This window comes from Scyliorhinus torazame, chromosome 5 (assembly GCF_047496885.1).
Source record: "Scyliorhinus torazame isolate Kashiwa2021f chromosome 5, sScyTor2.1, whole genome shotgun sequence".
Classification (NCBI taxonomy): domain Eukaryota; kingdom Metazoa; phylum Chordata; class Chondrichthyes; order Carcharhiniformes; family Scyliorhinidae; genus Scyliorhinus; species Scyliorhinus torazame.
The window spans coordinates 51410711-51482799 of NC_092711.1; positions in this window are offsets into that span (position 1 = coordinate 51410711).

Below are 72089 nucleotides of genomic sequence, written 5' to 3' on the forward strand. Positions count from 1 at the left end.
CTGAATGGTCACAGTTACAGAAGCAGCTACATCCCAGAGTGCAGTGGGCCCACCCAGAGAAACACACTGACAATTGGAACTGAATCATTGAATGGTCACAGTTACAGAGGCAGCTACATCCCAGAGTGCAGTGGAACCACCCAGAGAAACACACTGACAATTGGAACTGAATCACTGAATGGTCACAGTTACAGAGGCAGCTACACCCCAGAGTGCAATGGAACCACCCAGAGAAACACACTGACAATTGGAACCGAATCACTGAATTGTCACAGTTACAGATACAGCTACATCCCAGAGTGCAGTGGAACCACCCAGAGAAACACACTGACAATTGGAACTGAATCACTGAATGGTCACAGTTACAGAGACAGCTACATCCCAGAGTGCAGTGGGTCCACCCAGAGAAACACATTGACAATTGGAACTGAATCACTGAATGGTCACAGTTACAGAGACAGCTACATCCCAGAGTGCAGTGAGTCCACCCAGAGAAACACATTGACAATTGGAACTGAATCACTGAATGGTCACAGTTACAGAGACAGCTACACCCCAGAGTGCAGTGGAACCACCCAGAGAAACACACTGACAATTGGAACTGAATCACTGAATGGTCACAGTTACAGAGACAGCTACACCCCAGAATGCAGTGGAACCACCCAAAGAAACACACTGACAATTGGAACTGAATCACTGAATGGTCACAGTTACAGAGACAGCTACACCCCAGAGTGCAGTGGGCCCACCCAGAGAAACACACTGACAATTGGAACTGAATCACTGAATGGTCACAGTTACAGAGGCAGCTACACCCCAGACTGCAGTGGAATCACCCAGAGAAACACACTGACAATTGGAACTGAATCACTGAATTGTCACAGTTACAGAGGCAGCTACATCCCAGAGTGCAGTGGAACCACCCAGAGAAACACACTGACAATTGGAACTGAATCATTGAATGGTCACAGTTACATAGGCAGCTACACCCCAGAGTGCAGTGGAACCACCCAGAGAAACACACTGACAATTGGAACTGAATCACTGAATGGTCACAGTTACAGAGGCAGCTACATCCCAGAGTGCAGTGGAAACACCCAGAGAAACACGCTGACAATTGGAACTGAATCATTGAATGGGCATAGTTACAGAGGCAGTTACATCCCAGAGTGCAGTGGAACCACCCAGAGAAACACACTGACAATTGGAACTGAGTCGCTGAATGGTCACAGTTACAGAGACAGCTACCCCCCCAGAGTGCAGTGGAACCACCCAGAGAAACACACTGACAATTGGAACTGAATCACTGAATGGTCACAGTTACAGAGGCAGCTCCATCCCAGAGTGCAGTGGACCCACCCAGCGAAACACACTGACAATTGGAACTGAATCATTGAATGGTCACAGTTACCGAGGCAGCTACATCCCAGAGTGCAGTGGAACCACCCAGAGAAACACACTGACAATTGGAACTGAATCACTGAATGGTTACAGTTACAGAGGCAGCTACACCCCAGAGTGCAGTGGAACCACCGAGAGAAACACACTGACAATTGGAACTGAATCATTGAATGGTCACAGTTACCGAGGCAGCTACATCCCAGAGTGCAGTGGAACCACCCAGAGAAGCACACTGACAATTGGAACTGATTCACTGAATGGTCACAGTTACAGAGGCAGCTACCCCCCAGAGTGCAGTGGACCCACCCAGCGAAAGACACTGACAATTGGAACTGAATCATTGAATGGTCACAGTTACCGAGGCAGCTACATCCAGGAGTGCAGTGGAACAACCCAGAGAAACACACTGACAATTGGAACTGAATCACTGAATGGTCACAGTTACAGAGGCAGCTCCATCCCAGAGTGCAGTGGACCCACCCCGCGAAACACAATGACAATTGGAACTGAATCATTGAATGGTCACAGTTACCGAGGCAGCTACATCCCAGAGTACAGTGGAACCACCCAGAGAAACACACTGACAATTGGAACTGAATCACTGAATGGTCACAGTTACAGAGACAGCTACCCCCCAGAGTGCAATGGAACCACCCAGAGAAACACACTGACAATTGGAACTTAATCACTGTATGGTCACAGTTACAGAGGCAGCTCCATCCCAGAGTGCAGTGGAACCACCCAGAGAAACACACTGACAATTGGAACTGAATCACTGAATGGTCACAGTTACAGAGGCAGCTCCATCCCAGAGTGCAGTGGAACCACCCAGAGAAACACACTGACAATTGGAACTGAATCACTGAATAGTCACAGTTACAGAGGCAGCTCCATCCAGGAGTGCAGTGGAACAACCCAGAGAAACACACTGACAATTGGAACTGAATCACTGAATGGTCACAGTTACAGAGGCAGCTCCATCCCAGAATGCAGTGGACCCACCCAGCGAAACACAATGACAATTGGAACTGAATCACTGAATGGTCACAGTTACAGAGGCAGCTACACCCCAGAGTGCAGTGGACCCACCCAGAGAAACACACTGACAATTGGAACTGAATCACTGAATGGTCACAGCTACAGAGGCAGCTCCATCCCAGAGTGCAGTGGACCCACCCAGAGAAACACACTGACAATTGGAACTGAATCACTGAATGGTCACAGCTACAGAGGCAGCTCCATCCCAGAGTGCAGTGGAACAACCTAGAGAAACACACTGACAATTGGAACTGAATCACTGAATGGTCACAGTTACAGAGGCAGCTACACCCCAGAGTGCAGTGGACCCACCCAGAGAAACACACTGACAATTGGAACTGAATCACTGAATGGTCACAGCTACAGAGGCAGCTCCATCCCAGAGTGCAGTGGAACAACCTAGAGAAACACACTGACAATTGGAACTGAATCACTGAATGGTCACAGTTACAGAGACAGCTACCCCCCAGAGTGCAGTGGAACCACCCAGAGAAACACACTGACAATTGGAACTGAATCTCTGAATGGTCACAGTTACAGAGACAGCTACACCCCAGAGTGCAGTGGACCCACCCAGAGAAACACACTGACAATTGGAACTGAATCATTGAATGGTCACAGTTACAGAGACAGCTACCCCCCAGAGTGCAGTGGAACCACCCAGAGAAACACACTGACAATTGGAACTGAATCACTGTATGGTCACAGTTACAGAGGCAGCTCCATCCCAGAGTGCAGTGGAACCACCCAGAGAAACACACTGACAATTGGAACTGAATCACTGAATGGTCACAGTTACAGAGGCAGCTCAGTCCCAGAGTGCAGTGGAACCACCCAGAGAAACACACTGACAATAGGAACTGAGTCGCTGAATGGTCACAGTTACATAGGCAGCTACACCCCAGAGTGCAGTGGAACCACACAGAGTAACACACTGACAATGGGAACTGAATCACTGAATGATCACAGTTACAGAGGCAGCTACACCCCAGAGTGCAGTGGACCCACCCAGTGAAACACACTGACAATTGGAACTGAATCATTGAATGGTCACAGTTACCGAGGCAGCTACATCCCAGAGTGCAGTGGAACCACCCAGAGAAACACACTGGCAATTGGAACTGAATCACTAAATGGTCACAGTTACAGAGGCAGCTACATCCCAGAGTGCAGTGGAATCACCCAGAGAAACACACTGACATTTGGAACTGAGTCGCTGAATGGTCACTGTTACAGAGACACCTACCCCCCAGAGTGCAGTGGAATCACCCAGAGAAACACACTGACAATTGGAACTGAGTCGCTGAATGGTCACAGTTACAGAGACAGCTACCCCCCAGAGTGCAGTGGAACCACCCAGAGAAACACACTGACAATTGGAACTGAATCACTGAATGGTCACAGTTACAGAGGCAGCTCCATCCCAGAGTGCAGTGGACCCACCCAGCGAAACACACTGACAATTGGAACTGAATCATTGAATGGTCACAGTTACCGAGGCAGCTACATCCCAGAGTGCAGTGGAACAACCCAGAGAAACACACTGACAATTGGAACTGAATCACTGAATGGTCACAGTTACAGAGGCAGCTCCATCCCAGAGTGCAGTGGACCCACCCAGCGAAACACAATGACAATTGGAACTGAATCATTGAATGGCCACAGTTACCGAGGCAGCTATGTCCCAGAGTGCAGTGGAACCACCCAGAGAAACACACTGACAATTGGAACTGAATCACTGAATGGTCACAGTTACAGAGGCAGCTGCAACCCAGAGTGCAGTGGAACCACCGAGAGAAACACACTGACAATTGGAACTGAATCACTGAATGGTCACAGTTACAGAGACAGCTACCCCCCAGAGTGCAGTGGAACCACCCAGAGAAACACACTGACAATTGGAACTGAATCTCTGAATGGTCACAGCTACAGAGGCAGCTCCATCCCAGAGTGCAGTGGAACCACCCAGAGAAACACACTGACAATTGGAACTGAATCACTGAATGGTCACAGTTACAGAGGAAGCTACATCCCAGAGTGCAGTGGAACCACCCAGAGAAACACACTGGCAATTGGAACTGAATCACTGAATGCTCACAGTTACAGAGGCAGCTACACCCCAGAGTGCAGTGCAACCACCGAGAGAAACACACTGACAATTGGAACTGAATCACTGAATGGTCACAGTTACAGAGACAGCTACCCCCCAGAGTGCAGTGGAACCACCCAGAGAAACACACTGACAATTGGAACTGAATCTCTGAATGGTCACAGCTACAGAGGCAGCTCCATCCCAGAGTGCAGTGGAACCACCCAGAGAAACACACTGACAATTGGAACTGAATCACTGAATGGTCACAGTTACAGAGGCAGCTACATCCCAGAGTGCAGTGGAACCACCCAGAGAAACACACTGGCAATTGGAACTGAATCACTGAATGCTCACAGTTACAGAGGCAGCTACACCCCAGATTGCAGTGCAACCACCGAGAGAAACACACTGACAATTGGAACTGAATCACTGAATGGTCACAGTTACAGAGACAGCTACCCCCCAGAGTGCAGTGGAACCACCCAGAGAAACACACTGACAATTGGAACTGAATCTCTGAATGGTCACAGCTACAGAGGCAGCTCCATCCCAGAGTGCAGTGGAACCACCCAGAGAAACACACTGACAATTGGAACTGAATCACTGAATGGTCACAGTTACAGAGGCAGCTACATCCCAGAGTGCAGTGGAACCACCCAGAGAAACACACTGACAATTGGAACTGAATCATTGAATGGTCACAGTGGAGTGAGTGATATCACTGAAACGATGTGAGATGTAGAGATGGGACTGATGGTGTCTGAGTGGACAGCATCCTTTCTGTTAATGTTAGTTGAACAATGTGATCAGCACGGTACAGTGTTTGGAAAGAGGTCACTCACTCAGAAAAATAATATTTGCTTTCACTGAACACAATATCGTAATCTGTTTTTTCACATCTTTGAAAAATAAGTTAAACGATGTCACAACCTCAATTTCCCTGAGGTGGTTCCACAGGTATTAATTAAAAGCTTGGAGAATATATAACCTCAGAGTTTTAGACAGTGAGATTGCCAATCGCTGGAAGGGACACATCACTTCACACTGAAAATGCATCGTCCAATTGATATGGTTGACAAAGTATTCTACCCAATCCTGGCTATTGTTGGTGTTCCTGGTAAGTGACTGTCACCATTGAATTGGTGTAAATCTGTGTGTGAGCGGCTCTCTGATTTTAAACTGGGACTGAAAATACCTGATCCTGATCTCGTGCTCACTGTGAAATAGACACCTGGTCAACGATATAATTGTCAAATGTCTTTAAGCATGTCAATGGTTTGAATCCCTTTCATCAACTCACAATAAACCACTGTTTATAACTCACTGGATCTCTGACCGGGGAAGTTATTATATTGAGTGGAATCTTATATAATGTTAGATTGGATGACAGCAAAGGCAATCTCTATGAACGGAGGGTTGAGAGGAGAAAGAATTAAATCACACTGAGTGTGGGTATCTGTCAGTGTAGAATTGTACTGACTGTGGGTCTCTCACCAGAGTTGAATATCTGATCCAATTATCTATCTATTACTGGGACTATCTGTCCGTGTGGAATTGTATTGTGTGTGGGTCAGTAACTGGACTGAAATTAGTTGGTTCTGTTTTGAAATGCTGTATTTTATTGGTGAGGGGTCGCTCCATTCTTTGGAGTCCTCTCTCTGTGTTTTAACTTTGGAATAGGTTGAAAACAGGAAGAGTTTGGCTGTGTTTTGAAGATGTTTATATTTATTGTATGAAGTGAAATGTCTCTATTTCTGTTTTCTATTGATCTACTCCAACAGGAACAGATATCACCCACGCTCTAATATTTAATAAAACCCACAACAGTGCAGAATTCCACTAGGTTTTGTGATATTTTCTCATTCCTATTCATCCTGAAATTAACTCACATGTCTGATCAATTTTTATGGGTGTTTTTAAACGGAGTTTCTGCTTCACACGATTTGTGAATCTATTCACCTGAAGCCAGAAACCCCTCCAGTCCATTCACACACTTGTTTTCCAAGGAGTGATTGGGGGACTTATTGTTCTGAACAAAATGCAGCAGCGGACACTGATCTCTCGGGACATTAATGTCCCATCGAAATACCCACTTTGCAAATTCATAATGAAGGATGATGTGTGCCTGTAATTAGTTGTATTTTGCCTCTGTATTCACTATCACTCCCAATTTGATTTTATCTGTAAATTGTGTAATTATCATTCTGCTTCCCGATCCTATACTGTTGATGGGAATGGTGAAGGAGAGTGATCCCAGTGCTGATCCTTGTGGAACACCACTTCCCACCTTCCACCAACCAGCCTAAATCCCTTTAACTCCTCTCCCTGTTTTCTGTGTGTGTCGCCAGCATGTGTCCATCCTGCTGCTGTGTCCCCTAACTCCACTGGCTCTGAGATTACCCATCAGTCTGTTATGTCGGATCTTACTGACGGCCTTCAGAAAATCAAATTGTTTAACATCCATCATACTACTCAGATCTATTATTTCTGGTAGTTATTGCAATAATTGGATGAAATATGTCTGGAATAATGTTGACTTTGGAATATGTGCCGGCTATTTCGTCTACTCTGTGTTGCTGGATTTCTTTTAACTCATGCTTCTAATTCAATTTTTCCAACTGTTGAACATAGAAAATACAGCACAGAACAGGCCCTTCGGCCCACGATGTTGTGCCGAACCTTTGTCCTAGATTAATCATAGATTATCATTGAATTTACAGTGCAGAAGGAGGCCATTCGGCCCTTTGAGTCTGCACCGGCTCTTGGAAAGAGCACCCCACCCAAACTCAACACCTCCACCCAACACCAAGGCAATTTGGACATTAAGGGCAATTTATCATTGGCCAATTCACCTAACCCGCACATCTTTGGACTGTGGGGGGAAACCGGAGCACCCGGAGGAAACCCACGCAGACACGGGGAGGACGTGCAGACTCCGCACAGCCAATGACCCAAGCCGGAATCGAACCTGCTACCATGGAGCTGTGAAGCAATTGTGCTAGCCACAATCCCACCGTGCTGCCCTTAAGAACAAATAAATCTACACTATATAATTTTACCGTAATCCATGTACCTATCCAATAGCTGCTTGAAGGTCCCTAATGTTTCCGACTCAACTACTTCCACAGGCAGTGTATTCCATGCCCCCACTACTCTCTGGGTAAAGAACCTACCTCTGATATCCCTCCTATATCTTCCACCTTTCACCTTAAATTTATGTCCCATTGTAATTGTGTGTTCCACCCGGGGAAAAAGTCTCTGACTGTCTACTCTATCTATTCCCCTGATCATCTTATAAACCTCTATCAAGTCGCCCCTCATCCTTCTCCGCTCTAATGAGAAAAGGCCTAGCACCCTCAACATTTCCTCGTAAGACCTACTCTCCATTCCAGGCAACATCCTGGTAAATCTTCTTTGCACCTTTTCCAGAGCTTCCACATCCTTCCTAAAATGAGGCGACCAGAACTGTACACAGTACTCCAAATGTGGCCTTACCAAAGTTTTGTACAGCTGCATAGACCCCAAGATCTCTCTGCTCCTCCACATTGCCAAGAACTCTACCGTTAACCCTGTATTCCGCATTCATATTTGTCCTTCCAAAATGGACAACCTCACACTTTTCAGGGTTCAACTCCATCTGCCACTTCTCAGCCCAGCTCTGCATCCTATCTATGTATCTTTGCAGCCAACAACAGCCCTCCTTACTATCCACAACTCCACCAATCTTTGTATCGTCTGCAAATTTACTGAGCCACCCTTCAACTCCCTCATCCAAGTCATTCATGAAAATCACAAATAGCAGAGGACCCAGAACTGATCCCTACGGTACGCCACTGGTAACTGGGATCCAGGCTGAATATTTGCCATCCACCACCACTCTCTGACTTCTATCGGTTAGCCAGTTTGTTATCCAACTGGCCAAATTTCCCACTATCCCATGCCTCCTTACTTTCTGCATAAGCCTACCATGGGGAACTTTATCAAATGCCTTACTAAAATCCATGTACACGACATCCACTGCTTTAACTTCATCCACATGCTTGGTCACCTCCTCAAATAATTCAATAAGATTTGTAAGGCAAGACCTACCCCTCACAAATCCGTGCTGACTATCCCTAATCAAGCAGTGTCTTTCCAGATGCTCAGAAATCCTATCCTTCGGTACCCTTTCCATTACTTTGCCTACCACCGAAGTAAGACTAACTGGCCTGTAATTCCCAGGGTTATCCCTAGTTCCTTTTTTGAACAGGGGCACGACATTCGCCACTCTCCAATCCCCTGGTACCACCCCTGTTGACAGTGAGGATGAAAAGATAATTGCCAACGGCTCTGCAATTTCATCTCTTGCTTCCCATAGAATCCTTGGATATATCCCGTCAGGCCCGGGGGACTTGTCTATCCTCAAGTTTTTCAAAATGCCCAAAACATCTTCCTTCCTAACAAGTGTTTCCTCGAGCTTACCAATCTTTTTCACATTGCCCTCTCCAAAATATCGCCCCTCTCATTTGTAAATACAGAAGAAAAGTATTCATTCAAGACCTCTCCTACCTCTTCAGACTCAATACACAATCTCCCGCTACTGTCCTTGATTGGACCTACCCTCGCTCTAGTCATTCTCATATTTCTCACATATGTGTAAAAGGCCTTGGGGTTTTCCTTGATCCTACCCGCCAAAGATTGTTCATGCCCTCTCTTAGCTCTCCTAATCCCTTTCTTCAGTTCCCTCCTGGCTATCTTGTATCCCTCCAATGCCCTGTCTGAACCTTGTTTCCTCAGCCTTACATAAGTCACCTTTTTCCTCTTAACAAGACATTCAACCTCTCTTGTCAACCATGGTTCCCTCACTCGACCATCTCTTCCCTGCCTGACAGCGACATACATATCAAGGACACGTAGCACCTGTTCCTTGAACAAGTTCCACATTTCACTTGTGTCCTTCCCTGCCAGCCTATGTTCCCAACTTATGCACTTCAATTCTTGTCTGACAACATCGTATTTACCCTTCCCCCAATTGTAAACCTCGCCCTGTTGCACGTACCTATCCCTCTCCATTACTAAAGTGAAAGTCACAGAATTGTGGTCACTATCTCCAAAATGCTCCCCCACTAACAAATCTATCACTTGCCCTGGTTCATTACCCAGTACTAAATCCAATATTGCCCCTCCTCTGGTCGGACAATCTACATACTGTGTTAGAAAAGCTTCCTGGACACACTGCACAAACACCACCCCATCCAAACTATTTGATCTAAAGAGTTTCCACTCAATATTTGGGAAGTTAAAGTCGCCCATGACTACTACCCTATGACTTCTGCACCTTTCCAAAATTTGTTTCCCAATCTGTTCCTCCACATCTCTGTTACTATTGGGGGGCCTATAGAAAACTCCTAACAAGGTGACTGCTCCTTTCCTATTTCTGACTTCAACCCATACTACCTCAATAGGGTGATACTCCTCGAACTGCCTTTCTGCAGCTGTTATACTATCTCTAATTAATAATGCCACCCCCACCTCTTTTACCACCCTCCCCAATCTTATTGAAACAGCTATAACCAGGGACCAACAACCATTTCTGCCCCTCTTCTATCCAAGTTTCCGTGATGGCCACCACATCGGAGTCCCAAGTACCGATCCATGCCTTAAGTTCACCCACCTTATTCCTGATGTTTCTTGCATTGAAGTATACACACTTCAACCCATCTCCGTGCCTGCAAATACTCTCCTTTGTCAGTGTTCCCTTCCCCACTGCCTCATTACATGCTTTGGCGTCCTGAATATCGGCTACCTTAGTTACTGGACTACAAATCCGGTTCCCATTCCCCTGCCAAATTAGTTTAAACCCTCCCGAAGAGTACTAGCAAACCTCCCTCCCAGGATATTGGTGCCCCTTTGGTTCAGATGCAACCCGTCCTGCTTGTACAGGTCCCACCTTCCCCAGAATGCGCTCCAATTATCCAAATACCTGAAGCCCTCCCTCCAACACCATTCCTGCAGCCACGTGTTCAACTGCACTCTCTCCCTATTCCTAGCCTCGCTATCACGTGGCACCGGCAACAAACCAGAGATGACAACTCTGTCTGTCCTGGCTTTCAACTTCCAGCCTAACTCCCTAAACATGTTTATTGCCTCCACACCCCTTTTCCTACCTATGTCGTTGGTACCAATGTGCACCACGACTTCTGGCTGCTCACCCTCCCCCTTAAGGATCCTGAAGACACGATCCGAGACATCCCTGGCCCTGGCACCCGGGAGGCAACATACCTTCCGGGAGTCTCGCTCGCGACCACAGAATCTCCTATCTATTCCCCTAACCATTGAATCTCCTACAACTATTGCTTTTCTATTCTCCCCCCTTCCCTTCTGAGCCCCAGAGCCAGACTCCGTGCCAGAGACCTGACCGCTAGGGCGTTCCCCCGGTAGGTCATCCCCCCCCCAACAGCATCCAAAACGGTATACTTGTTTTGAAGGGGAACGGCCACGAGGGATCCCTGCACTGTCTGCCTGTTTGTTTTTTTTCCCCCTGACTGTAACCCAGCTATTCTTGTCCTGTACCTTGGGTGTGGTTACCTCCCTGTAACTCTTCTCAATCACCCCCTCTGCCTCCCGGATGATCCGAAGTTCATCCAGCTTCAGCTCCAGTTCCCTAACACGGTCTTTGAGGAGCTGAAGTTGGGTGCACTTCCCGCAGGTATAGTCAGTGGGGGCACCGGTGGTATCCCTCACCACCCACATCCTACAGGAGGAGCATGTAACTGGCCTAGCCTCCATCCCCTCTTACCTTACAGAATATAGCTGCTGTGTGGACTAACTAGATCTCCGACTCTGCTCCCAGTCAGCTACACTTTCTGTAAATTCCTGGCTCTCTTCGCACTCTTTGCGGAAATGTCGGAAAAAAATGAAAGGAGCACCTTACTCCCTCCTCACCTAACTCCCTCGGTCACCAAACTCTCACTATCGCACTCAAAAAGCATCAAATTCAGCACTCAGTGCAAAAAAAAAAATTTTTTTAAATGACATTCTTACTGGACGATTTGATTATATTCTGTTCTAAGTTCAAGAATAACAGAGACCGACTTCTGCTTCTCAATTCTTTGGTAATTATTCTGATGGTGATCAGTGAATAGATAATATTGTCTCTGCTGTTTCTTTCTATTTTATGAATATTTGTTGTTGAAATCCATCCGCCTCCAGTAATCTCCCTCTACCTGGACCCCACTCTCTGGCCTCCTATCAGCTCTTGATCTTTTCATTGAGATCTGTCAGTGCGACATCGACCGTCTCAATTTCCCTGTGCCTCTCACCAACTCTATCCTGACTCACTCTAAACTTGCCCCAATCCTCTCTCGAATATCCAACCCTGGCCTGGTGATCTAAGCTGCTCACAAGGGTGGTGTCATTATTGTCTGGTGTCCTGACCTCTTCCTCACAGAGGCTGACCGTCCGCTCTCAGGCCCATCCTGGTACCTCCCCCTGGACCAGCAGCACACCACCAAACATCATGATATTGTTTCCAGGGCTTTCACTGACCTCGTTGACTCTGGATATCTTCTGTCCTCAGCCTGGGACAGCATTGTCCCACAATCCCACACATCCTGCATCAACCTCCCGCTTCTACCTCCTTCCCAAAATCCACAAACAGGGAAGTCCCAGTGCACCCATTATTTCGGCCTGTTCCAGCCCCACCAAGATCATTTCTTCCCATCTTGATTCCATCCGCTTTACCCTGTTCTGCCCCTTCCCAAAGACAGCGGTGTCACAGTGACACAGTGGTTTGCACGGCTGCCTCACAGCACCAGGATCCCGAAATCAATTCCTACCTTGGGTGACTGTCTGTGTGGAGACTGCACTTTTTCTCCGTGTCTGCGTGGGTTTCCTCCGGGTCTCCGGTTACCTCCCATAGTCCAGGTTAGGTGGATTGAAACTGAACATTGAAATTGAAAATCGCTTATTGTCACAAGTAGGCTTCAAATGAAGTTACTGTGAAAAGCCCCTAGTCGCCACATTCCGGTGCCTGTTCGGGGAGGCTGTTACGGTAATCGAACCGCGCTGCTGGCCTGCCTTTGTCTGCTTTCAAAGCCAGCGATTTAGCCCTGTGCTAAACAGCCCCTGGATTGGCCACGCTAAATTACTCCGTAGTGTCCAAAAAGATGCGTAGGTTAAATTAAGGGGTTAATGAGATAGGCGGGGGAGTGAGCTTGGTTGAGGTTCTCTTTCAGAGGTTCGGTACAGACTTAATGGGCCGAATGGCCTCCTTCTGCACTGTGGGGATTCTATGATTCCTGATTCCTCTGGTGTCGCATGTCAAATAAACAAGGTCCATTTACCTGGCCCTAACCGCCTAATCTTCACAATGGATTTCCAATCCCTCTGCACCTCCGTTCCCCAACACGAGGGTTGTGTACAGATCCTCATACCCTGCTTCCTGTAAAGACTGCATCTCACTCTCCCACTTTCTCCGCCTCCATCGCCTCTGTTCTGATGCTGGCGTGTTCGAAAATAGCCCCCCTGGCATGTCTGTATTTTCCTTAACCTGGCCCCACCACCTTCCTTTGTTAACAGGGCTCTCAATCGTGTTCAATTCACTTCTCACACCTCTGTCCTCACACATCCCCCTCCCTCCCGGAAACAAGATAGGGTTCCCCTCCTCACTTTCCACACCATCAGCCTTCCCATTGAAAGGAAAATCCTCCTCGATTTCTGCCAACTCCAGCATGATGTCACCACCAAACACATCTTCACCTCTCTCCAACCACCCCCCTCAATGTCTGCATTCCTCAGGTACCGCTCCCTCCCCCTTGTCCACTTCCCCCTCACACCCCACACCCCTTTCCCTTCCCCCAGCACCTTCCCCGGCAATCACAGACGGTGCAACAACTGTCCCTTTACCTCCTCCCGTGTCCCGGTTCTCAGCAGCAAACTCTCCTTTCTGGGGAAGCAGCGTTTCACTTCTGTGAATTCAATTTGTTCTCCTGTATTCGCTGCTGCCAATACCGACTCCTCTACATTGGGGAGACTAAACGCAGACTGGGAGACTGCTTTGTGGAACACCTTCACTCAGCCCACAGCATGGCCCCAGCCTTCCTGTTGTGGCCATGTTAACTCAGCATCTTGCTCTCAGGCCCACATGTCTGTCCTTGGCCTGCTGCCAGAATGCAGTGAAGCCCAACGCAAGCTGGAGGAGCAACATCTCATCGTCCAATTCGGATGTTCGGTCTCGCAGGATGTAACTTTAATTTAAATAACTTTATTCTGGGAACTTTCCCCTCCATCGTAACGCTCTTTTTTTGGACTTTTCCTACTTTTTTGTCGAATGCAATGAGTCCGAATCTGGAGAGAGTCTATTCCGGCCAAGTGAACCCTGGGGAATGTCCAATGCCGGAGCGGGAATACTCCTGAGAAAAGCTTGGCAGGGATTCTTTCCAAACAGGGAGAGGATGGATTCCTGGGAACAGTGATGTTGGGATGTTCCAGACATGTCAATGGGGGTTCCTTGGGAGAGGGTGCTGTACGAATGACTAAACCAGGGAGGGGTGATCCCTCGGGATGTCTGGAGACTTGACAGACTCTATTCTGGACAGGCTGGGTTGCACGGTAGCACAATGGTTAGCACAGTTGATTCACAGCTCCAGGGTCCCAGGTTCGATTCCCGGCTTGGGTCACTGTCTGTGTGGAGTCTGCACTTTCTCCCCCGTATCTGCGTGGGTTTCCTCCGGGTGCTCCGGTTTCCTCCCACAGTACAAAGATGTGCAGGTTAGGTGGATTGGCCAAGATAAATTGTGTTTAGTTTCCAAACAATTTAGATGGGGTCACTGGGTTATGGGGATGGGGTGGGCTGAACTGGTTTTCTCTTTCCAAGGGCCGGTGCAGACTCGATGGGCCGAATGGCCTCCTTTTGCACTGTACATTCTATATTTCTATTCCTCCCATGGTTATGAAGTGGGAAGGTCCTGCGTTTGTTTTATTGTTTTCCATTGATCGTGGAGTATTCAAATAAACCAGGAGTGGGGTCCAACCCCATCAGAAATCCAGTCCAGGGAACGGTCCAATCCAGGGTGTGGTCCAATAATTGAGCTGGTATGACAACCTCGGGTATGTTTGTATCCGGTTTGGGAAACCTGGCCGGCCTGAGTGAATCCTGTAACTCAGACTAAATGAGAAATGTAACCTCTCCCAAAGGTCTCTGAATTATAAACATTTTCCTACCACTGCCATCAAACTGACAGGGCTGCAATTCACACTTTCCCCCCATTCCCCATCTTTAACACTGGAGTTACATTTTCTACTTCCCTCTCTGCAATGTTAATCTCTGTGCCCACTCCTCTCCCAGCACCCCCACCCACCCACTGTCCATTATATTGATGCTGCAATTGTGTCCTGGTTCAGACAGGGAGATTCATTACCCAGTAATTTCCCGCGTCTCTCCTTTCTCTCTCTGACAGTTAATATACTGGGAATTGTGATTCTGTGTCGGGGGAAGTGTGGCCTCTCTACCTGCACCACTCGCTACCTGGTGGCCATGGCAACGGCGGATCTGCTGTTTATTATCACTAACCCCATACTGAACAGGATCAATGTTTATTATTTCCCCCGGAGTTTCCTGTCCCTCACCCCTGTGTGTAGTGTTAACTCTGTCCTGCGGGCTGCAGCCACGGACTGTTCTGTCTGGTTCACCCTCACTTTCTCCTTTGATCGATTTGTGGCCATTCGCTGCCAGAAACTGAAAAGTAAATATTGCACCGAGATAACTGCGGCTGTGGTTCTGTCCACAAGCGGCCTCCTGCTCTGTGTGAAAAACATCCCCCGGTACTTTACATTCGAACCTGGGGGGATAATCGACAATGTCCAGTGGTTCTGCGTCACAAAGAGCAGCGTCGTCACTGACCCGGGATGGGGTGGGTATCTCTGGTTTGCTCAGGTTTTAACCCCATTGGTGCCGTTCTTCTCAATCCTGTTGACCAACGCTCTGACAGTCAGACACATTTTACTCAGCAGTCGGGTCCGGAAGGCACTGAGGGCCCAGAGTCAGGGAGACAATCGCAGCGACCCAGAGATGGAGAGCAGAAGGAAGTCAATGATTTTACTCTTCAGCATCTCCGGAGCTTTCATCCTCCTCTGGACCGTGTCTGTTATTAAATTTTTCTATATCGATGTGAGAGGATTATATTACCTCACCCTTCCTCAATATACTTTACAACAAGTCGGATGGATGCTGCAGGATTTAAATTGCTGCACAAACACATTTATTTATGTGGTGACTCAGTCCAGGTTCAGGGAGCAGATCAAGGTCGGGGTGAAATATCCGGTTACATCAATTATTAAATTAATGAGAAAATAAAACTGACTAAAAACCCCTCAGCCAATCAGGAGCTCCAGCCACTGACAGACAGTCTCTCAGCCAATCAGGAGCTCCAGCCGCTGACTAACAGTCTCTCAGCCAATCAGGAGCTTCAGCCGCTAACTGACAGTCTCTCAGCCAATCAGGAGCTCCAGCCGCTAACTGACAGTCTCTCAGCCAATCAGGAGCTCCAGCCGCTGACTGACAGTCTCTCAGCCAATCAGGAGATCCAGCCGCTGACTGACAGTCTCTCAGCCAATCAGGAGCTCCAGCCGCTGACTGACAGTCTCTCAGCCAATCAGGAGCCCCGACCGCTGACTGACAGCCTCTCAGCCAATCAGGAACTCCAGCCGCTGACTGACAGCCTCTCAGCCAATCAGGAGCTCCAGCCGCTGACTGACAGCCTCTCAGCCAATCAGGAGCTCCAGCCGCTGACTGACAGCCTCTCAGCCAATCAGGAGCTCCAGCCGCTGACTGACAGTCTCTCAGCCAATCAGGAGCTCCAGCCGCTGACTGACAGCCTCTCTGCCAATCAGGAGCTCTATGCGCTACGAACAGCCACATAGCCAATCAGGAGCTCCAGCCGCTGACTGAAACCATCTCAGCCAATCAGGAGCTCTAGCCGCTGACTGACAGTCTCTCAGCCAATCAGGAGCTCCAGCCGCTGACTGACAGTTTCTCAGCCAATCAGGAGCTCCAGCCGCCGACTGGCAGTCTCTCAGCCAATCAGGAGCTCCAACAGCTGACTGACAGTCTCTCAGCCAATCAGTATCTCCTGGCGCTGACTGACAGCCTCTCAGCCAATCAGGAGCTGGGTCTGGGGCGTGGGGAGCACTGACAGTGCTGGCTGTGTGTGGGGGAGCACTGACAGTGCTGGCTGTGTGGTGGGAGCACTGACAGTGCTGGCTGTGTGGTGGGAGCACTGACAGTGCTGGCTGTGTGGGGGAGCACTGACAGTGCTGGCTGTGTGGTGGGAGCACTGACAGTGCTGGTTGTGTGGGGGGAGCACTGACAGTGCTGGCTGTGTGGGGGGAGCACTGACAGTGCAGGCTGAGTGGGGGAGCACTGACAGTGCGGGCTGTGTGGTGGGAGAACTGACAGTGCTGGCTGTGTGGGGGAGCACTGACAGTGCTGGCTGTGTGGGGGGATCACTAACAGTGCTGGCTGTGTGGGGGAGCACTGACAGTGCTGGCTGTGCGGGGGAGCACTGACAGTGCTGGTTGTGTGGTGGGAGCACTGACAGTGCTGGCTGTGTGGGGGGAGCACTGACAGTGGTGGCTGTGTGGGGGGAGCACTGACAGTGCTGGCTGTATGGGGGAGCACTGACAGTGCTGGCTGTGTGGGGTGAGCACTGACAGTGCTGGCTGTGTGGTGGGAGCACTGACAGAGCTGTCTGTGTGGGGGGTGAACTGACAGTGCTGGCTGGGGGGGGGCACTGACAGTGCTGGCTGTGTGCGGGGAGCACTGACAGTGCTGGCTGTGGGGTGGGAGCACTGGCAGTGCTGGCTGTGTGGTGCGAGCGCTGACAGTGCTGGCTGTGTGGTGGGAGCACTGACAGTGCTGGCTGTGTGGTGGGAGCACTGGCAGTGCTGGCTGTGTGGGGGGAGCACTGACAGTGCTGGCTGTGTGGGGGAGCGCTGACAGTGCTGGCTGTGTGGTGGGAGCACGGACAGTGCTGGCTGTGTGGTGGGACCACTGACAGTGCTGGCTGTGTGGGGGGGAGCACTGACAGTGCTGGGTGTGTGGGGGGAGCACTGACAGTGCTGGCTGTGTGGTGGGAGAACTGACAGTGCAGGCTGTGTGGGGGAGCACTGACAGTGCTGGCTGTGTGGTGGGAGAACTGACAGTGCAGGCTGAGTGGGGGAGCACTGACAGTGCTGGCTGTGTGGGGGGAGCACTGACAGTGCTGGCTGTGTGGTGGGACCACTGACAGTGCTGGCTGTGTGGGGGGGAGCACTGACAGTGCTGGGTGTGTGGGGGGAGCACTGACAGTGCTGGCTGTGTGGTGGGAGAACTGACAGTGCAGGCTGTGTGGGGAGCACTGACAGTGCTGGCTGTGTGGGGGAGCACTGACAGTGCTGGCTGTGCGGGGGAGCACTGACAGTGCTGGTTGTGTCGTGGGAGCACTGACAGTGCTGGCAGTGTGGGGGGAGCACTGACAGTGCTGGCTGTGTGGGGGGAGCACTGACATTGCTGGCTGTGTGGTGGGAGCACTGACAGTGCTGGCTGTGTGGGGGCACACTGACAGTGCTGGCTGTGGGGGGAGCACTGACAGTGCTGACTGTGTGCGGGGAGCACTGACAGTGCTGGCTGTGTGGGGAGCACTCACAGTGCTGGCTGTGTGGGGAGAGCACTGACAGTGCTGGCTGTGGGGTGGGAGCACTGACAGTGCTGGCTGTGTGGTGGGAGCACTGACAGTGCTGGCTGTGTGGTGGGAGCACTGACAGTGCTGGCTGTGTGTTCGGAGCACTGACAGTGCTGGCTGTGTGGGTGGAGCACTGGCAGTGCTTCCTGTGTGATGGGAGCACTGGCAGTGCTGTCTGTGTGGTGGGAGCACTGGCAGTGCTGGCTGTGTGGGGGTAGCACTGACAGTGCTGGCTGTGTGTTGGGAGCACCGACAGTGCTGGCTGTGGGGGGAGCACTGACAGTGCTGACTGTGTGCGGGGAGCACTGACAGTGCTGGCTGTGTGGGGAGCACTCACAGTGCTGGCTGTGTGGGGAGAGCACTGACAGTGCTGGCTGTGGGGTGGGAGCACTGACAGTGCTGGCTGTGTGGTGGGAGCACTGACAGTGCTGGCTGTGTGGTGGGAGCACTGACAGTGCTGGCTGTGTGTTCGGAGCACTGACAGTGCTGGCTGTGTGGGTGGAGCACTGGCAGTGCTTCCTGTGTGATGGGAGCACTGGCAGTGCTGGCTGTGTGGTGGGAGCACTGGCAGTGCTGGCTGTGTGGGGGTAGCACTGACAGTGCTGGCTGTGTGTTGGGAGCACCGACAGTGCTGGCTGTGTGGGGTGAGCACTGACAGTGCTGGCTGTGTGGGGGGAGCACTGACAGTGCTGGCTGTGTGGGGGGATCACTAAAAGGGCTGGCTGTGTGGGGGAGCACTGACAGTGCTGGCTGTGTGGTGGGAGCACTGACAGTGCTGGCTGTGTGGTGGGAGCACGGGCAGTGCTGGCTGTGTGGTGGGAGCACTGGCAGTGCTGGCTGTGTGGGGGGAGCACTGACAGTGCTGGCTGTGTGGGGAGCACTGACAGTGCTGGCTGTGCGGTGGGAGCACATTTATTTATGTGGTGACTCAGTCCAGTTTCAGGAAGCAGATCAAGATCGCGGTGAAATATCCGGTTGCATCAATTATTAAATTAATGAGAAAATAAAACTGACTGAAAGCCCCTCAGCCAATCAGGAGTTCCAACCGCTGACTGACAGTCTCTCAGCCAATCAGGAGCTCCAGCCGCTGACTGACAGCCTCTCAGCCAATCAGGAGCTGGGTCTGGGGCGTGGGGAACACTGACAGTGCTGGCTGTGTGGTGGGAGCACTGACAGTGCTGGCTGTGTGGGGGAGCACTGACAGTGCTGGCTGTGTGGGGGAGCGCTGACAGTGCTGGCTGTGTGGTGGGAGCACTGTTAGTGCTGGCTGTGTGGTGGGAGCACTGACAGTGCTGGCTGTGTGGGGGAGCGCTGACAGTGCTGGCAGTGTGGTGGGAGCACTGACAGTGCTGGCTGTGTGGTGGGAGCACTGACAGTGGTGGCTGTGTGGGGAGCACTGACAGTACTGGCTGCGTGGTGGGAACACTGACAGTGCTGGCTCTGTGGGGGAGCACTGACAGTGCTGGCTATGTGGGGGAGCACTGACAGTGCTGGCTATGTGGGGAGCACTGACAGTGCTGGCTCTGTGGGGGAGCACTGACAGTGCTGGCTGTGTGGGGGAGCACTGACTGTGCTGGCTATGTGGGGGGAGCACTGACAGTGCTGGCTGTGTGGTGGGAGAACTGACAGTGCAGGCTCTGTGGGGGAGCACTGACAGTGCTGGTTGTGTGGTGGGAGCACTGACAGTGCTGGCTGTGTGGGGGAGCACTGACAGTGCTGGCTGTGTGGGGGGAGCACTGACAGTGCTGGCTGTGTGGGGTGAGCACTGACAGTGCTGGCTGTGTGGTGGGAGCACTGACAGTGCTGGCTGTGTGGGGGGAGCACTGACAGTGCTGGCTGTGGGGGAGCACTGACAGTGCTGGCTGTGTGCGGGGAGCACTGACAGTGCTGGCTGTGTGGCGGAGCACTGACAGTGCTGGCTGTGTGGGGGGAGCACTGACAGTGCTGGCTGTGTGGGGTGAGCACTGACAGTGCTGGCTGTGTGGTGGGAGCACTGACAGTGCTGGCTGTGTGGGGAGCACTGACAGTACTGGCTGCGTGGTGGGAACACTGACAGTGCTGGCCCTGTGGGGGAGCACTGACAGTGCTGGCTGTGTGGGGAGCACTGACAGTGCTGGCTGTGTGGGGAGCACTGACAGTGCTGGCTCTGTGGGGAGCACTGACAGTGCTGGCTGTGTGGGGGAGCACTGACTGTGCTGGCTGTGTGGGGGGAGCACTGACAGTGCTGGCTGTGTGGTGGGAGAACTGACAGTGCAGGCTGTGTGGGGGAGCACTGACAGTGCTGGTTGTGTGGTGGGAGCACTGACAGTGCTGGCTGTGTGGGGGAGCACTGACAGTGCTGGCCGTGTGGGGGGAGCACTGACAGTGCTGGCTGTGTGGGGTGAGCAATGACAGTGCTGGCGGTGTGGTGGGAGCACTGACAGTGCTGGCTGTGTGGGGGGAGCACTGACAGTGCTGGCTGTGGGGGAGCACTGACAGTGCTGGCTGAGTGCGGGGAGCACTGACTGTGCTGGCTGTGTGGGGGAGCACTGACAGAGCTGGCTGTGTGTGGGGAGCACTGACAGTGCTGGCTGTGTGGGGTGAGCACTGACAGTGCTGGCTGTGTGGTGGGAGCACTGACAGTGCTGGCTGTGTGGGGTGAGCACTGACAGTGCTGGCTGTGTGGGGGGAACACTGACAGTGCTGGCTGTGTGGGGGGAGCACTGACAGTGCTGGCTGTGTGGTGGGAGCACTGACAGTGCTGGCTGTGTGGTGGGAGCACGGGCAGTGCTGGCTGTGTGGTGGGAGCACTGGCAGTGCTGGCTGTGTGGGGGAGCACTGACAGCGCTGGCTGTGTGGGGAGCACTGACAGTGCTGGCTGTGTGGTGGGAGCACTAACAGTGCTGGCTGTGTGTGGGGAGGACTGACAGTGCTGGCTGTGTGGGGCGAACTCTGACAGTGCTGGCTCTGTGGGGGAGCACTGACAGTGCTGGCTGTGTGGGGGGAGCACTGGCAGTGCTGGCTGTGTGGGGGTAGCACTGACAGTGCTGGCTGTGTGGGGGAGCACGGGCAGTGCTGGCTGTGTGAGGGGAGCACTGACAGTGCCGGCTGTGTGGGGGGGACACTGACAGTGCTGGATTTGTGGTGGGAGCACTGACAGTGCTGGCTGTGTGGTGGAGCTCTGACAGTGCTGGCTGTGTGGTGGGAGCACTGACAGGGCTAGCTGTGTGGGTGGAGGACTGACAGTGCTGGCTCTGTGGGGGAGCACTGACAGTGCTGGCTGTGTGAGGGGAGCACTGACAGTGCTGGCTGTGTGGGGGGGAGCACTGACAGTGCTGGGTGTGGGGGGGAGCACTGACAGTGCTGGCTGTGTGGTGGGAGAACTGACAGTGCAGGCTGTGTGGGGGAGCACTGACAGTGCTGGCTGTGTGGGGGGATCAGTGACAGTGCTGGCTGTGTGGGGGAGCACTGACAGTGCTGGCTGTACGGGGGAGCACTGACAGTGCTGGCTGTGTGGGGGGAGCACTGACAGTGCTGGCTGTGTGGGGGGGTACTGACATTGCTGGCTGTATGGGGGAGCACTGACAGTGCTGGCTGTGTGGGGTGAGCACTGTCAGTGCTGGCTGTGTGGTGGGAGCACTGACAGTGCTGGCTGTGTGGGGGAGCACTGACAGTGCTGGCTGTGGGGGGAGCACTGACAGTGCTGGCTGTGTGCGGGAAGCACTGACAGTGCTGGCTGTGTGGGGAGCACTCACAGTGCTGGCTGTGTTGGTGGAGCACTGGCAGTGCTTGCTGTGTGATGGGAGCACTGGCAGTACCGGCTGTGTGGTGGGAGCACTGGCAGTGCTGGCTGTGTGGGGGGAGCACTGACAGTGCTGGCTGTGTGTTGGGAGCACTGACAGTGCTGGCTGTGTGGGGTAAGCACTGACAGTGCTGGCTGTGTGGGGGTAGCACTGACAGTGCTGGCTGTGTGGGGGGATCACTGGAAGGGCTGGCTGTGTGGGGGAGCACTGACAGTGCTGGCTGTGTGGTGGGAGCACTGACAGTGCTGGCTGTGTGGTGGGAGCACGGGCAGTGCTGGCTGTGTGGTGGGAGCACTGGCAGTGCTGGCTGTGTGGGGGGAGCACTGACAGTGCTGGCTGTGTGGGGAGCACTGACAGTGCTGGCTGTGCGGTGGGAGCACATTTATTTATGTGGTGACTCAGTCCAGGTTCAGGGAGCAGATCACGATCGAGGTGAAATATCCGGTTGCATCAATTATTAAATTAATGAGAAAATAAAACTGACTGAAAGCCCCTCAGCCAATCAGGAGTTCCAACCGCTGACTGACAGTCTCTCAGCCAATCAGGAGCTCCAGCCGCTGACTGACATTCTCTCAGCCTATCAGTATCTCCTGGCGCTGACTGACAGCCTCTCAGCCAATCAGGAGCTGGGTCTGGGGCGTGGGGAACACTGACAGTGCTGGCTGTGTGGTGGGAGCGCTGACAGTGCTGGCTGTGTGGGGGAGCACTGACAGTGCTGGCTGTGTGGGGGAGCGCTGACAGTGCTGGCTGTGTGGTGGGAGCACTGACAGTGCTGGCTGTGTGGTGGGAGCACTGACAGTGCTGGCTGTGTGGGGAGCGCTGACAGTGCTGGCTGTGTGGTGGGAGCACTGACAGTGCTGGCTGTGTGGTGGGAGCACTGACAGTGGTGGCTGTGTGGGGGAGCACTGACAGTCCTGGCTGCGTGGTGGGAACACTGACAGTGCTGGCTCTGTGGGGGAGCACTGACAGTGCTGGCTGTGTGGGGGAGCACTGACAGTGCTGGCTGTGTGGGGAGCACTGACAGTGCTGGCACTGTGGGGGAGCACTGACAGTGCTGGCTGTGTGGGGGAGCACTGACTGTGCTGGCTGTGTGGGGGGAGCACTGACAGTGCTGGCTGTGTGGTGGGAGAACTGACAGTGCAGGCTGTGTGGGGGAGCACTGACAGTGCTGGTTGTGTGGTGGGAGCACTGACAGTGCTGGCTGTGTGGGGGAGCACTGACAGTGCTGGCTGTGTGGGGGAGCACTGACAGTGCTGGCTGTGTGGGGTGAGCACTGACAGTGCTGGCTGTGTGGTGGGAGCACTGACAGTGCTGGCTGTGTGGGGGGGAGCACTGACAGTGCTGGCTGTGGGGGAGCACTGACAGTGCTGGCTGTGTGTGGGGAGCACTGACAGTGCTGGCTGTGTGGGGGAGCACTGATAGTGCTGGCTGTGTGGGGGGAGCACTGACAGTGCTGGCTGTGTGGGGTGAGCACTGACAGTGCTGGCTGTGTGGTGGGAGCACTGACAGTGCTGGCTGTGTGGGGTGAGCACTGACAGTGCTGGCTGTGTGGGGGAGCACTGACAGTGCTGGCTGTGTGGGGGGAGCACTGACAGTGCTGGCTGTGTGGTGGGAGCACTGACAGTGCTGGCTGTGTGGTGGGAGCACGGGCAGTGCTGGCTGTGTGGTGGGAGCACTGGCAGTGCTGGCTGTGTGGGTGGAGCGCTGACAGCGCTGGCTGTGTGGGGAGCACTGACAGTGCTGCCTGTGTGGTGGGAGCAGTAACAGTGCTGGCTGTGTGTGGGGAGGACTGACAGTGCTGGCTGTGTGGGGCGAACTCTGACAGTGCTGGCTCTGTGGGGGAGCACTGACAGTGCTGGCTGTGTGGGGGGAGCACTGGCAGTGCTGGCTGTGTGGGGGAGCACTGACAGTGCTGGCTGTGTGGGGGAGCACTGGCAGTGCTGGCTGTGTGAGGGGAGCACTGACAGTGCTGGCTGTGTGGGGGGGGGCACTGACAGTGCTGGATTTGTGGTGGGAGCACTGACAGTGCTGGCTGTGTGGTGGAGCTCTGACAGTGCTGGCTGTGTGGTGGGAGCACTGACAGTGCTAGCTGTGTGGATGGAGGACTGACAGTGCTGGCTCTGTGGGAGAGCACTGACAGTGCTGGCTGTGTGAGGGGAGCACTGACAGTGCTGGCTGTGTAGGGGGAGCACTGGCAGTGCTGACTGTGTGGGGGGAGCACTGACAGTGCTGGCTGGGTGGGGGGAGCACTGACAGTGCTGGTTGTGTGGGGGGATCACTGACAGTTCTGGCTGTGTGGTGGGAGCACTGGCAGTGCTGGCTGTGTGGGGGAGCACTGACAGTGCTGGCTGTGTGGGGGAGCACTGACAGTGCTGGCTGTGTGGTGGGAGCACTGACAGTGCTGGCTGTGTGGTGGGAGCACTGACAGTGCTGGCTGTGTGGGGGAGCTCTGACAGTGCTGGCTGTGTGGGGGAGCACTGACAGTGTTGGCTGTGGGGGGAGCACTGACAGTGCTGGCTGTGTGGGGGGAATACTGACCGTGCTGGATGTGTGGGGGAGCACTGACAGTGCTGGCTGTGTGGAGGGAGCACTGACAGTGCTGGCTGTGTGGTGGGAGCACTGACAGTGCTGGCTGTGTGGGGGGAGCACTGACAGTGCTGGCTGTGTGGGGAGCACTGGCAGTGCTGGCTGTGTGGTGGAGCACTGACAGTGCTGGCTATGTGTGGGGGAGCACTGACAGTGCTGGCTGTGTGGGGGAGCCCTGTCAGTGCTGGCTGTGTAGTGGGAGCACTGACAGTGCTGGCTGTGTGGGGGAGCACTGACCGTGCTGGCTGTGTGGTGGGAGCACTGACATTGCTGGCTGTTGTGACGAGGCACTGGCAGTGATGGCCGTGTGGGGGAGCACTGACAGTGCTGGCTGTGTGGGGGAGAACTGACAGTGCTGGCTGTGTGTTGGGAGCACTGACAGTGCTGGCTGTGTGGGGGAGCACTGACCGTGCTGGCTGTGTGGTGGGAGCACTGACATTGCTGGCTGTTGTGACGAGGCACTGGCAGTGATGGCTGTGTGGGTGGAGCACTGACAGTGCTGGCTGTGTGGGGGGAGCACTGACAGTGCTGGCTGTGTGGGGGGAGCACTGACAGTGATGGCTGTGTCGGTGGAGCACAGGCAGTGCTGGCTGTGGGATGGCTCTGAACTGACATAAACTGTCCATTGTGAACTGACATAAAATGGCCACCGTGAACTGACATAAAATGGCTGCCGTGAACTGACATAAAATGGCCAACGTGAACTGACATAACATGGCCACCGTGAACTGACATAAAATGGCCATTGCGAGCTGACATAAAATGCCCCCCTTCAACCAATATAAAATGACCACCGTGAACTGACATAAAATGGCTGCCATGAACTGACATTAAATGGTCACCGCGAATGGACATAAAATGGCTGCCGTGAGCTAACATAAAATAGCCACCGTGACCTGACATAAAATGGCCACCGTGAACTGACATACAATGGCCACCGTGAACTGACATAAAATGGCCACCGTGAACTGACATAAAATGGCCATTGCCAGCTGACATAAAACGGCTCCCGTGAACGGACATACAATGGCAACCGTGAACTGACATAAAATGGCCATTGCGAGCTGACATTAAACGGCCCCCTTCAACCGACATAAATTGACCACCATGAACTGACATAAAATGGCCCCCGTGAACTGACATAAAATGGCCACCGTGAACCGACATGAACTGGCCACCGCAACTGAGATAAAATGGCCATTGCAAACTGACATAACATGGCCATTGTGAACTGACATACAATGGCCATTGTGAACTGACATACAGTGGCCATTGTGAACTGGCATACAATGGCCACCATGAACTGACATAAAATGGCCATTGTGAACTGACATAAAATGGCCATTGCGAACTGACATACAATGGCCATTGTGAACTGACATACAATGGCCACCATGAACTGACATAAAATGTCCACTTTGAACTGACATACAATGGCCATTGTGAACTGACATACAATGGCCACCATGAACTGACATAAAATGGCCACTGTGAACAGACATAAAATGACCACCGTGAACTGACATACAATGGCCACCGTGAACTGACATAAAATGTCCACTGTGAACTGACATACAATGGCCACCGTTAACTGACATAAAATGACCATTGTGAACAGACATAAAATGGCCACCGTGTGCTGACATAAAATGGACCCCGTGAACTGACATAAAATGGCATTGTGAACAGATATACAATGGCCACCGTGAACTGACATAAAACGGCCATTGTGAACTGACATACAATGGCCATTGTGAACTGACATACAATGGCCCCCGTGAACTGACATAAAATGGCCATTGCGACCTGACATAAAACAGCCCCCGTGAACTGACATAAACTGTCCATTGTGAACTGACATACAATGGCCCCCTTGAACTGACATAAAATGGCCAATGTGAGCAGACATAAAATGGCCATTGTGAACTGACATAAAATGGCCATTGCGACCTGACATAAAAAGGCCCCCGTGAACTGATATAAACTGTCCATTCTGAACTGACATACAATGGCCCCCATGAACTGACATGAAATGGCCATTGTGAACTGACATAAAATGGCCACTGTGAACTGAAATAAAATGGCCACTGTGAACTGATATACAATGGCCGCCCTGAACTGACATAAAATGGCCATTGCGACCTGACATAAAAAGGCACCCGTGAACTGATATAAACTGTCCATTCTGAACTGACATACAATGGCCCCCATGAACTGACCTGAAATGGCCATTGTGAACTGACATAAAATGGACACTGTGAACTGAAATAAAATGGCCACTGTGAACTGATATACAATGGCCGCCGTGAACTGACATAAAATGGCCATTGCGACCTGACATAAAAAGGCACCCGTGAACTTACATAAAATGGCCCCCGTGAACTGACATAAACTGTCCATTGTGAACTGACATACAATGGCCCCCTTGAACTGACATAAAATGGCCAATGTGAACAGTCATAAAATGGCCATTGTGAACTGACATACAATGGCCACCTTGAACTGACATAAAATGTCCACTGTGAACTGACATACAATGGCCACCGTGAACTGACAGAAAATGGCCACCGTGAACTGACATAAAATGGCCCCCGTGAACCGACATGTACTGGCCACCGCAACTGAGATAAAATGGCCATTGCAAACTGACATAAAATGGCCATTGTAAACTGACATACAATGGCCACCGTGAACTGACACAAAATAGCGATTGTGAACTGACATACAATGGCCATTGTGAACTGACATATAAATGGACACCATGGGCTGACATAAAATGGCCCCCGTGAACTGACATAAAATGGCCACCGTGAACTGACATAAAATGGCCCCCGTGAACCGACATATACTGGCCACCGCAACTGAGATAAAATGGCCATTGCAAACTGACATAAAATGGCCATTGTGAACTGATATACAATGGCCCCCGTGAACTGACATAAAATGGCCATTGCGACCGGACCTAAAACGGCCCCCGTGAACTGATATAAAATGTCCATCGTGAACTGACATAAAATGGCCCCGTGAACTGACATAAAATGGCCGCCATGAGCTAACATAAAATAGCCACCGTGACCTGACATAAAATTGCCGCCATGAACCGACATAAAATGACCACCGTGAACTGACATAAAATGGCCACCGTAAACTGACATAAAATGGCCCCCATTGACTGAATAAAATGGCCTCCTTGAACTGACATAAAATGGCCACCGTGAACTGACATAAAATGGCCTCCGTGAACCGACATGAACTGGCCACCGCAACTGAGATAAAATGGCCATTGCAAACTGACATAAACTGGCCATTGTGAACTGACATACAATGGCCATTGTGAACTGACATACAATGGCCACCATGAACTGACATAAAATGGCCATTGTGAACTGACATAAAATGGCCATTGTTAACTGACTCACAATGGCCACCGTGAACTGACACAAAATGGCCACCGTCAACTGATATAAAATGGCCATTGCAAACTGACTTAAAATGGCCATTGTGAACTGACATACAATGGCCATTGTGAACTGACATACAATGGCCACCATGAACTAACATAAAATGGCCATTGTGAACTGACATAAAATTGCCATTGTTAACTGACTCACAATGGCCACCGTGAACTGACATAAAATGGCCATTGTGAATTGACATAAAATGGCCATTGTGAACTGTCTTAAAATGGACCCCGTGAACTGACATAAAATGGCAACTGTGAACTGACATAAAATGGCCACCGTCAACTGAAGAAAAATGGCCAAGGCAAACTGACATAAAATGGCCATTGTGAACTGACATACAATGGCCATTGTGAACTGACATACAATGGCCACCATGAACTGACATAAAATGGCCATTGTGAACTGACATAAAATGGCCATTGCGACCTGACATAAAAAGGCCCCCGTGAACTGACATAAAATGGCCACTTTGAACTGAGATAAAATGGCCACCGTGAACTGAAATAAAATGGCCATTGTGAACTGACATACAATAGCCACCATGAACTGACATAAAATGGCCCCCGTGAACTGACATAAAATGGCCACCGTGAACTGACATAAAATGGCCCCCGTGAACCGACATGAACTGGCCACCACAACTGAGATAAAATGGCCATTGCAAACTGACATAAAATGGCCATTGTGAACGGACATACAATGGCCACCGTGAACTGACATAAAATGGCCATTGCAAATTGACATAAAATGGCCATTGTGAACTGACATACAATGGCCACCGTGAACTGACATAAAATGGTCATTGTGAACTGACATAAAATGGCCATTGTGAACTGACATACAGTGGACACCGTGAACTGACATAAAATGGCTGCCGTGAACTGACATACAATGGCCGCCGTGAACTGACATAAAATGGCAATTGCGAGCAGACATAAAAAGGCCCCCGTCAACCGACATAAAATGACCACCGTGAACTGACATAAAATGGCCACCGTGTCCTGACATAAAATGGCACCCATCGACTGAATAAAATGGCCCCCGTGAACTGACATAAAATGGCCACTGGGAACTGAGATAAAATGGCCACCGTGTACTGACATAAAATGGCCATTGTGAACTGACATACAATAGCCACCGTGAACTGACATAAATGGCCCCCGTGAACTGATATAAAATGGCCACCGTGAACTGACATAAAATGGTCCCCGTGAACCGACATGAACTGGCCACCGCAACTGAGATAAAATGGCCATTGCAAACTGACACAAAATGGTCATTGTGAACTGACATGCAATGGCCATTGTAAACTGACATAAAATGGCCACCGTGAACTGACACAAAATGGCCACCGTCAACTGAGAAAAAATGGCCATTGCAAACTGACATAAAATGGCCATTGTGAACTGACATACAATGGCCATTGTGAACTGACATACAATGGCCACCATGAACTGACATAAAATGGCCCCCATGAACTGACATAAAATGGCCACCGTGAACTGACATAAAATGGCCCCCGTGAACCGACATGAACTGGCCACCGCAACTGAGATAAAATGGCCATTGTAAACTGACATAAAATGGCCATTGTGAACTGACAAAAAATGTCCATTGCAAATTGACATAAAATGGCCATTGTGAACTGACATACAATGGCCACCGTGAACTGACATAAAATGGCCATTGTGAACTGACATAAAATGGCCATTGTGAACTGACATAAAATGGCCATTGTGAACTGACATAAAATGGCCACTGTGAACTGACATAAAATGGCCAATGTGAACTGACATACAATGGCCACCGTGAACTGACATAAAATGGCCCCCGTGAACTGACATAAAATGGCCAATGTCAACTGACATAAAATGGCCATTGTGAACTGACATAAATGGCCAATGTGAACTGACATACAATGGCTACCGTGAACTGACATAAAATGGCCATTCTGAACTGACATACAATGGCCATTGCGACCTGACACAAAATGGCCCCCGTGAACTGACATTAACTGTCCATTGTGAACTGACACAAAATGGCCATTGCGACCTGACATGAACTGTCCATTGTTCACTGACATAAAATGGCTATTGTGAACTGACATAAAATGGCTCCCGTGAACCGACATAAAATGGCCACCGTGAACTGACATACAATGGCCGACTGCTGGTTGTGGATTTTGTTTTGGCAGAGTCCCAGAGAGAGACGGAGAGACGAAGAGACCGAGAGACATGGAGAGGGGAGAACAGCCTCCCCCCACCGAGAGAGATGGAGAAGGGGAACCCCCTCCCCCACCGAGAGAGATGGAGAAGAGGACCCCCCCCCACCGAGCGAGATGGAGAAGGGGTACCCCCCCTCCCCCCACAGAGACATGGAGTTGGTGGAACCCCCCCTCCTCCACCGAGAGATATGGAGAAGGAGACCCCCCCCCCACAAAGCGAGATGGAGAAGGGGAACCCCCCCACCGAGAGAGAGATGGAGAGGGTGGAACCCCCCCCCACCCCCACCGGGAGAGATGGAGAGGGGGGAAATCCCCCTCCACCGAGAGTGATGGAGAGGGTGGACCCGCTCTCCCCCGCCGAGAGAGATAGAGAGGGAACCCCCCCACCGAGAGATATGGAGAAGGAGACCCCCCCCACAAAGCGAGATGGAGAAGGGGAACCCCCCCACCGAGAGAGAGATGGAGAGGGTGGAAGCCCCCCCCCCCCCCACCGGGAGAGATGGAGAGGGGGGAAATCCCCCTCCACCGAGAGAGATGGAGAGGGTGGACCCGCTCTCCCCCGCCGAGAGAGATAGAGAGGGAACCCCCCCCACCGAGAGAGATGGAGAGGGGGGAGCCATGCCCCCACCGAGAGAGATGGAGAGGGGAGAACTCCCCCTCCACTGAGAGAGATGGAGAGGGTGGACCCCCCCCCCCGCTGAGAGAGAAGGAGAGGGCGACCCCCCCCCCCCCCACCACCGAGAGAGATGGAGAGGGGGGACCCCCCACCGAGAGAGATGGAGAGGGGGGACCCCCCACCGAGAGAGATGGAGAGGCGGGAACCCCCACACCCACCGAGAGAGATGGAGAGGGGGGAACTCCCCCTCCACCGAGAGAGATGGAGAGGGTGGACCCCCCCCCCCGCCGAGAGAGATGGAGAGGGGGTCCCCCCTCCACCGAGAGAGATGGAGAGGGGGTCCCCCCTCCACCGAGAGAGATGGAGAGGGGGAAACTTTGCCCCCACCGAGAGAGATGGAGAGGGGGAGTCCTGCCCCCACCGAGAGAGATGGAGAGGGGAGAACTCCCCCTCCACCGAGAGAGATGGAGAGGGTGGACCCACCCCCCCCCCCCGCTGAGAGAGAAGGAGAGGAAGACCCCCCCACCACCGAGAGAGATGGAGAGGGGGGACCCCCCACCTAGAGAGATGGAGAGAGGGGACTCCCCCAGCGAGAGAGATGGAGAGGGGGGACCCCCCACCGAGAGAGATGGAGAGGCGGGAACCCCCACACCCACCGAGAGAGATGGAGAGGGGGGAACTCCCCCTCCACCGAGAGAGATGGAGAGGTTGGACCCCCCCCCCCCCCCGCCGAGAGAGATGGAGAGGGGGGACTCCCCCAGCGAGAGAGATGGAGAGGGGGGACCCCCCCCCCCCCCGCCGAGAGAGATGGAGAGGCGGGAACCCCCACACCCACCGAGAGAGATGGAGAGGGGGGAACTCCCCCTCCACCGAGAGAGATGGAGAGGTTGGACCCCCCCCCCGCGCCCCCCGCCGAGAGAGATGGAGAGGGGGTCCCCCCTCCACCGAGAGAGATGGAGAGGGGGGAACTTTGCCCCCACCGAGAGAGATGGAGAGGGGGGACTCCCCCACCGAGAGAGATGGAGAGGCGGGAACACCCCACCCACCCAGAGAGATGGAGAGGGGGGACCCTTCCCCCCCCCCCCCCCGACTCCCACCGAGACGGAGAGGAAAACTGCAGGGGATGGGCACAATGGAAATGTGGAGCTTGTTCAAAGAACAGCTACTGCGTGTCCTTGATAAGTATGTACCTGTCAGGCAGGGAGGAAGTGGTCGAGCAAGGGAACCGTGGTTTACTAAGGCAGTTGAAACACTTGTCTAGTGGAAGAAGGAAGGAGGCTTATGTAAAGATGAGACATGAAGTTTCAGTAAGGGCGCTCGAGAGTTACAAGTTAGCTAGGAAGGACCTAAAGAGGGAGCTAAGAAGAGCCAGAAGGGGACATGAGAAGTCTTTGGAAGGTAGGATCAAGGATAACCCTAAAGCTTTCTACAGATATGTCAGGAATAAAAGAATGACTAGGGTAAGAGTAGGGCCAGTCAAGGACAGGAGTGGGGAGTTGTGCTTGGAGTCCGTGGAGATAAGAGAGGTGCTATACGAATATTTTTCATCGCTATTCACACAGGAAAAAGACAATGTTGACGAGGAGAATACTGAGATTCAGGCTACTCGACTAGAAGGACTTGAGGTTCATAAGGAGGAGGTGTTAGCAATTCTGGAAAGGGTGAAAATAGACAAGTCCCCTGGGCCGGAGGGGATTTATCCTAGGATTCTCTGGCAAATGTTGTCCCCTTGTTCAAGAAGGGGAGTAGAGACAACCCCGGTAAATATAGACCAGTGAGCCTTACTTCTGTTGTGGGCAAAATCTTGGAAAGGTTTTTAAGAGATAGGGTGTATAATCATCTGGAAAGGAATAATTTGATTAGACATAGTCAACACGGTTTTGTGAAGGGTAGGTTGTGCCTCACAAAGCATATAGAGTTCTTTGAGAAGGTGAGAAACAGGTGGATGAGGGTAAAGCAGTTGATGTGGTGTATATGGATTTCAGTAACGCGTTTGACAAGGTTCCCCACGGTAGGCGACTGCAGAAAATACGGAAGCATGGGATTCAGGAAGATTTAGCAGTTTGGATCAGAAATTGGCTAGCTGGAAGAAGACAAAGGGTGGTGGTTGATGGGAAGTGTTCAGACTGGAGTCCAGTTACTAGTGGTGTACCACAAGGATCTGTATTGGGGCCACTGCTGTTTGTCATTTTTATAAATGACCTGGAGGAGGGCGCAGAAGGATGGGTGAGTAAATTTGCAGATGACACTAAAGTCGGTGGAGTTGTGGACAGTGCGGAAGGATGTTACAAGGTACAGAGGGACATAGATAAGCTGCAGCGCTGGGCTGAGAGGCGGCAAATGGAGTTTAATGCAGAAAAATGTGAGGTGATTCATTTAGGAAGGAATAACAGGAAGACAACGTACTGGGCTAATGGTAAGATTCTTGGCAGTGTGAATGAGCAGAGAGATCTCGGTGTCCATGTACATAGATCCCTGAAAGTTGCCACTCAGGTTGAGAGGGTTGTTAAGAAGGTGTACGGTGTGTTCGCTTTTATTGGTAGAGTGTCTGAATTTCGGAGCCATGAGGTCATGTTGCAGCTGTACAAAACTCTGGTGCGGCCGCATTTGGAGTATTGCGTGCAATTCTGGTCGCCGCATTATAGGAAGGATGTGGAAGCATTGGAAAGGGTGCAGAGGAGATTTACCAGAATGTTGCCTAGTTATGGAGGGAAGATCTTATGAGGAAAGGCTGAGGGACTTGAGGCTGTTTTCGTTAGAGAGAAGAAAGTTAAGAGGTGACTTAATTGAGGCATACAAGGTGATCAGAGGATTGGATAGGGTGGATAGTGAGAGCCTTTTTCCTCGGATGGTGATGTCTAGCACGAGGGGACATAGCTTTAGATTGAGGGGAGATAGATATAAGACAGATGTCAGAGGTAGGTTCTTTACTCAGAGAGTAGTAAGGGCGTGGAATGCTCTGCCTGCAACAGTAGTGGACTCGCCAACACTAAGGGCATTCAAATGGTCATTGGATAGACATATGGACGAGAAGGGAATAGTGTAGATGGGCTTCAGAGTGGTTTCACAGGTCGGCGCAACATCGAGGGCCGAAGGGCCTGTACTGCGTTGTAATGTTCTATGAGAGAGATGGAGAGGGGGGAACAGCCACCTCCCCACCGAGAGTGATGGAGACGGGGGGGCCCCCACCGAGAGAGATGGAGAGGGGGGACCACCCCACCGAGAGGGATGGAGAGGGGGAACCCCCACCCCACCGAGAGAGATGGAGTGGGGGAACCCCCCCCCCACCGAGAGAGATGGAGAGGGGAAACCCCCCCACCACCGAGAGAGATGGAGGGGGGGAAATCCCCCCACACCGAGAGAGATGGAGAGGGCGAATCCCCCCACACCGAGAGAGATGGAGGGGTAAATCCCCCCCCCCCCACCGAGAGTTGTGGAGTGTGGAGTGGGGGGAACCCCCCCCCACCGAGAGGGATGGAGAGGGGGGACCCCCCACCGAGAGGGATGGAGAGGGGGGAACCCCCACCCCACCGAGAGAGATGGAGTGGGGGAACCCCCCCACCGAGAGAGATGGAGAGGGGAACCCCCCCCCCCCACCACCGAGAGAGATGGAGGGGGGGAATCCCCCACACCGAGAGAGATGGAGGGGGGGAATCCCCCCACACCGAGAGAGATGGAGAGGGCGAATCCCCCCACACCGAGAGAGATGGAGGGGGAATACCCCCCACCGAGAGTTGTGGAGTGGGGGGAACCCCCCCCCCACCGAGAGGGATGGAGAGGGGGAACCCCCCCCCCCCAATCCACTGAAAGAACACGGCTGAAACCGATGGAGGGAGAAAAGAAAGGGGGGGTAAGGGGGTAAACAAGGAGCAGGGGGTCACACACCAGGTCGGCCCGGAAGGGCATCACGGAGGGTCTGCGGGGGAGAGAGGGGAAGGGTTAGGGAAAGGGGGGTTGGGGGGGGGGGGGGCAGACACGCCGAACTGAACGGCAACAGTTTGTAACGATAGAAACGTAAGAGAAAGCCTTTTCACTCTCTGAGAAATGTAAACTAGCCGCAATGCACAGAATTGTGGAAATGGCAATAAAAATATTTTTTCAATAAATTCAGAGCCCAGTTCAGTTTTTCCAATTCAGGGGCAACTTAGTGTGGCCAGTCCACCTGCCCTGCACATCTTTGGGTTGTGGGGTTGAAACCCAGGCTAACACGGGGAGAACGTGCAAACTCCACACGGACAGTGACCCAGAGCCGGGACTGAACAGTGGTTAGCACTGCTGCCTCACAGCTACAGGGTCCCAGGTTCGATTCCAGGCTTGGGTCACTGTCTGTGCGGAGTCTGGACGTCCTCCCCGTGTCTGCGTGGGCTTCCTCCGGATGCTCCGGTTTCCTCCCACCGCCCAAAGACGTGCAGGTTAGGTGGGTTGGCGGTGATCAATCCAAATTGCCCACAGTATCTAAAGATGTTCAGGTTAGGTGGGGTGACAGCGACGGGGTAGGGGAGTGGGCCCAGGTATGGCGCTCTCTTCAGGGTTCACACTGTCTCTGTCATTATTGTTTACACCGACAATGCTGCCAAACTTTGTATCAAACTTTCTATCTCATTATCTTCAATCAGTACTAAACAAAGTCAAACTGAGACACACAGACACACACACACACGCCCACACACACACACACACACAGGCACACACACAGGCACACACACAGGCACACACACGCACGCACACACAGGCATACACACACACAGGCACACACACAGGCACACACACACACAGACACACACAGACACACAGTCACACACTGCAATGAAGTTACTGAGAAAAGTCCCTAGTCTCCAAACTCTGGCGCCTGTTCGGGTACACTGAGGGAGAATACATGATGTCCAATTCACCAAACAGCACGTCCTTCGGGACGTCAGGGGGGAAACTGGAGCACCCGGGAGAAACCCACGCGGACAAGCGGAGAACGTGCAGACTCCGCACAGACTGCGACCCAAGCCGGGATTCGAACCTGGGGCTCTGGAGCTGTGAGGCCGCAGTGCTACCCACTGTGCTACCGTGTAACTTCCAGTGCCGCGTAAAGAATGCCACACATAACCCACCCACCCCCCCTCAACACACACATGTGTAAAGAAAAACAGATACTCCAACTCAGACAGACTGGGTCAATACATCTTTCAAATGGAGAGAGATCCATTCTCCACCTTTAACTTGGAGAGGTGTATCTGGCCTATGTGTGACCCAAGTCACACACTGACTCTGAACATCCTCACAGCAGCTTGGTGACAGATATTTCTAAAGCACTTTTCATAACCTTTGTGTATCACAAACTGTTTCACAGGCAATGGAGCCCTTTTGAAAGGTGGGAATTTAGGAAATGGACCAGCGAATTTCAGAGAGAGAGACAGAAACAGGATGAGATTGTGCTGTACATGTTTCGCAGCTGACACTGAGACACACACGAGATGTACAATATCAATTATTATTCTGAAGCATGTGATTAAATCAGCCCTGAGACTGAATTCCAGTGTTTCAGAGTAAAGCTCCATCTACACTGCCCATCAAACACTCACAACACAAATACTGTCTGGGCTTAAATACAGAGTCAAAATTCCTCTGTCCTGTCCAAGGAATTTTTCATTGCAGATAGTTATTTTTATTTTTTGGAAAAGCAGAACTTAAATTGCACCGAATCCCAGGGTGGACTCTTGTTTATTTCGGCCCTTCACATTCAAACGTGAAGTTAAGCTTCGATTACAGGTGTCTGCTTGTCTCTGTCTGTATATTCAATGTTCCTGTAGCATATTCACTTGTCTGAAGTATTTGAATAATAGGCCTTGGTTAATCAATCCTTTCTCACAGCACATGGAAGTTGTGAATCTTCAAGGCTCTCAGTCTAATGTAGTTAAAAAACAACTGCATCCTTTGATCCTCAATCCATTTCCCAACCCTAAATAGATCTCACACATTTCCATAATGCATGAATATCTCCATCAAAACTTCTAATCAGTTCCCCATACACTTGTTAAACTTGCCTGTGTGAAGTAAATTCCACTGACAGATTCCGAAAGCTGCACAGAAAAATGACTGGGTATTTTAAACTTTGAAACGGAACTATTTTAACTTGTCCATCAGTCCTATTAAACAGAAATGTTGTCCCTGTGGGCTGACAGTCTCTCAGCAAGATTGAAACATTGAGGGACCCCACGTACCGCATTTGACAACATTTGTGGCACTTCCACAATCTACGATACATTGCTGTCTGTATTGTGTGAATCCAGCTGTGAGATATCTGTCCAGTTTAAACTTCCACTGTTTCCGCCTTCTCATCATTTATAAAGATCACGGTTTGATCACCCCTCTGTCTGAGGTGGGAGTGTGACCATCCAGGGCTGCAGGCCCAGCCTCCTGTCCCCCCCCCCACCCCTCTGCCTGAGGTGGGAGTGGGACCATCCAGGGCTGCAGGCCCAGCCTCCTGTCCTCCCACCCCTCTGCCTGAGGTGGGAGTGGGACCATCCAGGGCTGCAGGCCCAGCCTCCTGTCCCTCCCACCCCTCTGCCTGAGGTGGGATGGGACCATCCAGGGCTGCAGGCCCGGCCTCCTGTCCTCCCACCCCTCTGCCTGAGGTGGGACTGTGACCATCCAGGGCTGCAGGCCCAGCCTCCTGTCCTCCCACCCCTCTGCCTGAGGTGGGGCTGGGACCATCCAGGGCTGCAGGCCCGGCCTCCTGTCCTCCCACCCCTCTGCCTGAGGTGGGAGTGTGACCATCCAGGGCTGCAGGCCCGGCCTCCTGTCCTCCCACCCCTCTGCCTGAGGTGGGAGTGGGACCATCCAGGGCTGCAGGCCCAGCCTCCTGTCCTCCCACCCCTCTGCCTGAGGTGGGAGTGGGACCACCTGGGGCTGCAGCGAGATACTTTGTTTTGGGCTCTGGCAGGGCTGAAGAGTGCCGTCCGGCCGCATTGCCACCTGCGGGGGGTGTGGGGCAGTTTTGGACATTACTTTAGGCCCCTCTAGGGCTGAAGGACGCTGCCCCGCTCTGCTATTGCCCTGCGGCGCCTTCCCTTGTGGCCCCTGCATTTAGGCTGCCACCTCCCCTGTCCTTTGCCTTTTTACACGGGCGGGTGGTACCAGGGGTGGGCATGGCCAGCACCTTGGGGGCATCCTCAACTCTGCCAATCAACAAACTAATCCCACTGCCCCACTCTCTCCCCATAGCCCTGTATCAATCCCAAACTAATCCCACTGCCCCGCTCTCTCCACATAGCCCTGTATCAATCCCCAAACTAATCCTACTGCCCCACTCTCTCCCCATAGCCCTGTATCAATCCCAAACTAATCCCACCACCCCACTCTCTCCCCATAGCCCTGTATCATTCCCAAACTAATCCCACTGCCCCACTCTCTCCCCATAGCCCTGTATCAATCCCCACACTAATCCCACAGCCCCACTCTCTCCCCATAGCCCTGCATCAATCACCACACTAATCCCACAGCCCCAATCTCTCCCCATAGCCCTGTATCAATCCCCAAACTAATCACACTGCCCCACTCTCTCCCCATAGCCCTGTATCAATCCCCACACTAATCCCACAGCCCCACTCTCTCCCCATAGCCCTGTATCAATCCCCAAACTAATCCCACTGCCCCACTCTCTCCCCATAGCGCTGTATCAATCCCCAAACTAATCCCACCACCCCACTCTCACCCTATAGCCCTGTATCAATCCCAAACTAATTACACTGCCCCACTCTCTCCCCATAGCCCTGTATCAATCCCCACACTAATCCCACAGCCCCACTCTCTCCCCATAGCCCTGTATCAATCATCAAACTAATCCCACTGCCCCACTCGCTCCCCAAAGCCCTGTATCAATCCCCAAACTAATCCCATTGCCCCACTCTCACCCCATAGCCCTGTATCAGTCCCAAACTAATCCCACTTCCCCACTCTCTCCCCGTAGCACTGTATCATTCCCAAACTAATCCCACTGCCCCTCTTTCTCCCCATAGACCTGTATCAATCCCAAACTAATCCCACTGCCTCACTCTCTCCCCATAGCCCTGTATTATTTCCAAACTAATCCCACTGCCCCTCTTTCTCCCCATAGACCTGTATCAATCCCAAACTAATCCCACTGCCCCATTCTCACCCCATAGCCCTGTATCATTCACAAACTAATCCCACTGCCCCTCTTTCTCCCCATAGACCTGTATCAATCCCAAACTGATCCCACTGCCCCACTCTCACCCCATAGCCCTGTATCATTCCCAAACTAATCCCACTGCCCCACTCTCACCCCAAAGCCCTGTATCAATCCCCAAACTAATCCCACTGCCCCACTCTCTACCCATAGCCCTGTATCAATCCCCAAACTAATCCCACAGCCCCACTGTCTCCCCATAGCCTTGTATCATTCCAAAACTAATCTCACTGCCCCACTCTCTCCCCATAGCCCTGTATCAATCCCCAAACTAATTTCACTGCCCCACTGTCTCCCCATAGCCCTGTATCATTCCCAAACTAATCCCACTGCCCCGCTATCTCCCCATAGCCCTGTATCAATCCCAAACTAATCCCACAGCCCCACTCTCTCCCCATAGCCCTGTATCAATCCCCAAACTAATCTCACTGCCCCACTGTCTCCCCATAGCCCTGTATCATTCCCAAACTAATCCCACTGCCCCGCTTTCTCCCCATAGCCCTGTATCAATCCCAAACTAATCCAACAGCCTCACTCTCTCCCCATAGCCCTGTATCAATCCCAAACTAATCACACTGTCCCACTCTCTCCCCATAGCCCTGTATCAATCTCCAAATTAATCCCACTGCCCCACTCTCTCCCCATAGCCCTGTATCAATCCCGAAATTAATCCCACTGCCCCGCTCTCTCCCTATAACCCTGTATCAATGCCCAAACTAATCCCACTGCCCCACTCTCTCCCCAAAGACCTGCATCAATCCCCAAACGAATCCCACTGTCCCACACTCTCCCTGTAAATCTGTATCAATCCCCAAACGAATCCCACAGCGCCACTCTCTCCCCAAAGCCCTGTATAAATCCCCAAACTAATCCCACTGCCCCACACTCTCCCTGTAACTCTGTATCAATCCCCAAACTAATCTCACTGCCCCACTCTCTCCCCATAGCCCTGTATCAATCCCCAAACTAATTTCACTGCCCCACTGTCTCCCCATAGCCCTGTATCATTCCCAAACTAATCCCACTGCCCCGCTATCTCCCCATCGCCCTGTATCAATCCCAAACTAATCCCACAGCCCCACTCTCTCCCCATAGCCCTGTATCAATCCCCAAACTAATCTCACTGCCCCTCTGTCTCCCCATAGCCCTGTATCATTACCAAACTAATCCCACTGCCCCGCTCTCTCCCCATAGCCCTGTATTAATCCCAAACTAATCCCACAGCCCCACTCTCTCCCCATAGCCCTGTATCAATCCCAAACTAATCACACTGTCCCACTCTCTCCCCATAGCCCTGTATCAATCTCCAAATTAATCCCACTGCCCCACTCTCTCCCCATAGCCCTGTATCAATCCCCAAATGAATCCCACTGCCCCGCTCTCTCCCCATAACCCTGTATCAATGCCAAACTAATCCCACTGCCCCACTCTCTCCCCAAAGCCCTGCATCAATCCCCAAACGAATCCCACTGCCCCACACTCTCCCTGTAAATCTGTATCAATCCCCAAACTAATCCCACAGCCCCACTCTCTCCCCAAAGCCCTGTATAAATCCCCAAACTAATCCCACTGCCCCACACTCTCCCTGTAACTCTGTATCAATCCCCAAACTAATCCCACTGCCCGGCTCTCTCCCCATAGCCCTGTATCAATCCCCAAACTAATTCCACTGCCCAACTCTCTCCCCATATCCCTGTATCAATCCCCAGACTAATTGCTCTGCCCCACTATCTCCATGTAACCCTGAATCAATCCCCAAACTAATCCCACTGCCCCACGCTCTCCACATAGCCCTGTATCAATCCCCAAACTAATCCCACTCTCACCATAGCCCTGTGTCAATCCCCAAACTGATCCCACTCTCCCCACAGCCCTGTATCAATCCCCAAACTAATCCCACTCTCCCCAAAGCCCTGCATCAATCCCCAAACGAATCCCACTGCCCCACACTCTCCCTGTAAATCTGTATCAATCCCCAAACTAATCCCACAGCCCCACTCTCTCCCCAAAGCCCTGTATAAATCCCCAAACTAATCCCACTGCCCCACACTCTCCCTGTAACTCTGTATCAATCCCCAAACTAATCCCACTGCCCGGCTCTCTCCCCATAGCCCTGTATCAATCCCCAAACTAATTCCACTGCCCAACTCTCTCCCCATATCCCTGTATCAATCCCCAGACTAATTGCTCTGCCCCACTATCTCCATGTAACCCTGTATCAATCCCCAAACTAACCCCACTGCCCCACGCTCTCCACATAGCCCTGTATCAATCCCCAAACTAATCCCACTCTCACCATAGCCCTGTGTCAATCCCCAAACTGATCCCACTCTCCCCACAGCCCTGTATCAATCCCCAAACTAATCCCACTCTCCCCACAGCCCTGGGTGAATCTCCAATACTAATCCGACTCTCTCCACAGCCCTGTGGCAATCCCCAAACTAATGCAACTACCCCCACAGTCCCGGATCAATCCCAAACTGATCCCACCTTCCCCACTGCCCTGGTCAATCCCCAATACTAATCCCACTCTCCCCACAGCCCTGTGTCATCCCCAAACTAATCCCACTCTCCCCACAGCCCTGTGTCAATCCCCAAACTAATCCCATTCTCCCATAGCCCTGGGTCATTCCCAAACTAATCCCCACAGCCCTGTGTCAATCCCCAAACTAATCCCACTCTCCCATAGCCCTGGGTCATTCCCAAACTAATCCCCACAGCCCTGTGTCAATCCCCAAACTAATCCCACTCTCCCATAGCCCTGGGTCATTCCCAAACGAATCCCACTCTCCCCACAGCCCTGTGTCAATCCCCAAACGAATCCCACTCTCCCATAGCCCTGGGTCATTCCCAAACTAATCCCACTCTCCCCACAGCCCAGGGTAAATCCCCAAACTAATCCCGCTCTCCCCATAGCCCTGTGGGGAATTTTCCACCATGATCACATTTCTGACTGTGGAATCTTACTGTGCAATCAATCTGCGTGCTGTCAGTTTGTACACCTTCGAGTAGAAAGAGAGAAAGAAATCCATCTTCAGAGACTCTGAACTTAATTCTGAAAGTGCCCCATTTTTGGGCTCTTCCTGTGCACAAGCTGCCTGCAGAATTCCCCAAATTAAAAAAAGGAGAGAGAGGAACGTGAGGGGCGAGTTAACAGAAATCAGTTGGGGTTATCAAACTGACCGTTTTCATTGAATCCAAATTGTTTCATTATAAATTCTAATCTCAGAAATTGACATCAGAGGAATTCAGTGAAAAATCCCATTGAACCCCTCTGTCTATTAAAATGATGTTGTTGCCGATGACCCTGTATTTATTCAGGAATAAACTTTAAATCTCCCAGTGGGAAAAATCAAATTGAATCCCAATTTATAGAGCAGCTCACTGAGGAAATCTGTCTGTGAGAAACAGAATAAGATTGTCCCCGTCAAAGACTCCCAAGACAGCAATGTCCTGGGGTTCCTTGCCGGTCTTTACTCAGAGTATAGAAAGCTGTCCTCGGGAGTCAGACGAATAGACATCCCAAACTAGTCAGAAACTCAGGAGGAAATAAATATTAACATCAAGACTGAAGTAAGCACAGGACATTGCTAGATCTGTTGCTGTGCCCTGAATTAACATAACCACAGACAGGACAAATGCCTCTGGCCTCTCCTGTGAAGACACATCTTTAGTAAATAATCACAGCGGGCAGACTGAAAACATTCATGACAGAAAGTCAGGGGGTAGGTCTGCACACAGATCTCTGAGGAGATCTCAACCAATACTGTTTCTAATCATTTCCCAATAGAATTTTAACTTATGCTTCAATTCTGTTATACAGAAATGTGGTCCCTGTGGGAGGATTGTGTTAAGACAGCAGTTGCTGGATCCAATGCTGTGTCATTTATCAACAGCAAGGAGACTGGTATCTCTTGTCAGTCATTTACATGTCAATAGTGAGCTGTCCTCAGAGGAAGACATTCCACACGTGTCAGAGACTGGGGCTGGAGTTTGCTCACAGCTCACTGAGGATAAATCTGAGTCTGAGGGGCAAATCCTCCCACTTCACTGAAAACATTGCCCGTCTTGTTCAGTGTGTGTCTGTGTGTGTTGCTGAGTGGAGCTTCAGTGTGAAGTGAGAGAGCTTGAAGTGAGAGCTGTTGGTGGTGTGAGGAAGTGGAGTTCCCCGATCCTACCTGTCCCAGCTTGTGTTGTGTCTGGTGGGAGTGGGACCATCCAGGGCTGCAGACCCAGCCTCCTGTCCTCCCACCCCTCTGCCTGAGGTGGGAGTGGGACCATCCAGGGCTGCAGGCCCAGCCTCCTGTCCTCCCGCCCCTCTGCCTGAGGTGGGAGTGGGACCATCCAGGGCTGCAGGCCCAGCCTCCTGTCCTCCCACCCCTCTGCCTGAGGTGGGAGTGGGATCATCCAGGGCTGCAGGCCCGGCCTCCTGTCCTCCGGCCCCTCTGCCTGAGGTGGGAGTGGGACCATCCAGGGCTGCAGGCCCGGCCTCCTGTCCTCCCACCCCTCTGCCTGAGGTGGGACTGGGACCATCCAGGGCTGCAGGCCCAGCCTCCTGTCCCCCACCCCTCTGCCTGAGGTGGGAGTGGGACCATCCAGGGCTGCAGGCCCGGCCTCCTGTCCTACCACCCCTCTGCCTGAGGTGGGAGTGGGACCATCCAGGCTGCAGGCCCAGCCTCCTGTCCTCCCACCCCTCTGCCTGAGGTGGGAGTGGGATCATCGGGGACTGCGGACTCTGTCCTCCCACCCCTCTGCCTGAGGTGGGAGTGGGACCATTGGGGACTGCGGACCCTGTCCCCCCACCCCTCTGCCTGAGGTGGGAGTGGGACCATCGGGGACTGCGGACCCTGTCCCCCCACCCCTCTGCCTGAGCCGGGAGGAGGTCACCGAGGGGGTTTCGTGGTCTCCCATCAGGGGGAGGCCCATAAAGTGTTCTGGTCGGCGGACGGCCTGCGCTGCCACGCCTGCAAAGGGCTGGGGCACCTCCGGCGCCACTGCTCCCCCCCCTGCCAGCTGCCAGCACTGCCCCCCTCTCCTCTGCCCAGCGGCCGGCCCCAGACCCCCCCGCGGCCGCTGGAGGGGGTGAGGAGGAGGGGGAGGGGGATGCTGCCGGGGCCTTTCCCGCCATGGAGGCCGTGCAGCAGGGCGATCCCGAGCCGCCCCCTCCCCGCAAGCGCCGCCTGCCCGGGCGAGGAGGGGGGTTTGCTGCCCCCTCCCCGGGCGAGGAGGGGGGGGGTCTCCCGTGTTGGTGCCCATCCCCCTGACGCCTGGCCCGGGGCACACAATGAAGAGAAGCAAGGCCGGGGGGGCCTCCGAGGCCCCCGAGCCACTCGAGCTGCTGTCGCCCCCCGAGCAGGAGGACCCGGGGTCGAGCGGAGTCGAAGCCCCTGGGGGCCCGTCCCGCCCGGTGCAAGTTTCCTCCCCGGACGCCTCCTCTTCACCATCGCCGGGGGCCGGCAGCAGCAGCGACCTCTCATCGTGCCACTGTGGGCCGTGGACGGGGGAGGACGGGGAAGGCTCCCTGCCCTCTACACCCGGGTGGGCGACGCCGGAGAGCCCTGTTTTCAAGCCGGACATGTTTCCGGGGGGCCTCTCCGAGGTCCCGGAGTCGCCGGCGTGGGTGGAGGCGCCGGCCACGGGCCCTGAGCCGCGGGAGGAGCGTGCGAGGGACCTGCCTGAGGACGACCCTGGGGGTGGGGTCGACTCGGGCCAAGGGTTAGCCGGTGGGCCCGTGCCGCCCGCCATACCCCATGTGGCGGGGGACTCGAGCTCGGGAGGTGACCGTTCGGAGGAGGAAGGCTGCTCGGTGATGGGTGAGGAGGAGGATTTAGACGCTCTCTGCAGCGAGGCAGAGGGCACCCCTGGGGAACTCCGGACATTTCTGGGAGCGCACCATGGTCACCCGGACTGTGTGCGGCTGGCCCTGGGCAGCTGGGGAAACCTGGGGCTGCTCCTTGGCTCCGCCCGGGCCTATGTCAGAGAGGCCCGGGAGTTCGATCAAGACCAGGAGGAGCAGCGCCAAGCTGTTCAGGTCCTTGTGGGACTCCTGAGGGAGTGGAGGGGGCGGTACCCCCACTCTGAGCACTAAAGGTGATGGATAACTATTGCTGCTGACATGGAGGTAACCATGGTCAGCCTCAACATCAACGGCAGCAGCCACGCGCACCACCGGTTCCAGTTCCTGTCTATCCTCCGGGTCGGAAAGTACTAGGTGTGCTTCCTGCAGGAAACCCAGGCCATCCGGGTGACGAAGCTCACTGCACCCTGGAGGGGCAAGGAGGAGTCTTCATGAGTCACCTGGCCCCACGTTCGGGCGGGGTGGCTATCTTGTTGGCTCCACATTTTCAGCCGGAGATCTTGGGGGGGGGGGGGGGGGGTCAAGGAGCCGGTGCCAGGCCGTCTGCTGCACCTAAAGGCCCGTTTCGGGGCAGCGGTGATTCACTTTGTAAATGTATCCGCTCCCGTGGCCGGACCGCAGCAGGCGGCTTTCTTCCAAATGGTGTCCACTCTTCCAGGCACCATCCTGGTGTGCGAGTTGTTATTGAAAATATGGAAAGATGTGTCATTTGAAACATGGACGTCTGGCAATATCTGGGCTGGGAGAAACAAGAGAGGATACAGGGAAAGATCCCACAAAGGGTTAACAGCAGCTGCCAGGAGAGGATTGTAAAATGCAGATAGACTTTGTCAAGCAGGCTCAGCAAACAAGACAAACAGGATTTTAAATGAAGCCAAAAACAATGGCCCACACCTTCATTGAAAGTAACTATCTTAGTTAGCAGCTGGAAAAAAGGATGAGGTTCAGTTGAATTTGGTGATAATTCTAGGTGTGAAAATTTGCTAAACCAGGTAAATTAAAGAAAACTGGAGACTATCAGTCTACGAGAAACATAATTCAAAGCCAAAATCAAAGTCAAAATTATGAGCTGAGGACACAATTGGAAAATAAAACTACAGAAATGACAGGAATTAAAAGTAACACCTCTTGAAACCAAAGCATTTTGATCATCACAAAGGAAACACTGTAATCAGATCTATGAGATGCAGTTATGTCAAAATGAATACTTAGTTGGATTAGAAGGTTTAGTCAAACGTACTTTGTACAATCAAAGTGAAATTAGTTACTTTACAATAAAATCATAAAAGCTAGAAAACTTTTAGAAAAATATATAAACCCAGAGACGAGGGCAGGAACTACTAGAACCAGAACCAGAACTCAGAGGGAGGGAGAGAGAGAAGCAGAAAAGAAACAAGCAGCTCAGAGTCAGATTACAGTCAGCTCGGCCATGGGAAAGACAAGGCATAGCAGCCGAGCTAAAACAGCTAATACATCTCAGGAAGACTAGAATTTAAAGAGTCAGCTCTATGTCAGCTCAGAGATAGCCAGCAGAGCCAGCTCTCACAGCTCGGTACATGGGAAAGACAGGACACAGCAACCGAGCTCATCAGCGATTACATCTAAAGAAGACCAGACTTTATAAAGAAGATTGATTGTCAAGGTAGGCCTGAAGGTCCCTTCAACCAACCAGAAGGACCCAGAAGCAAGATCTTTTTCCTTTCTGTAAAGAAAGTATTTGCAGCTTTAAAAAGAAAAAATATAATAATAAAATAACTTAATTTAACCTGAAATAGTGGTTATTCCAAAGTCTACTTTACTTACTTAGCAATGCGGGACCCAGGATCGATGCTACTAAGTGGGAAGTAGATGAAATCTTCGGTGAAGGTATGGGTTATACCGGGGGATAACTAGAAAACATAGTTTGACCTGAATAGCACCCACTGAAGCCTGCATCGGAGTCGGGGAGTGAGAATCCTGATCACCATTTAGAATCTCGTCCCTTTTTGGTATTGGGGGAATTCTAAGAATAGTGGTGAGTTTTCAAAAACAGAGTGCATCGTCCTCGGAGGAGATTGTAATTGCACCCTCAAGGACAAGGACCGTGGTGAAGTCCAGCGCAGCTCGGCGGCGGTGGTGAAGTTGAGGGACCTGGTTAGGTCCTTTGACTTGGTGGATGTCTGGCGGACTCTCCATCCTGAATTGCGGGTGCGCACCTCTGTGCGGCCCCCGTTCAGAGCGTCCAGAATCGACCGTCTTTACATTTCCAAGACGTACTTGCCCAGCGTTCCGACGGCCTCCATGGAGCAGGGGCCGAGCTCGGATCACCACCTGGTGTGGGCGGGTCTCGCCCCGTCCCGCGCTCAGACACGGTCCGCGTACTGGCACTTTAACAACCTGCTGCTGGAGGACGAGCGGTTCCTGGACTCGTTCCGCCGTTTCTGGGCCGGCTGGAGAAGGGAGCGGGGTGGCTTCCCCTCCTTGAGGCTACGGGGGGATGTGGGCAAGGCCCAGAACCGTGCCTTCTGTCAGGGGTACACGGAGGGGTCTTCGGCGGGGCGGAACTCCACGATCGCCAACCTGGCTGAGGAACTCCTCGATCTGGAGTCACGTCTCGCTCAGCCCGATGAGGCCCGGCCCTGGGGCTGGTGAACAGGGAGAAGAGGGGCGCACTGCGGGGCCTGCAACTCGCCGGGTCCCGCGGCGCGTACGTGAGGTCGCGGATCCGCCTCCTAACGGACATGGACCGCGGCTCCCGCTTCTTCTACTCGCTGGAAAGAGGACGCGGGGCCCGTCGGCAGGTTTCTACGCTGTTGGCCGACGACCGGCCCCTCGTCTCGGATCCGGAGGGGGTCAGGACCCTGATTAGGTGTTTTTACTCTTACCTCTTCTCTCCGGGTCCGTCCAGCGAGGACGCTTGCAGAGTTCTGTTGGAGGACCTGCCGCAGGTGGGCCCGGAGGGCGCCGGGAAGCTCGATAATGCCATCAACCTCCAAGAGCTGACCGGCGCCCTGGACAGCCTCTCACGGGGCAAATCCCCAGGGCTGGACGGGCTGACCGTGGAGTTCTTCAGGGCGAGCTGGGACGTCTTGGGGAGCGACTACGCGGGGGTCCTGGGGGAATGTATCGCGACCGGCGAGATGCCCCTTTCGGGGCGCAGGGCCGTCATTGCCCTGCTGCCCAAGAAGGGGGATCTCCGCCGACTTAAGAACTGGCGACCTGTCTCCCTCCTCAGCACGGACTATAAAATCTTCGCCAAGGTGCTGTCTTTACGCCTTGGCCCTGAGCTGGACCACATGATCCACCCTGACCAGTCCTACAGAGTCCCGGACCGCACAATCTATGACAATATCCACCTGGCCCGGGACATTATCCATTTTACCCAGCGGACTGGTATGTCGAGCGCCTCCCTGTCTCTTGACCAGGAGAAGGCGTCCGGCAGGGTGGGGCCCGGGGATTTGATCGGGACTCTGCGAGCCTTCGGGTTCGGGACGCATTTTGCCGCCCGGATCCGGTTACTGTCCGCCGCCTCGGAGAGTCTGATTAAGGTTAACGGGTCCCTGACGGCGCCCCTTCGCTTTGGGAGAGGAGTGCGTCAGGGCTGCCCCCTGTCCGGCCAACATTATTCCCTCTGCGTGGAGCCTTTCCTGTGCCTCCTGCGGAGGGGGTTCACGGGGCTGGACGTGGGGGTGGTCCTCTCGACGGACGCTGATGCCGTGTTCCTCATGGTCACTGACCCCGGGGACCTGCGGAGGATGCGAGAGAGCCAAGCTGTCTACTCCGCCGCGTCCTCCGCACGGATCGACTGGGCCAAATGTTCCGGACTCCTGGTCGGTCCGTGGCAGGTGGACCCCCTCCCGGAGGAGCTCAGGCCCTTCAGCTGGAGTCGGACCAACAGCCTGTACCTGGGAGTCCATCTTTGCCCGGCAGAGGGAGCCTGGCCGGCGAACGGGCAGGAGCTGGAGACCAAGGTCACCGCTGGCCTGGGACGCTGGACAGGACGGCTCCGAGTGCTGTCCCACAGGGGCCGAGTTCTCGTCATAAACCAGCTGATCGCCTCCATGCTGTGGTCCCGGCTGGTCACTGACTCCTCCCCCTGGCTTTGTCCCACCATCCAGAGAGCCCGGCTTCGGTTCCTCCGGGACAATCGACTGCACGGGGTCGCTGCGGAGTTCTGGAGTCTCCCGATGGCGGAGGGCGGTCAGGCGCTGGTGTGCCTCCGCACCCAGACTGCCACTTTCCACCCTCAGACTCTGCAGCGTTACCTGTACGCTGAGCCTCCTCCACGGTGGGGCCCTGGCGACGGGTTTCTTCCCCCAGGGGCTCGGCCTGAACTACGACGTGCAGCTCCTGTCTGTGGACCAGCAGGGTCTTCGGAACTCTCTGTTGGCGCTGCCCGTCTTGTACCAGGACCTCCTCAAAGTCTGGAACACGGTCTCCAGGCGCCGCAGCTCTCCCCCGTCAGGAGTGGCGGCTGTCATAAGGGAGGCGCTGCTCAGGAATCCGCACCTCCGCCAATCTCCATTCGGGTGGCTGGCGGAGCGGAGGGCGGTGGGTGCCGTGGGAAGGGCTGGGTGGCGGAGGGCCGGGCTGTGGGTGCCGTGGGAAGGGCTGGGTGGCGGAGGGCGGTGGGTGCCGTGGGCAGGGCTGGGTGGCGGAGGGCTGTGGGTGCCGTGGGAAGGGCTGGGTGGCGGAGGGCTGTGGGTGCCGTGGGCAGGGCTGGGTGGCGGAGGGCCGGGCTGTGGGTGCCGTGGGAAGGGCTGGGTGGCGGAGGGCTGTGGGTGCCGTGGGAAGGGCTGGGTGGCGGAGGGCCGGGCTGTGGGTGCCGTGGGAAGGGCTGGGTGGCGGAGGGCGGTGGGTGCCGTGGGCAGGGCTGGGTGGCGGAGGGCTGTGGGTGCCGTGGGAAGGGCTGGGTGGCGGAGGGCTGTGGGTGCCGTGGGCAGGGCTGGGTGGCGGAGGGCCGGGCTGTGGGTGCCGTGGGAAGGGCTGGGTTGGGAGGGCTGTGGGTGCCGTGGGAAGGGCTGGGTTGCCAAGATGGGTCCAAGAATGCAAATAATCAATAAGTACCGGCAATAAAGAATTCGGAATACAAACTTGACCAACGGGGGTAAGCCAGAGGTCTCGTGTCAAGGAGTGCGAACATCCCATTGACTTCCATAGTGTGCGCTCGGAATCAGAGTCGTCCCTCTGTAAATTATGAACTTCAGTTATGTCTGGCATGCTCTTCGGTCCTAATGCAGGTACCTGGTTCAGAGCCTGATTAGCCCCACTGGGAACAATCAGAGAGGCTGATATAGCCGCAGCCTTAGCAGCAGAATCAGCACGTGCATTCCCTAATTGAACAGGAATGTCCCCCTTTGTGTGCGCAGCACATTTAATAATTGCCAATTGATGGGGAAGCTGAATAGCATCGAGGAGATTTTTAACCCAAAGAACATTTTGAATGGGAACTCCCGCAGAGGTGAGAAAGCCTCGCTGTTGCCAGAGGCGACCGAAATCGTGGGTCACGCCAAAGGCATACCTAGAATCAGTGTAAACATTAGTACTTTTGTCTGTGGCCAAAATACATGCTTGAGTAAGGGCAAATAGCTCGGCTTTTTGTGCAGACAGGGGTCTCGGAGGCTGCTGCTTCCTGCACGTCAGTGTCTGTTACCACGGTATATCCCGACCGTGGGATGCCAGTGAGAGAAATGGAGGAACTGCCATCAACATAAAAAATTAGACCTGGATTATCAATAGGCCGGTCCGTTAAATCCGGGCGAGGCGCGGTAAGGAAGTGATTCCGAAGCAAACAATCGTGTGGCGGGTCCGCAAGGTTATCGGGGGGGGGGGGGGGGGGCTGCTCGAGGAACACAGCAGGATTTAAGGTAGAACAGTAATGAAAAGAGAGGTAGGGGTTTTGCAATAGTGAAACCTCACAGCGGCTCAAGCGGGCTTGAGTCAGATGCTGGGTTTACTGAGACGTTAGGAGAGCCACAATAGAGTGCGAGGTATGCACTTGTACTGGCTGGTGAAGGGTCAGATTAGAGGCTGCCTGCACTAACAAATGGACAGCTGTAAGAATTTGGGTGCAGGGAGGTATACCGCAAGCTACAGGATCCAATTTTGTAGAATAGTAGGCGACCGGGCGACGCCGGTCACTGTGCTCTTGTATAAGAACACCAGTGGCACATTCATCAAGAACATTAACGTACAACTGAAAGGGTCTGTCATACATAGGTCGTCCAAACGCTTGGGGCGGTAGCCAGGGCGTTTTTGAGAGTAACAAAAAATTATTTTGCTGAATCAGGAAGTTCAAACTTAGGAGGAGCATTTTGAGAGGAGTACGGAGTTAAATCTTGAGTATGGGCAGTAACATTCGGAATCCATTGCCTGCAAAAGTTCACCAATGCTAAAAAGGCTCGCACCTGCTTGGGCGATGTCGGAAATGGAGTCTGCGGTATCGGAGTAATGCGTTCCTGAGTAAGGGAGCGATCCATAATACTTATCAGGACACCAAAAAATTTGACCTGCCGTTGACCTTTGTGAACTTTAGTGGACGGGATCACATATCCCCATGAATGGAGACGGATGAGCAGGTAAATGGTGTCACGCTGGTTAGCGATGAAGTCAGGGCTGGCAAGGAGTAAGTCATATTGGATGATGGTGGAGCCACCAGGAGTTGATAATGTCGCTAACTGGGAGTGCAATGCTTGTGAGAAAAGGGTTGGAGAATGAATGAAGCCCTGTGGGAGCCTAGTCCAAGTGTATTGGTTGCACTTAAATGTAAAGGCAAACAAATACTGTGATTCAGGGGCGAGGGGTATCGCAAAAAAGGCATGTTGTAAATCAACAAGGGTGAAAACAGTCGCTTCCGGTGGGACATTACTAAGGATTGTCGCCGGGTTTGGGGCAATAGGATGTAAGGGTTCCACTATCTGATTAATACGTCGGAGGTCGTGGACCAAACGCCATTCGGATGGTTTTCCTATCTTGGAAACTGGAAGAATCGGGGTTTTACAGGGCGATTGGCATGGTACCACAATTCCCTGTTGAAGGAACGATTGAAACATGACCGAGACTCCTTCTTCAGCTTCCTCCTTCTTTATCAATGACCTAGAGGAAGGCGCAGAAGGGTGGGTGAGTAAATTTGCAGACGATACTAAAGTCAGTGGTGTTGTCGATAGTGTGGAAGGATGTAGCAGGTTACAGAGGGATATAGATAAGCTGCAGTGCTGGGCTGAGAGGTGCCAAATGGAGTTTAATGTAGAGAAGTGTGAGGTGATTCACTTTGGAAGGAATAACAGGAATGCGGAATATTTGGTTAATGGAAAAGTTCTTGAAAGTGTGGATGAGCAGAGGGATCTAGGTGTCCATGTACATAGATCCCTGAAAGTTGCCACCCAGGTTGATAGGGTTGTGAAGAAGGCCTATGCAGTGTTGGCCTTTATTGGTAGAGGGATTGAGTTCCGGAGTCAGGAGGTCATGTTGCAGCTGTACAGAACTCTGGTACGGCCGCATTTGGAGTATTGCGTACAGTTCTGGTCACCACATTATAGGAAGGATGTGGAGGCTTTGGAGCGGGTGCAGAGGAGATTTACCAGGATGTTGCCTGGTATGGGGGGAAAGTCTTATGAGGAAAGGCTGATGGACTTGAGGTTGTTTTCGTTGGAGAGAAGAAGGTTAAGAGGAGACTTAATAGAGGCATACAAAATGATCAGGGGGTTGGATAGGGTGGACAGTGAGAGCCTTCTCCCGCGGATGGAAATGGCTGGCACGAGGGGACATAGCTTTAAACTGAGGGGTAATAGATATAGGACAGAGGTCAGAGGTAGGTTCTTTACGCAAAGAGTAGTGAGGCCGTGGAATGCCCTACCTGCTACAGTAGTGAACTCGCCAACATTGAGGGCATTTAAAAGTTTATTGGATAAACATATGGATGATAATGGCATAGTGTAGGTTAGATGGCTTTTGTTTCGGTGCAACATCGTGGGCCGAAGGGCCTGTACTGCGCTGTATTGTTCTATGTTCTAGGTTCTATGTTCAGCCTCGGGGTGCAAAGGGTACTGTGAAATCGAGGGCAAGGGCATGTTAGGTTTAACTTTAATAACAACGGGATGGACATTAGTGAGAACAACCCCGTGTTTGGAGGCCGCCCATAAATCTGCGGGTAGTTCAGAAGTCGTTGATTGGACTGAACGATGGTGTTGCAGTGTGCCAATAAGGACAAATGGGCGTTGAAAATATTCTAAAGTGCCTGCGGGTAGGATTTGACTTCCATTAAAGAAAGGATCAGCTTGTCCTCGCAGTGCAGCTGCCAGAAATCCCAAGGACTTGGCACTGTAGCCTTCGTTGACGAAAAGGGTCACGTGGGGTGACACAAGTCCCGACTGACGCCAGAGGCCATGGGGTAAATTGACAAGAAGGGCAGACCCTTCTTTTTCCTTAGCGACACCAACAAAGGTGAAAAGTGTGAGGGATCAAAATCAACAGACCACCACTGTGGAGTAGTGAAAAGGGGAAGATTTCGATGCTGGGCCTGCGGGATAGCTGATATAGTAATGCCGTTATCAAGGCAAACAGTTTCCACCTGCAAGGGACACAGCAAGTCACGTCCGGCCAGGTTGACACTGAGGACGCGAGTAACTGTGAAAGGGATGCAACATTCCCACCCCTCAAATTGAACAGAGAGCGGCTTCATAAGCGGATAATAAAACCTTCCCTCATGAAACAAGCAAGTTCCACATGCTTATCAGAAAGGGGAAAGCAATGTTTCTGAATTAATGTCCAGTCTTGCATAGAATGCGTCGCGCCGGTGTCAATCAGGAAGGGGATAGACACGCCCTCTATGTACATCGCAGTGTTTGGCTAGTCAGAGTGGTCTGTTAAGAGGACCGGAAAGTTCGATCGGGCTAGTCAGTAGGGGTTAGAGGTAGTAAAGGGTGTCAGCCGAAGGCGTTGAAATCTACCTTGTCGTCGGGGTGCTGGACAATCCCTAGCGTAGTGCCCTGTCCATTGACAGTTGAAGCAAGTGACATTATACTTGGCAGGAGGACGACGCGGAGGAGCGCTGTCGAAATCCTCCATGTGTGGAGTGAAGGGGTAAGCAGCCTGTCAGCGGTAACCCAATTCAGGAGGGTCCGTGCAATCTGGGCGATAGTAACGTGAATCTGTCTGAGAGTTCTGACCTTTAGGAACTCTTCTTTGAGAGGGACGTTGGATGGATTCGGATTTAATTCTGGGCGAAGTGTCTTTGTAACAGGTCTCACGGTTGCGGCCATTGCTCAAATAATAAGACACAGCCGTTTCATTTGATGTTTAGAATTGTCAGACCAGTCCATGTTATTAGTTTTAATACTGGATGCTACGCGGTCAGGCAAAACCTGCATTAATAGTGCATTAAATTGGGGAGACTGTGTGCCTGCATTGAAAGCAATGTCCCCGGAGTGTACACGCCACAAAAGCGATCAAAAAATTCTGTACCATCTTCCTTCGAAGTGGGGGTACATTTAAGGAGATTGGCGATGTCAACGGGTTTACGGAGAGCACGTTTTAGTGCGGGGAACATTAACGTACGCTGATCGTCCTCCGTTTGGTGTGCGGCGCTGAAGGCCGTCCACGTGTCCCATGAAGTCTTAATTCATTTTTCCATTTTCCCCCTAATTCTGGGGAAGGGATGAATGAATCAGAGAATATTGATCACGTGCGGTAGCACCGTACCTGGTCGCAGTTCCCCTCAAAAACTCAGTGAACCCGTCTGGGTTATCGTTGCAGGAGGGCCATTGGGCCATGATCAAACATAGCTCATGGGGTTTAAAAGCCTCAATGAATGTGCAGGTACCACCCACAGCTCAATGAATGGGTCGTCATTATCACCAGCGTGGGGATTAATAACACTCCTAATGGGATAATTTGCGAGGGGTGGTGGTGGCGTAAAAGTTTCCTCCTCCTTAGGTTGGAGTGATAAATCAAGAAAAGCCTGATTAACAGGGGTGAAGGGTTGTTCCATATTGTAGGGGCAGGGTGTGCAGGATGAGGGAGGGGTCCAGGGGTTAAATCCTCCTCCTCTTCCGTATCGCCTGAATAGGGAAACATCGGCATGCCAGAGCAACTGGGAGGATCCTCCTTTCGTTTAATCTGCTTGGCTAGTCCTCTCTGCCTATTGGTTGGAGAATATTGTTTATTTTCGCCTTGTTGTTTATGCTTTCTATCCCAAAGTTCACATTCCAATTTTAAAGTCTCCCAATTCTTTGCTTTACCATCCACACAATTATCAATCCCTTTTCTACGGGCATTATCTCTCCAACTCATTAATAGTGATTGTTCGTGGAGCTCAGTGGACTGCTTCCTCCACTCTGAGATTTTAAACTTCCACTTAAAACCTGCATTACTCTGCCAAATGATTTTCTCAGCATAAATGCAATTATCGTAGTTCCAGGTACCCCATGGTGGCCAAATATCGTTACCCAATTTATTGTCCAGCGCTGCAGATCATTTTCGGAAATTACGTTCATGGGAAGGGTTATCAGAACACATGCAAAATAGAGGGACTTGCCCCTGGTTTTGACTAAACTCTGTCCCATAATGTCAATAAAATGGGCCCCTGGCAATCAAAAAAAATCCCTGGTACCAAATCAGATTTCAGGGTCCCTGCCCCAAATTGTATAGAGGTTCCTGACCCAAATTTAAACCTGTAAAACAAGCAAGAGGTCCCTGACCTAATTGGGGTCCCTGACCCGCTGTACTCTACTAACAATTTAATAAGTACAATTTAGATTCGAGTACCGTCACCTGTTTAGTTACTTCCATCAGGGATGAGGGGTCGAACCACTAATCCGAGAGAGAGAGAGAGACCGAGGTTAATCTTACCTTGTGCCGGCGTCTGTCTCTTTCCTCCGGGTGTGGCTCGATCACTTCTTCAGTCCCCCACGGAATTCACTCAGGATATTGGTAACTGCTCGCTTGCGCCAAATTGTGAAAGTCAATATTTTCGCTTCTGTGAGAGAAAAATTCAACACACTCGTTAAGACAGAATAACAAGCTTTATTTTCGAAAACAACTGCTTGCAGTAATGGCTGAAACTTGAAGTCAGAGGGCAGTCAACAAAACTGCTCAGTCTGTCACAAGTTCCGTGCTTTGTGGAGAATTAAGTTAAGATGTATACATTAACTTTATCAAGATTATGTGACAACAGTATGGTCAGTAGTTTAATCGGAAATACAAACGGAAGCAAAGACCAGACCATGTTTGGTCATATCACTCAAACCATTATTTAGTCCTCGGAGGGAACATTGAAAGGTCAGAATAGACTTGTTTCTTCCTGAACTTATCTTTGTTTTAAATTCCTACGGCCCTGGGTTCTGACGAGTTAGTTTTATCAGGAGTTGCCGAGGTCCGGTGTTTTGGAATGGCTCGACCTTCGCTGATCTTTTCAGACTTCAAGTTATGCAGAGTTGGCCCATGGCCATACAGCTCTGAAAATGGTTAGGGCGGCATTCTTTACCTGGGTCTGGGGAGCTGGAATGAGTAGTTTCAGTCTATCTGGTATTGTCTCAAACCTTTTGACCAGTCTTCCCATTGACCTGTTTTCCCATCATGCCATTACTTAATTCGTACCATATCACACAGGGATAGTATATCATTATTTGCAGTGGTCCCTGTGTAGTACATCTTTATTTACAACTGTCCCAATGTGGAAGTTCATTATTCACAGAGGTCCCTTGAAAGTATATCATTATTTAGAGTGGACCCTGGGTAGGATATCATTATTTAGAGTGGTCCCTGGGCAGTATATCATTATTTACAGTGGTCCCTGGGCAGTATATCATTATTTAGAGTGGGCCCTGGGTAGTATGTCATTATTTTCAGTGGTCCCTGGGCAGTATATCATTATTTACTGTGGTTTCTGTGCAGTACATCATTATTTCCAGTGGTCACTGGTTACTATATCAATATTTACAGTGGTCCTTGTGTAGTATATCATTATTTACAGTGGTCCCTGGGCAGTATATCATTATTCACAGTGGTCCCTGGGCAGAATGTCATTATTTATATTGGTATCTCTGTAGTACATTATTATTTGCAGTGGTCCCTATGGAGTACTTCATTATTTACAACGGTTCCAGCGTGGAATGTCATTATTTACAGTGGTCCCTTGATACTATATCATTCTTTCCATCGGTTCCTGGTAAGTATATCATTATTTACAGGGGTCCCTGTGTGGAATATCATTATTTACACTCGTTCGTTGGTCGTATATCATTATTTACAGTAATCTCTGTGTGGTACATCATAATTTACATGGTCCCTGGGTAGAATATCAAAATTTACAGTTGTCTCTGAGCAATATATCATGATTTACAGTGGTCGCGGTGTAGTCTAGCATTATTTGCAGTGGTCCCTGTGTAGTACATCATTGTTTACAACGGTCCCAGGTTGGAATGTCATTATGCCCATGGTCCCTGGTTAGTATATCATTATTTACTGTCGTCTCGAGGTAGTATATCATTATTTACAGTGGTTCCTGGGTAGTATATCTTTATTCACAGTGGTCCCTGGATAGTATGTCATTATTTACAATGGTCCTTAGGTAACATATCATTATTTACAGTGGTCCCTGGGTAGAAAATCATTATTTACAGTGGCCCTTGTGCAATATATCATTATTTACAGTGGTCCCTGGGCAGTGTATCATTATTCACCGTGGTCCCTGGGCAGTATATCATTATTTACAGTGGTCCCTGGGCAGTATATCATTATTTACAGTGGTCCCTGGGCAGTATATCATTATTCACCGTGGTCCCTGGGTAGTATATCATCATTTACTGTGGTCCTTGGGCAGTATATCATTAAGTATAGTGGCCCCTGTGTAGTACATCGTTATCTACAACGATTCCTGGGTGAAATTTCATTATTTACAGTGGTCCCTGGATAGTATATCAATATTTACAGTGGACCCTGGGTAGTATGTCGTTATTTGCAGTCCTCCCTGGGTAGTATATCATGATATCCAGTTGTCCCTGGGCAGTATATCATTATTCACACTTGTCCCTGGGTATTTTATCATTATATACGGCGGTCTCTGTCTGGTATATCATTATTTGCAGTGATCCATGGGCAGTGTCACATTATTTACTGTGGTTCCTGGGCAGAATATCATTATTCACAGTGGCTCCTGCGTAGTATATCCGTATCTACAATGGTCCCTGGGTGTTATATCATTATTTACAGCGGTCCCTGGGTAGTATATCATTATTTACAGTGGTCCCAGGGTAGTATATCCGTATCTACAATGGTCCCTGGGTCGATTATCATTATTTACTGTGGACCCGGGGTTGTATGTCATTATTTACAGTGGTCCCTAAGTGGTATCTCATTATTTACAGTGGTCCCTAAGTAGTATCTCATTGTTTACAGTGGTTCCTGTGTAGTATATCCGTATCTACAATGGTCACTGGATAGTATCACATTATTTACAGTGGTCCATGGGAAGTACATCCGTAGTTACAATGGTCCCTGGGTGGTATCACATTATTTACAGTAGTCTCTGGATAGTATCTCATTATTTACAGTGGTCCCTGGGTAGTATATCATTATTTAGAGTGGTCCCTGGGCAGTATATCATTATTTACAGTGGTCCCTGGGCAGTATATCATTATTTAGAGTGGGCCCTGGGTAGTATGTCATTATTTTCAGTGGTCCCTGGGCAGTATATCATTATTTACTGTGGTTTCTGTGCAGTACATCATTATTTCCAGTGGTCACTGGTTACTATATCAATATTTACAGTGGTCCTTGTGCAGTATATCATTATTTACAGTGGTCCCTGGGCAGTATATCATTATTCACAGTGGTCCCTGGGCAGAATGTCATTATTTATATTGGTATCTCTGTAGTACATTATTATTTGCAGTGGTCCCTATGGAGTACTTCATTATTTACAACGGTTCCAGCGTGGAATGTCATTATTTACAGTGGTCCCTTGATACTATATCATTCTTTCCATCGGTTCCTGGTAAGTATATCATTATTTACAGGGGTCCCTGTGTGGAATATCATTATTTACACTCGTTCGTTGGTCGTATATCATTATTTACAGTAATCTCTGTGTGGTACATCATAATTTACATGGTCCCTGGGTAGAATATCAAAATTTACAGTTGTCTCTGAGCAATATATCATGATTTACAGTGGTCGCGGTGTAGTCTAGCATTATTTGCAGTGGTCCCTGTGTAGTACATCATTGTTTACAACGGTCCCAGGTTGGAATGTCATTATGCCCATGGTCCCTGGTTAGTATATCATTATTTACTGTCGTCTCGAGGTAGTATATCATTATTTACAGTGGTTCCTGGGTAGTATATCTTTATTCACAGTGGTCCCTGGATAGTATGTCATTATTTACAATGGTCCTTAGGTAACATACCATTATTTACAGTGGTCCCTGGGTAGAAAATCATTATTTACAGTGGCCCTTGTGCAATATATCATTATTTACAGTGGTCCCTGGGCAGTGTATCATTATTCACCGCGGTCCCTGGGCAGTATATCATTATTTACAGTGGTCCCTGGGCAGTATATCATTATTTACAGTGGTCCCTGGGCAGTATATCATTATTCACCGTGGTCCCTGGGTAGTATATCATCATTTACTGTGGTCCTTGGGCAGTATATCATTAAGTATAGTGGCCCCTGTGTAGTACATCGTTATCTACAACGATTCCTGGGTGAAATTTCATTATTTACAGTGGTCCCTGGATAGTATATCAATATTTACAGTGGACCCTGGGTAGTATGTCGTTATTTGCAGTCCTCCCTGGGTAGTATATCATGATATCCAGTTGTCCCTGGGCAGTATATCATTATTCACACTTGTCCCTGGGTATTTTATCATTATATACGGCGGTCTCTGTCTGGTATATCATTATTTGCAGTGATCCATGGGCAGTGTCACATTATTTACTGTGGTTCCTGGGCAGAATATCATTATTCACAGTGGCTCCTGCGTAGTATATCCGTATCTACAATGGTCCCTGGGTGTTATATCATTATTTACAGCGGTCCCTGGGTAGTATATCATTATTTACAGTGGTCCCAGGGTAGTATATCCGTATCTACAATGGTCCCTGGGTCGATTATCATTATTTACTGTGGACCCGGGGTTGTATGTCATTATTTACAGTGGTCCCTAAGTGGTATCTCATTATTTACAGTGGTCCCTAAGTAGTATCTCATTGTTTACAGTGGTTCCTGTGTAGTATATCCGTATCTACAATGGTCACTGGATAGTATCACATTATTTACAGTGGTCCATGGGAAGTACATCCGTAGTTACAATGGTCCCTGGGTGGTATCACATTATTTACAGTAGTCTCTGGATAGTATCTCATTATTTACAGTGGTCCCTGGGTAGTATATCATTATTTACAGTGGTCACTGGGTAGTATATCATTGTTTACCGTGGTCCCTGGGTAGTATATCATCATTTACAATGGTCACTGGATAGTATTTCATTATTTCCAATGATCCCTGGTTATAATATTATTATTTACAGTGGTCCCTATGTAGAATATCGTTATTTACAGTGGTCCCTGGGTAGTATATAATTACTAACAATGGTTCATGATTAGTATATCATTTTTTACAGTGGTTCCTGGGGAGTATATGATTATTTACAGTGGTCCCTGGGTAGTATATCATTATTTTCAGTGGTTCCTGGGTAGTATATCATTATTTACAGTTGTCCCTGGGCAGTATATAATTATTTACAGTGGTCCCTGTCCGGTATATCATTATTTACAGTGGTCCGTGGGTAGAATATCATTATTTACAGTGGACCCTGGGTAGTATATCATTATTTACAGTGATCCCTGGTCAATATATCATGATTTACAGTGGTCCCTGTGTCGTGCATCATTGTTTACAACGGTCCCATGGTCCATAGGTAGTATATCTTTATTCACAGTGGTCCCTGGGTAGTATATCATTATTTACAGTGGTCCCTGGGTAGAATATCATTATTTACAGTGGTCCCAGGGTAGAATATCGTTATTTACTGTGGTTCCTGTGTAGTGTATGATTATTTACAATGGTTCCTGGGTAGTAATTCATTATGTACTTTGTTCCTTTGTCGCTTATCATTATTTACAGAGGTCCCTGGGTAGTATTTCATTATTTACAGTAGTCCCTGAGCAGTACATCATTACTTACAGTCTTCCTGGGTCGTCTCTCATAATGTGCAACATTCCCTGTGTAGTATATCATTACTTACAGTGGGTCTTTTATGTTATATTATTATTTACATTAGTCCATGTGTTGTATTTCATTATTTACCGTGGTCCTGGATAGAATATCATTATTTACAGTGGTCCCAGGATAGTATATCGTTATTTACAGTGGTTCCTTTGCAGTATATCATTATTTATAGTGTTTCCTTGGTACTATTTCATTACTTACAGTATTGCCTGGGCAATGGATATTTATTTACAGTGGTTCCTAAACTGTATAGCATCATTTTCAATGGTCTCTGTCTAGTGTAATCATTATTTACAGTGTTCCCTCTGTAGTAAATCATTATTTACAGTGGTCCCTCGTAGTATATCATTATTCACAGTGGTTCCTGGATTGTATATGAGTATTTACAGGGGTGCCTAGGCAGTATATTACTAGTTATAGTGGTCCTGGATCGTATACCATTATTTACAATGTTCCCTCGATCGAATATCATTATTTACTGTAGTCCCTGGGCAGTATACCATTATTTCCAGTTGTCCCTCTGTCGCATATCATTTTTACAGTGGTTCCTCGGTAGTATATTATTATAATACACGTCCCTGAGCAGTATACCATTATTTCTGCTTGTCCCTTTGTATTAAAACTTTTTTACTGTGGTTCCTGGGTATTATATTATTATAATACACTGGTCCCTGGGCAGTATATTGTCTTGTGAGAGCACCTTTAAGAAATGGGTATTCATAAATGGGTTTGTATATAATATCTGTAGTGAGAGTATCTTTAAGAAATGGGTGTTTAATACTGCAGTGATGTCAGAGAGTGGGTGGAGCTGGGCTGTCTGTCAGCGTTTCACTTTCATTTTAGGCTGTTTGCTGCACGATGGGTTTTAGTTTTGTTTTGAGTGTTGGAGCTGACGCCAGACAGTGCAGGTGACTTGCTGTTGTCTCTGCCATCAAAAGACTATCTCTTGATCATTTGGTGAATTCAGAATTATAAATGTTCTCAGTAGTGAATGTAAACCTAATGTACTTCTCGTAAAAGTTGGCTTAAGTCTTCTGGATGTTAAAAGGACAGCTTAAGGATTCTTTGAATACTTTTGAATTTCTGCTGTCCACACTTGTAGAGGGGTCCGTGTGCTCCCCATACCACAATCTAGTAAACGTTGTGGGTCAGGTGAACTCCATGATAAACTTTCGGCTTCTCTATACCCTGGCCCAGAACAAATCGGGGGCTCGTCCTGGAAAAACGTCCATCTATTTTATTGGCTTAGTGAACTTAAACACAGTGAGGGGTGAGAATATTGGGGTTGCTTATCAGGTGTGTTTTGCTAGTCTAAGTGGGGAGCTTGTTGTGGACAATGGCTCTTTAAGAGGCTCTGAGGTTTTTGGGGGTGGGGACGGTCACACGCCGTACCTTACGGACACAGACTAAAAGCAGACTGTTAGATTTGGAAAAAACATTGCAGAAAACATTCCTGACAAAATGCGAAAAGCTAAGGTACTTATGGCGGTGGCTGAGCATTTAAAGTTGCCTGAGATACAGTTTCATTCATTGGAAATGGCAAATATTCAGTTACAACTTAAACAAATGGAACATGAGAAAGAATTAAAACAGCTTGAATACGAAAGAGATAGAGAGGAAAATGAAAGAGAAAGGGAGATACAGATCAGGGAAAAAGATAAAGAGAGAGTGTTTGAACTTCAGAAAATGGCCATGAAACATGACAGTCAGTTAAAATTGGCAGCCGCAAAGGGAAACGAACAGTTGAATGATAGTGATGAGGATAGTGAGAAAGAGCGTCATAGTCGAAGGCTTGGTGGGGATATATTTAAATATGTCCAAGCATTGCCAAGGCTTGAGGAGAAGGAGGTAGAAGCCTTTTTCAGTTAATTTTAGAAGGTGGTTAAACAAATGAAATAGCCACAGAACATGTGGGTGTTACTGATTCAAACAAAGCTGGTAGGTAGAGCTAGTGAAGTGTTTGCATCACTCCCGGAGGAGGTATCTGGGACGTATGAGGAGGTGACAAAATCCATCTTCGGTGCATATGAGCTAGTGCCTGAAGCCGACAGACAAAGGTTTCGAAATTTAAGGAAAGAATTTGGTCAAACATGCATGGAGTTTGAAAGGCTCAAACAGAGTAATTTTGATAGGTGGATAAGGGCTTTGAAAATAGACCAAACGTATGAAGCTCTCAGAGAAATTATACTTTTGGAGGTGTTTCAAAATTCAATTCCTGATGTAATGAGAACTCACGTGGAAGAACAGAGGTTTAAAACTGCGAGCTTAGCAGCAGAAATGGCAGATGATTATGAATTAGTTCATAAATCAAAGCTTTGTTTCCGACATCAGTTTCAGCCGGTGAGGGATAGAAACTGGGGACATGAGAAACACTCAAGTGGTAAAGGTAAAGGTGATCTGATGTGAGATAATAAGGAGAGTGTACTTCAGATTTAAGAAAGAAATCCAGGAGGGTGGAAAAGAAATGAAAATATTCATATGTTTTCACTGTAATAAACTAGCCATGTAAAGTCACAGTGTTGGTGGTTGAAGAAAAGCACTAGGAAGGCTGATGTGGTAAAACAGGATAAGACAGTGGGGTGTGTTAATGTGGTAAAGGAAAGCCCAAGTAAAGCGAAGGAGGTGCAAAAGATTGTGCAGACTGATCAAAGGTGATTGATAAGAAGGTGCCAGATCTCTGTAAACAGAGATGGGTACAGTTTACTCATGTGTATCAGGAGGAGTAGGTAAAGAAGTCACAATTTTCAGAGATACGGGAGATACGCATGTAGTTTGGGAACAATGTTGCCAGTAAAGGTGGTAATATGTGGAATTCAGTGTGAGAGGAGTAGAGTTCAATTTTATAAGGTAAGCTTGGAAAGTCCAGTGAAGAGTGCTGAATTGGTAGTAGGAGTAATAGAGAAACGATCTTGTCCAGGAATACAGTTTATCTTGGGTAATGACCTAGCTATATCGCAGGTGAGAGTGATGCCTACTGTGGTTGACAAGCCAGTTAAAAACCAGACAACTGAAATGTTGAAGGACGAATATACTTGGATTTTACCGTATTGTGTAGTAACAAGGTCGCAAAGTCACAGGTTAAAACAAGAGGTGAAATCAAAGAGTGAAGCGCAATTAGCAGAAACAATTTTTGATCAGATTGTTGAAAATGACCAAGAACAGGTGGAGGATGAGACGGGTATTTTTAGTTCAGGAAAATTGGCGGAGTTACAACAGAAAGACACAGAAAAATAACGGGTGTATCAGAAAGCATACAGGGAAGAGGAATCTGCGTGTATACCACAAAATATTACCGCAAAATGTGAAAATGGGCAGGTTCATCAAGTAGTATTGCCGGTAGGGTACCGAAAGGAGGTTTTGCGAGTTGCACATGAGGTACCAGTGGGAGGGCATTTGGGAATAAGGAAAACTCAAGCTAAAATATAAAAACATTTTTATTGGCCTGGACTACATAAAAATGTAGTTAAATGTTGTCAATCAAGTCACACAAGTCAAGTGATAGGGAAACCTCAAGCAGTGATAAAATCAGCGTCCTTAATACCCATACCAGCATTTGAGGAACCTTTGACAAGGATCCTAATTGATTGCGTAGGATCGCATCCTAAAACAAAAAGTGGGAATCATTATCTTTTGACTATAATGGATGTATCTATTATGTTTCCAGCGGCCATTCCACTACGTACTATTATAGCTAAAAAGATTGTGGAGGAGTTACTTAAATTCTTTACTGGATATGGACTACCCACAGAAATACTATCGGATCAAGGATCAAATTTTACCTCAAGGTTATACAAACAAGTTATGGATGGTTCAGGAATAAAACAATTTAAATCAACTGCGTACCATCCAGAATCGCAGGGAGCGTTAGAAAGGTGGCATCAGACATTAAAGACAATGTTGCGGGTGTATTGTCAAGATCATCCAGAGGATTGGGGGAAAGGAATTCCATTCGTGCTGTTTGCAATTAGGGATGCACCTAATGAGTCTACCAAATTCAGTCCTTTTGAATTAATTTTTGGTCATGAGGTAATAGGACCACTTAAATTCATTATCGATAAATTGTTGAGTGAGAAATCGGAAATTCCATGATTGGATTACGTGTCAAATTTTAGGGAAGGATTTAATAGAGCAGGTTAATTGGCTGGACAACATTAAGAACTTGCACAAAATGTGATGAAACGGGTAGCAGAATATAAATTCAAACTTCGTAGTTTTGCCAGTGGAGATAAAGTTTTAGTGTTGTTACCAGTGGTAGGTGAACCTTTAAAAGCAAGGTTTTGTGGACCGTATCAGATTGAAAGGAAATTAAGTGAGGTGAATTATGTGGTAAACACACTAGATAGAAGGAAGACTCACCGAGTGTGTCATGCGAATATGCTTAAAGGTACTTTGAAAGGGAAGGAGAGAAAAAGAAGGTTTTAATGATTCTAACTCAAAGTGACGAACCAAATCCAGATGACTGTGAATGTGATATACCTCAAATTTAATTGGAAAACGAGGATGTTCTTAAAAATTGGGTAAATTGTTGAGTTACCTTCTAGCGGAAAATGAACTGGCCTAAGAGAGTTATTGATATCACATGGGCATATTTGTGGAGATAAATTGGGAAGTACTAAAATGGCTATACATGATGTAGATGTGGGAAAGCCTGTTCCAATCAAACAACATCCATCCAGACGTAAACCTTTAAAATTGGCACAGGGTAAAAAAGGGATTGAGAGTGTGCTTAAAAATGGCATAATTGAAGTGGGTTGCAGCCAATGGAGCTCACCCACAGTGATGGTACCTAAACCAGACGGTACCCAACGGTTGTTTGTGGACTATAGAAAGGTAAATGCAGTTACAAGAGCGGACTCTTCTCCCATCCCAAATTTCGAGGATTGCATTGAGAAAGTGAGACAATCAGCTTTTATTTCCAAATTGGATTTACTAAAAGGTTACTGGCAGGTACATTTATCCGAAAGGGTGATGGAGATTTCAGCTTTTGTGAGTCCAGATGGTATACACCAATTCAAAGTCATGCCATTTGGCATGAAAAACGCCCCAGCCACATTTCAACGGTTAACTAACAAAGTTGTTTCAGGATTACCCAATTGTGCGGTATACATCGATGATCTGGTAATTTTCAGCCAGTCATGGAAAGAGCATTTAAAACATCTGATGGAGTTACTCGATCGACTTCAGGAGGCAGGTTTGGCGATAAACTTAGCCAAAAGTGAATTTGGAAAAACGCAAGTCACTTTCCTTGAGGAGTTTCCGATACCCTCAAGACGAAGCGACATAATGCGATTTCTTGCCATGAATGGATTTGATCGAACATTTCTGCAACATTTTTGCAGCGTTGTGGCTCCGCTGATGGACTTTCTCAAGAAAAGTAACAAATTCCAATGGACAGCGGAGTGTTAACAGGCATTTGACTGCCTGAAAGCTGTGATAACCAATGCTCCTGTGTTGGAGAATTACAAGGGACTCTGTGATCAGATTGAAATAAAGTATCTGACTTTAAAGAGAAATGCCGAGACGTAGAGAAACGGACGGATCGTGCAGGGACCTACTTGTTCAAAGAGACTGTCAATCAGGAAGGATTTCAGTTGCAGGAAGAAGAACAAAAATTGACGATATTACTGTACCTGTTTGCACGTGTTGATTTTTTTGAAACACAAAAGCATATTTACTGTGTGCATTTCTTTAAGTATAGTGAAAAGGTGAGCAATGAAACCATCTTGAAGTTGATGATTTTTTTTTCTTGGGGGGGGAGGTGTCATATGAGAGTCCCTTTAAGAAATGGGTGTTTATAAATGGGTATGTATATAAATATTTGTACTGAGAGTACATTTAAGAAATGGGTGTTTACTAATGCAGTGATGTCAGAGAGTGGGTGGAAATGGGCTGTCTCTCAGCGTTTTACTTTCGTTTTAGGCTGTTTGCTGCACGGTGTGTTTTAGTTTCGTTTTCAGTGTTGGAGCTGAAGACAGGCCAAGCAGGTGTACTGCTGTTCTCTCTGTCATTAAAAAACGATCTCTGGATCATTTGGTGAATTCAGAATTATAAATGTTCTCAGTAGTGAATGTAAACCTAATGTGCTTCAGGTAAAAGGTGTTTTAAGTCTTCTGGATGTTAAAAGGACAGCTTACGGATGACTCAGTGTTGTTATCTTTGGGGGTTGTATTTGAATTAATGGTTACTAACTTGTTCACTGTTTGTTTCAAAGAGGTCAACTTGAGTTCATAGAATAAACATTGTTTTGCTTTTAAAAATACTTTTCCATTTCTGCTCTACCACATCTGTAGACTAGGCCTAGTGCTCTATATACCACAATCTACTAAACTTGTGGATCAGGTGAACTCCATGATACACTCTGGGGTTCACTAATCCCTGACCATAGCAATATCATTAGTTACAGTGTTCCCTATGTAGTCTGTGATTATTTACAGTGGTTCCTGTGCAGTACATCATTAAAATACACTGGTCCCTGGGCAGTATATCATTATTTACAGGTCCCCTGTGTAGTATGTAATTATTTACAGTGATCACTGTGCATAATCACATTCTTTACCGTGACCCTTGGTGGTATATCGTGATTTACAGTGGTTCCTGGTTAGTATACCATTATGTAGAGTGGTCTCTGCGTAGTATATCGTTATTTACAGTGGCCCTGGGTAGTATATCGTTATTTACATTGGTTCCTATGTCGCATATCATTATTTACATTGGTCTCTATGTCGAAGATCATTATTTACAGCGGTTCCTGGATAGTATATCATTATTTATAATGGGCTCTGGGTAGTATATCATTGTTTACAGTGCTTCCTGAGTGTTGTATCATTATTTACAGTGGTCCCTGTGTGGTATATACATGGAATCCTGGGTAGTATATCATTATGTACGGTGCCCCTGGGCAGTATATCAATATTTACAGTGGTCCCTCTATAGTGTATCGTTATTCACAGTGTTCCCTTGGCTTTATAACATTATTTACCGTGGTCCTGGGTAGTATATCTTGATTTACACTGGTCGCTGACTAGTATATCGTTGTTTACAATCTAGCCTGTTACAGGGAGGTAGCCATACCCAAGGTGCTGGACAAGAGTAGCTAAAACAAACATTACACAACCAATTATTATTTGTGCAACATTGATAGAAAATACCAAATTAGTTTTCAGTCCATTAAACACAGCAAATAACTAAAAACATTGCATTGCATCATTCACTGTGATTGTCAAAGGATTGTTCATTGCAATAATCAAAGGCGGTTTCTAATTACTGTTCAGACCATAATCAAATGAAGATTGTTAATCAGTGGAATAGAATCTGTAATTCCTGACCACACAACAATAATAGCATCAATTAAAAATGCATTTGCTCAGATCACATTCCCAATCAATGGGATTCTCCCTCGGCAGCATCCTCCAATCCCACCGGCAGCGCCCCAATGTCGGCGGGTTTCTCGATGGTGGTCACAATGGGAAACCTCATTGACCGGCTGCGGGAACGGAGAATCCCGTTGTGGCGGTGGGTGGGCAGCGCCGGATAACGGGGCTGGTGGGACGGAGAACCGGGTACAGGACATTAAACCGATGGTCATTTTCCAAGAGAATTATCATGGCAAGATACTGATTAATCCATTGACCACTAACGGTATGAATAAATCTTTTAACTTCCCACAATAATATGTATTGGGAAATATTCCCCATGTCTATGATACCAGCAATTATATCTCAGGATTTAATTCCATTAATCATAGTTGTGCCATGACTGAATCGTGTGAGAATTCTCTCTGCCTGTTTCTACCAAAGAAAACTGAGCAAATCGGGCAGCACGGGAGCATAGTGGTGCCACTATGACGTCACAGTGCCAGGGTCCCAGGTTCGATTCCCGCTTGGGTCACTCTCTGGGCGGAGTCTGCACGTTCTCCCCGTGTCTGCGTGGGCTTCCTCCGGGTGCTCTGATTGTCTCCCACAGTCCAAAGATGTGCAGGTTAGGTGGATTGGCTATGATAAATTGCCCTCAGGTTAGGTGGGGTTACTGGGTTATGGGGATAGGGCGGAGGTGTGGGCTTGGGTAGGGTGCTCTTTCCAAGAGCCCGTGCAGAACCGATGGGCCGAATGGCCTCCTTCTGCACTGTAAATTCTATGATCTCTGAAATCCAATGATGGAAGGCAGGATGACATATATTACACCATCATGTTTGTACAACATTGATAGAAAGCATCACGTTCGTTTTCAGTCCATTGAACAGTAAACAACGAAAAACAATTAATTGCAACTTTGAATGTGAGTATTGAAGGATTGATTATTCCAGTAATCAGAGGCGTAAATTAATATTGTTCAGACAATAATCAAAATAGGATTGTTCTTTCAAATAGAGTCAGTAATTCCTGACCATCCTATAATACCACAATAAATTGAACAGGCACATTTCTGCTCACAATTAACTAAACTGTGATTAACGTTCTATAGAATCATCATGCCAGGAATATGATTATTTTCAGTCCAATGATTAGTGACTATATCTAGAAATCTTTGTACTTTGCACAATAATATGCATTTGAAAATTTCTATGAATATCAGAAATTATCTTTCACGTTTTAATTCCATTAATTACTAGAAATATCGCTGCTATGTGGTGGAATTCCATGTGACATCTCTGCATGTTTCTACTGAAGACGTCTCAGCAATTTGAATGATGGAAGCCGGGAAGTAATGGGCTGAGAAACTATTATATATTGTGTCACTTATTTATTTAAATTATTGAGGCTACCTGACTGCCACAACTGGATAACTACAAACTCCCGCTGGTGTTGTTGGGGAGACTGGTCCTTTTGGTTCCCTTCTGTTCCTCTAGTGTTTCTCCTCGGGAAAATACTGACTGTTTCACAATAAGAGAGTGATCAACCATTGTTTCCATTCATTATTTCTCAATTAGAGTATGTTCCCCAGGTTTAATGGACTGATCGATGCCGGGGGCTAATGTGATGGTTAAGATTGGAGCTGTCGGATTGGAGGAGAATCAAACCCTGCCATGGCCTTGGTGATTTATTTCTCAGGATTACACAGCAGATCCACAGCTCTCCGTGATACCGACACTATCCCAATTCTTCAGGATTCCTGATTTGAAGGCCGGCATGATAGCACAGTGGTTCGCACTGTGGCTTCACAGCTCCAGGGTCCCAGGTTCGATTCCCGGCTTGTGTCACTGTCTGTGTGGAGTCTGCACGTTCCCCCCGTGTCTGCGTGGGTTTCCTCCGGGTGATCCGGTTTCCTTCCACAAGTCCCGAAAGACCTGTTGTGAGGTGAGTTGGACATTCTAAAATCTCCCTCTGTGTATCCGAACAGGTGCCGGAGTGTGGCGACTAGGGGATTTTCACAGTAACTTCATTGTAGTGTTAATGTGGGACTACTTGTGACAATAAAGATTATTATTATTAATAAAGATTATTATTATCATATTAATAGTTGAACACATGATGCCTTCTCTTCCGCTGTCTGGCCCGGAAGGTATGGGATTATCTCCTCCAGTCTCTCAGTCCCATTACCTCGTGTTCGTTGTTCAAGACAAACACTTGTAACATAGACTATTGATTGCGATTTTGGTCTCCGGACTCAGCAATACCTGATACAAATAGTTAGAACAAAGAACAAGGCACAAATAAAAGTACAACATAGATAAGAGAGGAGGGGGAGTGGCGTTTTTGATTAGGAAGAACATTACGGCAGTACTTAGAGGGGATATATCAGAGGGTTCGCCCACCGAGTCTATATGGGTGGAAATGAAAAATAAGAAGGGAGTGATCACCTTGGTAGGACTGTACTACAGGCCCCCAAATAGTCAGCGGGAAATTGAGGAGCAAATATGTAAGGAGATTACAGATAGCTGCAAGAATAATAGGGTGGTAGTAGTAGGGGACTTTAACTTTCCCAACATTGACTGGGACAGCCATAGCATTAGGGGCTTGGATGGAGGGAAATTTGTTGAGTGTATTCAGGAGGAATTTCTCTTCAGTATGTGGATGGCCCGACTAGAGAGGGGGCAAAACTTGACCTCGTCTTGGGAAATAAGGAAGGGCAAGTGACAGAAGTGTTAGTGAGGGATCACTTTGGGACAAGTGACCATAGCTCCATTAGTTTTAAGATAGCTATGGAGAATGATAGGTCTGGCCCAAGAGTTAAAATTCTTAATTGGGGCAAGGCCAATTTTGATGGTATCAGACAGGAACTTTCAGACGTAGATTGGGGGAGACTGTTGGCAGGCAAAGGGACGGCTGGTAAATGGGAGGCTTTTAAAAATGTGTTAACCAGGGTTCAGGGTAAGCACATTCCCTTTAGAGTGAAGGGCAAGGCTGGTAGAAGTAGGGAACCCTGGATGACTCCAGATATTGAGACTCTGGTCAAAAAGAAGAAGGAGGCATATGACGTACATAAGCAACTGGGATCAAGTGGATCCCTTGAAGAGTATAAAGATTGTCGAAATAGAGTTAAGAGGGAAATCAGGAGGGCAAAAAGGGGACATGAAATTGCTTTGGCAAATAATGCAAATCCAAAGAGCTTCTACAGATACATAAAGGGAAAAAGAGTAACTAGGGACAGAGTAGGGCCTCTTAAGGATCAACAAGGACATCTATGTGCAGAACCACAAGAGTTGGGTGAGATCCTGAATGAATATTTCTCATCGGTATTCACGGTGGAGAAAGGCATGGATGTTAGGAAACTAAGGGAAATAAATAGTGATGTCTTGAGAAGTGTGCATATTACAGAGGAGGAGGTGCTGGACGTCTTAAAGCGCATCAAGTTAGATAAATCCCCGGGACCTGATGAAATGTAACCCAGGATGTTGTGGGAGGCTAGGGGGAAATTGCGGGTCCCCTAATAGAGATATTTGACTCATCAGCAGCCACAGGTGAGGTGCCTGAAGATTGG